Raw genomic sequence first — 72089 nt, forward strand, 5'->3', positions numbered from 1 at the left:
ATGGAGCAACGTTCGTCCCGTTCCCGGAACTGGATCCAAACAAAGCCAGATATTTAAGATTCTCTTGCAAGCGAGGAGACGCACTTGTTATTGTCCTCTTTTTCTCTGACAGTGGAAAAATACTTTGGAGGGTTATGGAGAAACGTCAGCCTGCCTTGTGTGTGTTCTGAAAAGCCAGGAACTCTTAAATCTTATCTTATGATGTGGGCTTATTTTCATGTGTGTGTGTGTGTGTGTGTGTGTGTGTGTGTGTGTGTGTGTGTGTGTGTGTGTGTGTGTGTGTGTGTGTGTGTGTGTCATTCAAAAGTCTGGCACTGTACTGTATTCCTCGCTTACTGCATAGATGCATGTTCGATAGTATTTGATTAAAAGCCCCCACTTACTCCAGAACCATGATGGATGTTCTGTTCTCCCTCCATCAGACTGATCTGCCATTAGCATAGCTCCACACAGTGGGCTAATACCTGCCATCAGTACAGCCTATTGCTCTGCATGGACCATGCATGAACCCATAGCGCAGCTAGCGCTCGCGCGCTAATGCACATTAACACACACATGAACCCAGCGATACACGCTAGGCTTAACCACATGATCTGGAATGGGGTACTGACAGAGACACTTATCCAGTAATGGAGGGTCTTTATTGGTTAACTCCTGGAATGCCCCTCAGAGAATGGCCCCATCATCCAGTTTAATGCCTTATCACCACATCTGTACTGAACGTGTGGCGTCATCTGTCACGGTTCACATACTGTACAGCACAGGGTCTTTGATGGGGTTGCAGGCTCCTTCATTATCATTACTCAGTTGGCACTCCTGTTTTTTAACATCCTATGCAGATTGACACGCACGCGCACACACAGAAACACACACACCCAATATTCACATCATGGACACCTGTGCATGTTGGCTGTGTACTCTATCATGAAAGATCTGTTTCAATGTGCAACCTCCTCCTTTAGCTTCTCCCATTGACTTTCCATAGACTTTCTTGATCAGGAATCCAATAAAGAGACTTAAGCCAGAGTTTCCAGGGGTTCTGAAAAGACTAGGAGGGAAGGTATTAATCAGTAGTATGTCAACACTGATTCACTGTCTCTGATGAAATGCCAGTCACTCCTTTGAGCCTCTTCAGCACTGCATTCCGCTACACAGTTCCTGGAACAGTTATGTCAATATAATGGCTCAGATGCTATCTTTACAGGAATGAAGGATACGCTCAGGTCAGTGATGATGTAGTCCCAGGGGGATAGAGGGGTTTGACGTGCTGCCTGTTGAAGACAGGAGAACTTAGTCAGTCATCAGGCCTCATAAAGCTCTGGATGACTCACTGTTGTAACACCTCAGCAGTGTGTCCTCTCTATTCCGCTATAGTGAGTCCCATCAGAACAGTGTTTCTCACATTTATCAAATGACTGATTCGCATTATATTAGATGTGTTGTCATGGTGGGAAAGATGCTCTGACTGATGACTCATAATCCCTTTACCCTCCCACGCGTATCGACACACACACACACACACACACACACACACACACACACACACACACACACACACACACACACACACACACACACACACACACACACCCGTAGGTAACTAATGCCATATCCGGCAGGAGGGGTAACCTTGTCGTCTGATTATCATACTGGCAGTGAGTAATTATTCCTGTGTAATGACGAGAACATCCTTTCCAGAGTCAACCCTCCATCATCCCCCATCATCCTCCTCTTATGCACCTTGACCACAATCTACCCTCTCGCAGTCACCCCACATCCACAGAGCTCTGTCTGTCTCCTCCTCTTGTGTGTGGCGTTTATGTGTGTTTGAAACTCAGAGTGGACGACTTGCAGCACATACCGTTTCCACCCTTTTCTGAAACTAACAAATGAATAACCTTGTGTCACTTTTTTGGATGAGTATAAGATGAAGTCTAATCTCACTAAATAGGTGTGCCGCAAGGCAGATGTGCCCATACAAGTTTGGACAAAAGAAAGATGCTACTCTACCCAGCATAGGTATAGGCCGGCCTCTCCCTAAAAAAGGAATCTCATAAAATTTTCAGGAAAACCCCCCCCCCCCCACCACCACCATCCAGGCTGTTATATAAACACACCACCGTCACTTTCTCTCTTTCTTGCTCTCTCTTGATCTTTTTGATACCCCGAGTGAAGGAATGGAGGAGCAGCAGCAGGAAGGAGGACATTACCGTCACCCGCAGCAGCTAGGGCCGGCCGGGCTGGTGTGTGGGAGTCTCTATCTCTGCATGTTACTTCCTGGGAGAGAATGAAACAGAAAGCGCAACGGCCAAACCTCACAAGGGCTCCTTTCACATGGGGGGGGGAGAAAGGGAGTGGTAGAGTTTAAATCTGTCTCTTACTTATTCATTCATCCCACAGGGTGTTGTTGTTGTTAGGTTTGGGGTTGGATTCTCTCTTTCCTCTCCTCTACCATGCTACGTGCTGGTGGGTGACGACTTATGGTGTGGTTTATGAGATGCTATGCTGCCCCCTGGTGTCCAAAGGCAGGATTGTAGAAACGTGTCACGTGGTGATGATACTGTTCCATCCAACTGTTTTCTTTCTTTACAACATGCTCTGACATATACTATGCTATATGGCCATTATAGGTCATCCAACACCCCGCATTCAGACACCTGTGATTGACTGTGAGAACCTCTTTGACCAACTGCTATTAAGCTGTGTTGTCATGGCGACGCCATGGTTACATAAGTGTTTTGGCCTGGTTCTCATAATCACACAGCACAGAGCTCTTTGTGTCCCAGTCGTTTTTTCCGACACTGGACATCCCAGCTGTGATCTGTTCACTCACTGTACATTCCTCCACCTGAATGTGATATGATGAAGATCAGGTGGGATACACAGGTGTGTGTGCTGCCTGCCACGCCCTACGTGAAACACACGTGTGTGTTTGTGTGTGGTGGGTGGTCATGATGTCATCGTCAACACTAGCCCCATTGTAAATAGAAATAGGGTTTTGGGAGGTGCACATCGGTGTGTCACTGTGTCACATGGACAGCAGCCTGTACCCTGCCGTATCCATAGATACCTGCAGGACAGGTACAGTAAGCCGGACACAATAAGGAAGCTATTGTAAGGCTATGAGGCAAGCACTGTAAAACAGGTAAGATATCACGACTAGTGTTTAGTGGCTGTGAGAGTAGTTTGTTTGGTTACTCATGGATGTGGAGTGTTTGCCCAAACACACACAGACACACACACACACACTCTGTGGTCATGTGGTGTTTCTATGTGTTTTTCCCAGGACCCTTGGCAGGCAGAGAGGTCGCTGAGCTCTGAGAACAACAGTTAGTTGGGTGGGTGAGTAACATTGTAACATTCATGTTTGTTGGGTGAGTTCTAGAATAGAAGACGAGTAGACTGGTTAGATGTTGTTACATATTTCTTACAGTCATTTATTGTTGATAGATAATGATTGCTGTAATGAATTGTGCATACAAAATTGTATAATTGTCCTATACTGTCTAATATTGTAATGTGTTATGTTTTCTTTATGTTGACGTGACGAGAATAGTATCTAAAGATATGATAGTATTCTTATAATGTTGCTGCAGATCTTCTTCACAGCTCTACTGTTAAGAGGCAGTGTCCAAAGTGTGGAGGATGATGTCACACGTCAGCTGTCCTCATAGCTGGGCTACCATGGCAACGACATTCATCAGAATGACTTACTGCAAAAGCAAAGCACTGTCACGATCACTTTCTGTACTGACAGATCACTTTACGAGGATAATTATTGTGTTTGTGTAAGGTTAAGCATTGAAATGCGATGCCAAATGAGTGGACTGTCTTTGTAAATCTACTTGTTATCCATGTCACAACTGCTGCACAGTTTCTAAATAAGCAAAGTGTCCTCCAAAATCTTTGCTGCTGCCACGCAACCACTGCATCCCTATTGTCCGGCAGGGAAAGTCTTCCCCCAGAGGCTGGTTTCACATGGTGGTTTAGATTAATGTTCCCAGTGTCTAGCACCATTTGAAATCAGTGTTCTTGGGGACAGGAGAACAGCACTGGGCCTCTGGTAGTGTCAATCAGTCTACTGGAGCCAATCCTCTCTCTCTCTCTCTCTCTCCCCTTTAAAGGATGACTGATTTCCTCTGGTGTTTAGAGCCCCTTACAGCCTTCTAGCACCATTTGAAATCGGTTATAATGACTGGGGATCAATGCCTCAATGTCTTCACGATGTCTACATGTCAACTCTACAGTCAAGCAGACAGGAAATGAATTGGATGAATGTTCATATTATACGTGTCACAGGGTCTGCTCTACAGATCCTGGAATCGCAATGAGTTGGACAGGAGCTCAATTCCAGTGGGACAGTTTAAAAGTTTTTATTGAATAAATGTTCAATAAAACTGAATTGATATTGCAACCTTATTTTACTTTTTCTGTGTGTATGTTATCATATTTGTGTCCGTGGTTCTGAACCTGCATGTGAACTATATAACCCTGCTCTGCTATGTATAAAACTTATCAGAGCTCAAGGGATCATAACAAGTCTTTTCACAATACCCTCACTCATAACAGATTTAATCACTGTTATATCTAGAAGCACTCAACACAATCCAACACTTACTTTATAACATGATAATGGAAACAGGAAAGGCTTTTTATTGCAGGGCTTGTACCAGACACCGCACAGAACCACAGAAGATGGCGTCTACTGAGTACAGAATGTTAAACCGGGAAAGTTCCTGTTCTGTAATGTGGGATGAATGAGCTCCAAGGAAGCCTGATGTTCTCAATAAGATTTTCAAGTTGTGGAAGTTTATCTCATCTCTGCTCGGCGTCTCTGTCGCCTGTGTTACCATGTCACTCCCCGGGTCTGACGAGACATGCAGTGCACAACCGGTATCTATTCATTTAGTGTGTTAGGTGTAGATAAAGGTGTGGGCGATGGCATTGATGGTGGTTAGCATGGTAGTATGAACATGATCATGGAGTTGAACTTGGAGACCATCCCAGAGAATGCAGTTGAACTGGGAGAGGAAGAGGAGGAGGAGGCAAAGGAAGAAAAATAAGTGCCTCTCCACATTCGAGCTCTACAGAGGTACAACTTGGACCCGAGGTCATTCTGTATACATGATTATTAGCTGAGATACTATGCAATTTCAACTCATATCATTATTTTAGAACCTAATTGGGGAAGACAGGCTCATTGTAATTGCTGGAATGGAATGAACGGTAAGAAACACATCAAACCTGTGGTATTATGAGCCATTCTCCCCTCACCAGCCTCCTGTGGAGCCTGTATTGGCTAGGTTGAAGACAAAATAGGTAAGGACAAGTTGTATTTATGAAAATTAAACAGATTCATGTTTATTCTAGTTGATAACTAGCATCGTCTGGTCGTTCTTTAAAAGTAATTTCCTCACCATCTTAAATAAGCATGCCCCTTTCAAAAAATGTAGAACTAAGAACAGATATAGCCCTTGGTTCACTCCAGACCTGACTGCCCTCGACCAGCACAAAAACATCCTGTGGCAGACTGCACTAGCATCGAATAGTCCCCACGATATGCAACTTTTCAGGGAGTCAGGAACCAATACACACAGTCAGTCAGGAAAGCAAAGACTAGCTTTTTCAAACAGAAATTTGCATCCTGTAGCTCAAACTCCAAAATGTTTTGGAACACTGTAAAGTCCATGGAGAATAAGAACACCTCCTCCCAGCTGCCCACTGCACTGAGGCTAGGAAACACTTACCACTGATAAATCCTCGATAATCGAGAATTTCAATAAGCATTTCTCTACGGCTGGCCATGCTTTCCTCCTGGCTACCCCAACCCCCGGCCAACAGCTCTGCACCCCCCGCAGCTACTTGCCCAAGCTTCCCCAGCTTCACCTTCACCCAAATCCAGATAGCAGATGTTTTGAAAGAGCTGCAAAACCTGGACCTGTACAAATCAGCTGGGCTAGACAATCTGGACCTTATCTTTCTAAAATTATCCAAAGCCATTGTTGCAACCCCTATTACCAGTCTGTTCAACCTCTCTATCATATCGTCCGAGATCCCTAAAGATTGGAAATTGGAAAGCTGCTGCGGTCATCTCCCTCTTCAAAGGGGGAGACACTCTAGACCCAAACTGTTACAGACCTATATCCATCCTGCTCTGCCTTTCTAAAGTCTTCGAAAGCCAAGTTAATAAACAGATTACTGATCATTTCGAATCCCACTGTACCTTCTCCACTGTGCAATCCGTTTCTGAGCTGGTCACAGGTGCACCTCAGCCATGCTCAAGATACTAAATTATATCATAACCGCTATCGATAAAAGACAGTACTTGACAGCCGTCTTCATCGACCTGGCCAAGGCTTTCGACTCTGTCAATCACTGTATTCTTATCGGCAGACTCAACAGCCTTGGTTTCTCAAATGACTGCCTCGCCTTGTTCACCAACTACTTCTCAGACAGAGTTCAGTGTGTCAAATCGGAGGGCCTGATGTCCGGACCTCTGGCAGTCTCTATGGGGGTACCATAGGGTTCAATTCTTAGGCCGACTCTTTTCTCTGTATATTAACGATGTCGCTCTTGCTGCGGGCGATTCCCTGATCCACCTCTACGCAAACGACACCATTCTGTATACATCTAGCCCTTCTTTGGACACTGTGTTAACTAACAATCCAAACGAGCTTCAATGCCATACAACACTCCTTCCGTGGCCTCCAACTGCTCTTAAATGTGTGTAAAACTAAATGCATGCTCTTCAACCGTTTGCTGCCCACACCAGCCCGCCCGACTAGCATCACTACTCTGGACGGTTCTGACTTAGAATATGTGGACAACTAGAAATACCTAGGTGTCTGGCTAGACTGTACTTTCCTTCCAGACTCATATTAAACATCTACGATCCAAAATTAGATCTAGAATCGGCGTCCTATTTCGCAACAAAGCCTCCTTCACTCATGCTGCCAAACATACCCTCGTAAAACTGACTATCCTACCGATCCTTGACTTCGGCGATGTCATCTACAAAATAGCTTCCAATACTCTACTCAGCAAACTGGATGCAGTCTATCACAGTGCCATCTATTTTGTCACCAAAGCCCCTTATACCACCCACCACTGCGACCTGTATGCTCTGGTCGGCTGGCCCTTGCTACATATTCATCGACAGACCCACTGGCTCCAGGTCATCTTTAAGTCTTTGCTAGGTAAAGCTCCGCCTTATCTCAGCTCACTGGTCATGATAACAACACCCACCCGTAGCACGTGCTCCAGCACGTAAATCTCACTGGTCATCCCCAAAGCCAACACCTCCTTTGGCCGCCTTTCCTTCCAGTTCTCTGCTACCAATGACTGGAACGAATTGCAAAAATCGCTGAAGCTGGAGACTTATATTTCCCTCACTAATTTTAAACATCAGCTATTTGAGCAGCTAACCGATCGCTGCAGCTGTACATAGCCCATCTGTAAATAGCCCACCCAATCTGCCTACCTCATCCCCATATTGTTTTTATTTACTTTTCTGCTCTTTTGCACACCAGTTTTTCTACTTGCACATCATCATCGGCTCATCTTTCATTCCAGTGTTAATCTGTTAAATTGTAATTACTTCGCTACTATGGCCTATTTATTGCTTTACCTCCTCACGCCATTCACACTGTATATAGACTTTATTTTTTTTAAATATTGTGTTATTGACTGTACGCTTGTTAATTCCATGTGTAACTCTGTGTTGTTTGTGTCACACTGCTTTGCTTTATCTTGGCCAGGTCGCAGTTGTAAATGAGAACTTGTTCTCAACTAGCCTACCTGGTTAAATAAAGGTGAAGTAAAAAATCATTTAAAAAATTGCTTGTCTGTTTGTTTAGAAATGGTTTACAAAGCTTTATGGGATATTAGAAATCCTCCTAACCTGGGTATCTTCAACCTAGCATATTATTGCTTCGATGTCACAACATACAACTTTGGGGGTGTTTCAGCAACAGTGCAAAGTTCTACATTACAGTTCTACAGTACACTATGACATCACCCAAAGACCTGTAGAATGCTGAATATCATATCTAAATATGATGGAACGATGCTTTCACTTAAGCCTCTGAATCACAATGTCAGTATTCTCATTGTATCAACTTGTTTTTGAATCGTCCATGCAGGCTAAAAAGTACGGTTTGATTTGATAGATTATTAGAGTTTGTTATTATAATACTTATGGATTGCAATATGAATTGGCTGTAGTGAGATTGTCCATGCATTGATTTAGAGGGCTTTAGGGAATAAGGCTTTCCTCCATCCAGTGAGCAAGGATAAGATTATTGAGATGAGATCTATCAGAAAGCAAAAGGTGAGAGAATCATTCTAATAATGCAAATATATGACCGGGTTCCTCCTCTGAAACATCCTCTTAAATTGCCATCTGGGACGAGAAAAGAGGGCAGTTAGTGGAGCAGCATGTGCGTGTGCTGGGAAAGAGTTGAGTGTTCTTGAGTTGTTTTCACAAATCATTTGAAACATTATATTTCTCTCCATTACCATGTACAGTACATGTACAGTTAGGGATATTGATAAATGGCAATACTTTGTGTCCCACAGAGCTGCATCATGGGTGTGAACACATCTCTGTGTGCAGTTCTCTGAGGATAGGTCAACTTTTCAGGCAGGGACAACTGGCAAGAAGGTATTTCATCACACGTGACAAGACATTGATTTTGGTGATGATTACAATGATAGAAATATTTTGTGCGTGTGTGTGTCTGTATCTAAGTGCTGCCCTAGATTTGACCGAGAGCACTGAGGTTAAAGATCAGTGTACTGAACTGTGTGAGCCCCTCCCTCTCTCGGCCCTGCTGGAGACTAATGTCACAGTAACAGCACCAGGACAGGGGGCGTTCCGTTACCGCCTACTGGAATGTGACCAGCAGCTGTGAACTGCCGCCATGACTTCTGAAGCCTGGACCTTTCCGTGCATGCACGCTAGATTTGGAGCTGTTTGACAACTATTTGTTGAAATTCAGCAATAAATACTTTATACTGGAATAATTCAGCTAGGGGCTCCTTCCTTCTCCCTATCCTTCGGATGATAGGTGAACACACCTGGTTGGTCCTACTGTGTGTGTGTCTGCTGTAATAGAAAGGCCTCATTCTGTCAGTATGGCTGATTCACTGTAGGGGGGAGGCCGGGGGAGCTTAAAACCTGCTTGTCTCTCAGGTGACACATACATATACACACACACACACTTATCTCTGCTGGTCAGACTTAGCAGTGTGTTTGTGGCCATAGATCATGTCTCTCTAATTGAAAATGAAGCTCCTGTTCTCATGGCTCTGGATGTATGGGGGCTGTGTGTGTATATATGTGTGTGTGTGTGTGTGTGTGTGTGTGTGTGTGTGCGTGCGTGGACTCACTAAACACAAATGCATCTTTTGTAAATAATGTGTTGGAGTGTGCCCCTGGCTATCCGTAAATTGTAAACAGGAAAATGTTGCCGTCTGCTTTGCTTAATATAAGACATTTGAAATTAATTATATTTTTACTTTTGATATTCAAGTATATTTTAGCAATTACCTTTACTTGTGATAGTTAAGTATTTTCAAAACTAATAACTTTTAGACTTTTACTCAAGTAGTGTTTTACTGGGTGATTTTCACTTTTACTTGAGTAACTTCCTATTAAGGTATGACAATTGGGTAATTTTTCCATGTGTGTGTGTGTGTGTATGTGTGTGATTCTATCCAGAATAGTTCATTTTACACCAGATGATCCCATCTGCCTTTTGCAGTTGCATAACAATAATGTAATATTTTAAATCCTTGCAGAACACAACTGTTTGTTGAACTGAAATATCAAAGAGGGCAGAAATGCACAACATTAGTCTATTACAATACAAAAACACGGTAGAGTGCATTGATATATAATTGTGTCTAAGGGATGTTTTGTGCAGATAATAGAAGCAAGTTCATTGTAACAGCATTTCCAATTGTTATTAGAGGTGCTGGCCCCGCCCAGAGTCGTCTGTTTATGTTATGACCCCTCCCATTTAACCATATAGCCTAACAACTAGAACCTCAGGTCTTTCCTTATTGGTCATTGTTCAGATTTCCGCCATATTCAAAGAATTTCAAACATCCGTCTACTGTTATTATTTTTTTCATAAATAGTTATCTATTATTCTCACCTTTAACATTGATTTCTGGTTCTGCCTTTCAAATGGAGGAAACCGGTGAAGCACAGGTTCAAATTTCGATACCAGAGAAGCAGAATGACAGACCAAAGGCAAACAGAAGAGGATGTTCACCAAACATCATCCCCCGAGAGAAATAACAATAGCAAATCAAGGTGAGACAAAAGCGGCCTTAACTATTGAGTGCAGGGGATGAAACGATTATAAGTGTAAACTATTTATATGGCGTTAACAACGTATTACCAACAGACTATAGCTAACATTATTTAGATAGCTAATCATATTAGTTACGTCAGTTGAATGTCTGTTTCGATGGCTAGCATGACCCTGGCTGACGTTACAATTCGAGTAAGTTGTCATTGTTACACCCCAGTTTACCTCATGGTTCTCACAAGGGAAGTGAAATTATAGGCTTGATGACTTTGCTCATGAGATCATGCACGCCGCAAATTACATGTTACTATAAATTCCTTGAATTTTCTTTCACGGGTGTCTTTTCATTATCGATAACGTTACACTTATCAAAGCAGGGCGAGTGTGATGAATGGTCAACCATTAATCTTGGAGCGGGTTAGCGGAATGCTGTCAAATCACGTAATTATACAATTTTATACAATTGAGATTTATTTATATATGAATAAATTGACAAATTATACAATGGATTATGGTATTTTTTTCCCACCGAAGAGCACAAAAGGCTGTTTGGCGCATCTATCATGAAGAGGAGTAACTTTGCAGCTGTTTCTGATTAATAAGCAATGCCATGCTGGCGGGTGGTAACCAGTGGCGATTTTAGCATTTAAAAAAATAAATATTTAACCAGGTAGGCTAGTTGAGAACAAGTTCTCATTTACAACTGCGACCTGGCCAAGATAAAGCATAGCAGTGTGAACAGACAACACAGAGTTACACATGGAGTAAACAATAAACAAGTCAATAACACAGTAGAAAAAAAAGAGTCTACATACATTGTGTGCAAAAGGCATGAGGAGGTAGGCGAATAATTAGAATTTAGCAGATTAACACGAGTGATAAATTATCAGATGGTCATGTGCAGGTAGAGATATTGGTGTGCAAAAGAGCAGAAAAGTAAATAAATAAAAACAGTATGGGGATTGGGTGTACTATGTACAGCTGCAGCAATCGGTTAGCTGCTCAGATAGCAGATGTTTAAAGTTGGTGAGGGAGATAAAAGTCTCCAACTTCAGCGATTTAAAAAAAAAATAATAATAATTTGCAATTCGTTCCAGTCACAGGCAGCAGAGAACTGGAAGGAAATGCGGCCAAATGAGGTGTTGGCTTTAGGGATGATCAGTGATATACACCTGCTGGAGCTCGTGCTACGGGTGGGTGTTGCCATCGTGACCAGTGAACTGAGCTAAGGCGGAGCTTTACCTAGCATGGACTTGTAGATGACCTGGAGCCAGTGGGTCTGGCGACGAATATGTAGCGAGGGCCAGCCGACTAGAGCATACAGGTCGCAGTGGTGGGTGGTATAAGGGGCTTTAGTAACAAAGCGGATTGCACTGTGATAAACTGCATCCAGTTTGCTGAGTAGAGTATTGGAAGCCATTTTGTAGATGACATCGCCGAAGTCGAGGATCGGTAGGATAGTCAGTTTTACGAGGGTAAGTTTGGCGGCGTGATTGAAGTAGGCTTTGTTGCGAAATAGAAAGCCGATTCTAGATTTGATTTTTGATTGGAGATGTTTGATATGAATCTGGAAGGAGAGTTTACAGTCTAGCCAGACACCTAGGTAATTATAGATGTCCACATATTCTAGGTCGGAACCATCCAGGGTGGTGATGCTAGTCGGGCTTGCGGGTGCAGGCAGCGAATGGTTGAAGAGCATGCATTTGGTTTTACTAGCGTTTAAGAGCAGTTGGAGGCGACGGAAGGAGTGTTGTATGGCATTGAAGCTCGTTTGGAGGTTACATAGCACAGTGTCCAAGGAAGGGCCAGAAGTATACAGAATGGTGTCGTCTGCGTAGAGGTGGATCAGGGAATCGCCCGCAGCAAGAGCAACATCATTGATATATACAGAGAAAAGAGTCGGCCCGAGAATTGAACCCTGTGGCACCCCCATAGAGACTGCCAGAGGACCGGACAACATGCCCTCCAATTTGACACACTGAACTCTGTCTGCAAAGTAGTTGGAGAACCAGGCAAGGCAGTCATTAGAAAAACCGAGGCTACTGAGTCTGCCGATAAGAATATGGTGATTGACAGAGTTGAAAGCCTTGGCCAGGTCGATGAAGACGGCTGCACAGTACTGTCTTTTTTCGATGGCGTTTATGATATCGTTTAGTACCTTTAGCGTGGCTGAGTTGCACCCGTGACCGGCTCGGAAACCAGATTGCACAGCGGAGAAGGTACGGTGGGATTCGAGATGGTCAGTGAACTGTTTGTTGACTTGGCTTTCGAGGACCTTAAGCAGGGCAGGATAGATATAGGTCTGTAACAGTTTGGGTCCAGGGTGTCTCCCCCTTTGAAGAGGGGGATGACCGCGGCAGCTTTCCAGTCCTTGGGGTTCTCAGACGATATGAAAGAGAGGTTGAACAGGCTGGTAATAGGGGTTGCGACAATGGCGGCCGATAGTTTCAAAAATAGAGGGTCCAGATTGTCAAGCCCAGCTGATTTGTACAGGTCCAGGTTTTGCAGCTCTTTCAGAACATCTGCTGTCTGGATTTGGGTAAAGGAGAAGCTGGGGAGGCTTGGGCGAGTAGCTGCGCGCAGGGGGGGAGGAGTAGCCAGAAGGAAGGCATGGCCAGCCGTTGAGAAATGCTTGTTGAAGTTTTTGATTATCATGGATTTATCGTTGGTGACCGTGTTACCTAGCCTCAGTGCAGTGGGCAGCTGGGAGGAGGTGCTCTTGTTCTCCATGGTGGGGCAACCTCAACAAAAAATGTTTTATTTGCATGCCAGCAAAGCCACAACACTAAACAATACATCCAAATGGTGCCCACAAACTGTTAGGGCCTACATAAAGCTGTCCCAGCAGCGGAGTCCCACCAGCAGTCCCAACACCTGAATATCAACTACGACTTGTCTGGCAGCGAAACAGGTCATTCAGCCTCATTTACTGCCTTTAACAAAAAAAAGACCGCTAATATGGCTGACTTGGTTAAACAAATGTGGATAAGAGGCAATCTGTAATTTCGATTAAGACATTAATGAGCTAGGACGGACATCGTCAATATAACTATTTGTTCAGCACTTTTGAAATGTACAGCAACAGAATTCAGAACAGGTCGTTCTTACAGTATTCTCCCTGTACAGCAAGTCAGAACTGTAGAATAAATAAAGGGGGCATATAAGCAGACAATGAAAGCGCTTACAATATTCAATGATGACATTTTTCTAAAACAGGCTATAGGCTACATGTGCACCACCAAGTCAGAACAGTAGGCTAAGTTATGGGGGGAAAGGAGACCAAATTAATAGGGTGAAGAACACAGGCTACCAACAGCTTACTACACAATATATATTAGTATTACATTCTTAGCTACAGTATACATATCTCCCTGGCATATTACATCATTTATGCAGCAGCATACAATACATTTTTGGACTCGCCTTGTTGTGCCTTGCTCACTTGAACAAGAAGGTGGCGCGGCGGTCCTTCGTGGGCAAATTCTGTCATCAAAGTCTGGAATCCTCTGGATTTATGGTCCTATCTCCCATTGGCTATCTAGCTAGCTTTGTTAAACCCGGATTGGGGCTTATTTGACAAAGATACAGTCGTTCAAGTGATGGCCACCCGCATCATCGGCGTGCCATGAAGGCGTCACTCTCTGACCAAATATGGTGTCCTATAAGATATACTACACCCCTAATGAAGTCTTGTTACCTTCTAGGATCTCTGAGGAATAGATACGAACATGATTTGACTCGTTCAAACAACGTTCAGGGTGAGATTTTCACAGATTCCTTTCTTTGCAAATTGAACGAGTGAAAATACAAAATCGATTGTGCGTGCTATATGGACCTTTTTAGGATATGAAAAATTGTATCTAACAAAACAGCACTTCATGTTATCTCTGCCCAATTTGTAAGTCGCTCTGGATAAGAGCGTCTGCTAAATGACTTAAATGTAAATGTAAATGTAAATCTCTGGGACCCTTTGGATGATACATTCTGAAATCTTGCTCTAAGCACACATTTCACCTTCAGAGGTGAAATTAGCCAACCTATTGCATTGAAAAAAGTGTTTTCTTGATATAACGCACTGCATGATTTCTAACTGTCCCGTTAACGGAAAGCCGATCCTTAATTAAACAAGAAAACACATTTATATTGCAGCTAGAAGGTAGTGCTGGTTGCATATTCCAAGTCCTTGGAAAACTATTTTAGCTGGTTACTTTTGCATGTTCCCGTCAGGACCTAATTATCCTTTTGCGTCAGCAACATGCCGTAATTGTAAACTTATAAACAGACAGTCGGCTACAGATAGCAAGTACTGCAAATAATTGTGTACTACTGGACAGTATGCTGCAATACTGTAATACACACTAGTTGACCACAAGGTGGCAGTAAATGCCAACAAATTAATCAAGTAACCACGAATAACAGTTGGTGTTGGTGTTTGGATGATAGATAAATAGTTTGTTAGTCACATGTGTAGGGACGCAGATGTAATTTCCGGGTACAGGGAAAATCTTATGCGCCGTGCTCCAACAGTGCAGGTAATTTAAAAACAATTGAGTGAGACAAAATAAAGATGATAATAATATAACCACATTTACAACTGTGGGGGCAGGGTAAGAGTGAATGAAACAGGAATATAAAAAATAATACGATATACTTTACATAATTTTTTTATTTAAATGTAACCTTTACAGTTAAGAACAAATTATTATTTTCAATGATGGCCTAGGAACAGTGGGTTCAGGGGCAGAACTACAAATTTGTACCTTGTCAGCTCGGGTTTCGATCTTGCAACCTTTCGGTTGCTCGCCCAACGCTCTAACTACTAGGCTACCTGCTGCCCCTTACACTGTAGCAATGATAAATGTCCGGGGGGGGAGCAGGAGCTGCCTAGTGACTATCGAGCAGCCTGATGGTCTGGGGATAGAAGCCAGTCTGACAGTTTTTGTCAGAGTTGGGACGTGCCAAGTATACCGTTTAGACTTCCTATCAATTCAATTCAAAGGGCTTTATTCGCAAGGGAAACATATATTTACATTGCCAAAGCAAGTGAAATGGATAATAAACAGTAAACATTACCCTCAAATTCTGACTGAATAGAGACATTTCAAATGTCATAGTATGGCTATATACAGTGTTGTAATGATGGACAAAAAATTAAAGTACAGAAGGGAAAATCAACATAAATATGGGTTGTATTTACAATGGTGTTTGTTCTTCACTGGTTGCCCTATTCTTGTGGCAACAGGTCATCTTACTGCTGTGATGGCACACTGGTATTTCACCCAATAGATATGGGAGTTTATCAAAAGTGGATTTGTTTTCAAATTCTTTGTGGGTCTGTGTAATCTGAGGGAAATATATGTCTCTAAATGGTCATACATTTGGCAGGAGGTTAGGGGGTGCAGCTCAGTTTCCACTTAATTTTCTTGGACAGTGTACACATAGCCTGTCTTTTCTTGGGAGCCAGGTCTGCCTACGGTAGCCTGTCTTTTCTTGGGAGCCAGGTCTGCCTACGGTGGCCTGTCTTTTCTTGGGAGCCAGGTCTGCCTACGGTGGCCTGTCTTTTCTTGGGAGCCAGGTCTGCCGGCGGCGGCCTGTCTTTTCTTGGGAGCCAGGTCTGCCTACGGTGGCCTGTCTTTTCTTGGGAGCCAGGTCTGCCTGCGGCGGCCTGTCTTTTCTTGGGAGCCAGGTCTGCCTACGGTGGCCTGTCTTTTCTTGGGAGCCAGGTCTGCCTGCGGCGGCCTGTCTTTTCTTGGGAGCCAGGTCTGCCTACGGTAGCCTGTCTTTTCTTGGGAGCCAGGTCTGCCTACGGTAGCCTGTCTTTTCTTGGGAGCCAGGTCTGCCTACGGTGGCCTGTCTTTTCTTGGGAGCCAGGTCTGCCTACGGTGGCCTGTCTTTTCTTGGGAGCCAGGTCTGCCTACGGTGGCCTGTCTTTTCTTGGGAGCCAGGTCTGCCTACGGTAGCCTGTCTTTTCTTGGGAGCCAGGTCTGCCTACGGTAGCCTGTCTTTTCTTGGGAGCCAGGTCTGCCTACGGCAGCCTGTCTTTTCTTGGGAGCCAGGTCTGCCTACGGCGGCCTGTCTTTTCTTGGTAGCCAGGTCTGCCTACGGTGGCCTGTCTTTTCTTGGGAGCCAGGTCTGCATACGGTAGCCTGTCTTTTCTTGGGAGCCAGGTCTGCCTGTCAACCTTCCTTGTTTTGGGTCAGTCACAGTGGTCAGGTATTCTGCCTCTGTGTACTCTCTGTTTAGGGTCAAATAGCATCTAGTTTGCTCAGTTTTTTTGTTAATAGTTTCCAATATGTCAACTAATTATTGTTATGTTTTCTCGTGTTTTGGTTGGGTCTAATTGTGTTGCTTTGTGCGTTCTGTTTGTTTGTGAACAGAGCCCTGGGACTCATCTATAGGTTCATTTCTCTGTAGGTGATGGCTTTGTTACGTATGGTTAGGGAATCGATTTCCATTTAGGTGGTTGTCGAATTGAACGTCTCTTTTCTGGATTTTTATAATTAGCGGGTATCCACCTAATTCTGCTCTGCATGCATTATTTGGTGTTTTACGTTGTACTCCAATATTTTTGCTGAATTCTGCATATCTCTCTGGCCTACAGAACAGCATATGTCTCATGAAAGGACTTGGCACTTCTTGTTCAAAGTCTCATAAAGATAGTGTTCCCGTGTGACTCCAACCTCTACTTGTAAGGAAGAAAATACTTGATTTGTTTCTACTTTTTTAGTCTTTCCTGTTTGAGTATACAATTTATGACACATAGTCTTCATGAATTTCCCCAGGCCTTTAAATCAAACTTATTATTTCAGTTTTAGACAGACAGCAGACAGAGAGCCAAAAGTCACATTTATTTTGGGGTAATCAGTACTGAGAAATTTGATGTTGGCATGTGGCACACTGGTAGGCTTTCCATCCTTTGTGCCAAAAGGCCCCTGCCCACTGTTGGGAAAACATGGAAAACTGTGACTATAAATATGACCCCAATAGCCAACCCTGCAGGAAAACAAGGAGAGTGTTGCTCAGTGGACTTTGGACTACTAGGTAAAAGGTGTTTGATTGCATGTTACCTTTGTGATTATTGAGCCGCGTGCTCCTGTCTCGATCGTTATTCGCTGTCCTTCAGCCTCAATTATGTCAACATTTTCTGACTTGCTTCCAGCCTATTCAGGTGTTATTCACCCACAGAAGTGTGTAAGAGATAGGTCTACCTCTGAGTAAGAATCATACCCCTGCCCGTGACGTCCAATCACAAGCCCCAGGGACCGACCTTTGTCCCCTTTTACAATGGACAGGTGTTGTGGGAGCAGAATGGTCAGTAATGTTCTAGAAAAATAAACAACTAACTCTATAATGTCCTACAAACCTAGATTGTAAAACATCTATAGTTTTTAGACCCTTTAACAATAGCATTCAGGTGTATCAATGTAATGTATCCAATGTCACGTTTCCAACCCACGATGAGCTGTTTAGAAAGCTGATATCAGACATTGTGCTGGTGTGTGGGGCCTTTTTATGCATACGTGATTGATGTCACTTCGTATTCACTTGGTCTTAGCAGTCAGCTTTGGGGCAAAGGCCACTTTCACTGTGCCAGTGTGAGAGAGCTGTATGTGCTGTGAGTCAGTGGAAAGGCATCATAGTAGGCCCTGCCTTTGTTTGTTAGGTTATGTAAAACTGATTCCAACCACCCCACCTCCCGCTCTCCTGGCCTCCACTCTTCCAGTATTTCTCACCTGGAAAAACTCTCTTGCCCCAGGTAAAGATTTCAGTGTAAATGACCTTCAGGCATGCACAGTCAGGCACTCGGAGGGGTTTTTATGATGAAGTCTGTCAGGTGCACCACATTGCTATCTCTGTTTTTTAACAGGTCAGCATCCTTAAACATCCGGTCCACACATAAGGTCAGATAAAAGGAAATTGTGTCTGAAATAATCATTTGTTTTGTAATTGGGATGGGTTCTTTTTCATTTGAATGACCCAGGTTCCCGAGTGGCTCAGTGGCCTAAGGCACTGCATCTCAGAGCTTGAGGCATCACTACAGACACCCAGGTTCGAATCCAGGCTGTATCACAACCGGCCATGATTGGGAGTCCCATAGGGCGGCGCTCAATTGTCCCAGCAACGTCCGGTTGTGGCCCTCTAAACAACATTACATCCCATCAACATTACAGAATCTGAAATAATTGATTTAGGCTAAGGTCAGGTGTGACTGTTATCTGGTGTGTGTGGGTCAGAAATGTGAGTAAAAGCAATGCTGGCCTAACCACTCTAGGATGATACAACGTTGATGTCATTTGCTGAACAACGTGTGCATCAGAGAGGAAGAACCTTCCAAAACATCATGATTAGGCCTAAATCCTGTTAGCAAACACCTTTCCCAGTCTCTGGGTGGAATTATTTTCTGCATTATTACATAATGTACCTTTTTACTGTGTTTGTTTAGAATGATGAGCCAGGGGGAGAATGAGAGACAGGACTGCTGGTGATATGTGTGTTGTTGTACACACACACCTGTGTTGGGCTCCAGCCTCATTCCCTGCATGTTTTGACCACTGTCTGAGAAATAGCCCTGCTCTGGGTGTCCCTTGGCTTCTCCTGAAGGAGCTACTGTGAGTATCTAGTGTTCCTGTGAAGCTCCATTGCATTCCTCAGACACCACCACCAGGCAGACACCAGAGAACCACCCAGGTCGTCACAGCGTAGCAGCATAGCTTTCATTCATCACCTCGCATACCTCAGTGTTCCTGCTGTCTACAGAACACACCGGTTCCCAGAACATAGAATAACACAAAGCATCACCTCACTTTATGAGCTCATTGGCTGCCAGATGTCACTGGGATGTCTATTGGACAGGAATGTCTCACTGAACAGAGACGTTTCTGATAGCATACTGTTGATAGACCTATCAGGGTACTTATTACTGGTGTCTCTTCAGATTTGTTTCACATCATGGCTCATTGTCTGAGGTAATGTCATTTTGAATAATGTACACATTAATACACACCCTAGGGGCGTTCTTGACAGTCGTCATAACCATCCTCCTCACCTCCAGGCCACAGCAGATCCAGTAACTAAACTCTCCCTTCTTTTTCCCACCTTATGGTGCGTTCAGTTGAATACTGAGTCAAACCGATCATCCCGTTCAGGCTGTGGTTCTGACTCATGCAGGAGCAGCACTGCTTGTGCGTAGGTCTCTCGCTCATAATGGCTGTATGGTCTCTACCATGAGTGTCACTGACCACAGTCCTCGTGATGTAAAGGGGTAAGATGGCGGAGGGGTGTGGTGTCTGTTGACCACCTGTAGTGACCTTTCACATCTCCCAGTGCCACACAGACACAACTCTCTCTTCTGCCCAGGTCTCTCTCTCTCGCTCAATTCAAAGGGATTTATTGGCATGTTAAACATATGTTTACATTGCCAAAGCAAGTGAAATAGATAATAAATACAAGTAAAATAAACAAATAATAAAGTTACACTCATAGAATATCCAAAGCAATAGAGACATTTCAGATGTCATATTCTGTCTATATACAGTGTTACAATGTGCAAATAGTTCAAGTACAAAAGGGAAAATAAATAAACATAAATATGGGTTGTATTTACAATGGTGTTTCTGTTCACTGCTTGCCCGTGTGGCAGCAGGTCACAAATCTTGCTGCTGTGATGGCACACTGTGGTATTTCACCCAATAGATATGGGAGTTTATCAAAATTGGATTTGTTTTTTAAAATTCTTTGTGGGTCTGTGTAATTTGGGGGAAAATACGTGTCTCTATGGTCATACATTTGGCAGGAGGTTAGGAAGTGCAGCTCAGTTTCCACCTCATTTTGTGGGCAGTGTGCAGATAGCCTGTCTTCTCTTGAGAGCCAGGTCTGCCTACGGCGGCCTCTCTCAATAGCAAAGCTATGCTCACTGAGTCTGTACATAGTCTAAGCTTTTTTTTCTCTTTTTCCTTGTTGATTCTCCCATCACTCTCTTTATCCTTGGCCTTATTCCCTACAATCTACTTTCCACCTTTTAGTCCTATATTTGTCTTCCTGTTTGACTTGTCTGAACTCCCTATGTTCTTCGTTCTCTCATGCGTTCTCTCACACTCATGCTCTCACACTCGTGCTCTGACACTCGTGCTCTCACACTCGTGCTCTCGTTCTCTTTCTCTCGCACTTGTGCTCTCACTCGTGCTCTCTTTCTCTCGCACCCCGGCTCTCTTTCTCTCGCACCCCGGCTCTCTTTCTCTCGCACCCCGGCTCTCTTTCTCTCGCACCCCGGCTCTCTTTCTCTCGCACCCGGGCTCTCTTTCTCTCGCACCCGGGCTCTCTTTCTCTCGCACCCGGGCTCTCTTTCTCTCGCACCCGGGCTCTCTTTCTCCCGCACCCCGGCTCTCTTTCTCTCGCACCTGGGCTCTCTTTCACTCACTCACACACTCACTCTTAGGGAATTCCTCCAAGGTCCGCCAGGCCTCCACTACTAGTCGTTCAGTACCGATTTCTGAGTGCAGACCACATAGGAAGCTGTAGAGTGGCACCACAGCTGCGGTCAGTGCAGTCTGCCCTTCACTATAGACAAGTGCTGTGTCACTGTGCACAATGCCACCTGTAGCAACGAGGCAGGCAGGCCAACGGAATGACTTGGCCCAGTAACAGCAGTACAAGAGGAACACATGCTAGAGACAAGTGGTTCAAAGGAATCAAGGAAAGAATGTTAGGATTGTAGAGGTTTAATTTCCTTTGAGGTTTCTCAATATATAAAGACCATTATAACCAATCTGTTTTCAGATATGATCTGAACATATTGTTGATGGTTTCAGAAGATATGAGTGTTCATCTAAGTAACACCTTGACATGAACTCAAACCCAAACAATGTGGAAACTGGTCTTTTTGAAAGCCGTCCAATTTGGCTTCATCGTCACTCATGTGGGTTGTTATCAGTGTTTGACAGGGCAATAATAGAAATCCAATACTTCTGTCTCAAAAGACTGAGAGGTTTTTAGGTGTGCTGACAGGGTGCCTGTCTGAAGGGTAATCGTCTAGTCAGACAGAGGGAATAGATTCCGCTTTGTCTAAGAGCTCTCAACTTGTCCTGATCTGACCTAAACCAGCCCACTCTAATGGCCAGACTGACGTAATCCCTCAAAAATCCCTTGTACAGATCTCGCCCTCATCAGGTTATCAATGATTAAATATAATCAGAAGTTTAATCATTGATGGTAACCTGATAAGGGTGAGTATTGTATTCGAGGGGTTCCATGAGGTCCATGAGTATTGTGAGGACATCTTGGAGACCTGGTAACCCTGTGGGTGCTGCACAGAGAGTGAGGGGTGAAGGACAGTTCTCTGACTGGATCTACTCTGCTGGGTGTCTATCCTAGCTGGCTGTCTGAGGATGCAGCGAAGGGGACATCGCTATGGCTACAGCGGGCTGTGGTATGTACCAGAGCCCATGCACCGTGTGCCACAGATGTATACAGTGGCACCTGAGCATGGGTCTTTGGGGAAGGCACTGAATGACTGAAGTAGTTATTGTGTTTGAGGCACTTCCTGCACTACCATGATTGCGCGTTCACAAGGCAGGCGTGAGCTTGCGTTCTTGCATGCAGCATTGTATTGTGTGGTTGTTACCTGCTGGCGTTGTGGTGGTGTTATGTCATCTCGTGCGCTGAGATGTAAAGGTCTTAGTAGTGTCACCTTTTTGAATTAGGGTGTAGGGTATGGTGTTATTCATATTGTACTAGTTGAACAAACAATCATTTCCTGCTCTTTTTACATCTTCATCTTGTAGGCCTGGACTGAGAAGAGGGAGCTCCTTCACCTTCCTCACCCCTGGACCTCAATGGGACTTCAGTCTGGTGAGTACAGCCTCCATCCAGCTCTTGTTTTTGTGTTTCCCTGTTCCCTCACAGAACCGTGGCTCATTCCACTATCCTCCACATTTTATCCTGGCATTGTTTGGGACGATTATGGCTATCCGGCCTGTTTGTGTAAAACTATCTGTTTTGGCTTCAAATCTGGCCTTGGTGTTTTTAAACCGACACGGAAGAAAATGGACCTGTTCATTCTCAAAGCTGTAAAGTTCCTCTGACTTGGACCACAGATACTGACTCCCGTGCACTTAGGTTTAGGAAAAAGTCCTTTTATTAGTAAGCGATAATGACAAATGACTGAATCACTTTGGTCTTAAGGTTTTGAGGGGAGGTTTGGACTGCATCTTGGATGCATCCGGCATCACCTGTGTATTGGTATTCAGAACATAGTCTATTGTAACCCAGTCTTCACCCATTACTCCATAGTGGATGATGGTGTCACTCAGGCTCCTGAGTGGCACAGCGGTCTAAGGCACTGCATCTCAGTGCAAGAGGAGTCACCAGTTTATTCCCTGGTTGGAATCCAGGCTGTATCACATCCGGCCATGATTGGAGTCCCATAGGGCGGTGCACAATTGGCACAGCGACGTCCAGGTTTGGCCGATGTAGGCTGTCATTATGAATAAGAATTTGTTCTTCACTAACTTGCCTAGTTTAAAAAATACACATTACTGCACTGTTCATGATAGCCTTGATCCCCAAAATAAAGGCACTCAAACTAAACCTCGAATCGCTCATGCAACTCGCAATCACCTCTGAGTGAGAGGTGACGTAAGCATTCTGCAGGTCCATCTGATCCTCCATTCAGGAGCGTTTTAATTGCATGACTCCCTCACAACTGATGCCAGGCACAGGACAGACTCCCCACACTACCCAGTGACCCAACAGTGAACAAACAAAGACAAATCTTCCTGTTTCTATTTCCCCTTCAACATAATGGAATCAACATAGCTCCTGTTCCTCTCAGATTGGCCGGCCTACTGTTTACAGTAAAACCTAGACCTCAATGTGATCAGTGATTGGAAACAGAGTTGAGAGGAGAGATTAGAGAAAGGAACGGAACGACAAGGCCTGGAGCATTCCAGGGTTTATGAGTGAACCCCAGCTGAAACCCTATCTATCACTCATCTGAGCCGGGGACAGGAGGAGATGAAAAGAAGGGACGAGGGAGGGGTAGAGGAGAGGAGGCCAGCGGCTCTTCATCTCGTGCCAAACGTTGCCTTTGATTCCACTAATTTACTTTAACTGGCATGCTTACCTCAACCACTAAAAGCATATAGCGCGTGTTGCCTAGGCCCCCCCCCACCCCCCATGACTCCACTATTATCTCAACTTTTATAAATCTACCCAAAGAGAGAGAAATGTAGACAAACGGTGGGCTCCTTTCTTCTCCTTTGTCTCCCATCCCCTCTTATCTCTACCTTGAAACTTGAATAAGGTCAGGAGGATCCTGTGCTTTGATGTGGGAATGTAGGGGACTTTCTGGAGGCTGGGGCAGGCATAGTACAGTTTAGGTAGGGGGGGGGGCTGTAGTGTTTCATATTATCTCAGACTACATTAGCAAGGCCTCAGGGCAGTTCTGTAATGTTGAGAATGTCCTTTAGGTTTCCAGTTCTGTGCAAAGCCCAACTGCTGTTGTGTGAATGTAGGCAGGTAATTAGTAGGGGAGATGGCAGCTTTTCTGTCTCTCCCAGCGACGTGTTCAGACAGACAGAATGTCAGTCAGCATCGCTTTCCATGCAAACGTTCCCACTTCAAACAGGTGTGTGTGTGTCTATGTGCCTAGGAATTGAGATTGGATTTTGATGTGCCTATGTGTGTGTGTCCCTGTGTGTAAGATCAAGCACCCTAATTCAATGATATCAACATAAACCTGCCCAGCACATACCAAAAGACTGACGTGGGGTACTAAGTATGACCACTGATTATCATAGTCTCTATTCTAGAATCTCTTGAGAGTCCATGGCATTATTTAACACAGTGTCGACCCCACTGCCGCCACCTTTTTCTATGCCTACCTACCTCATACTTTGTTTTGTGCCGGTAATTACATGAATGAATTACAGGGCCAGCCAGGTTGTGTATTCTGGCAGCTGACCAGGTCATGGTTTTATTGTGCCATTTTCACGTGACACACACAAACAGGCCAGCACAATAATAGGCCAGTGTTACTTGTGAGAGAACTCCACTGTTGCCTCACTCCCAACCCCCACTCTGCCCTTTCTACACCTCTCCCCATCCTCCCTCTACCACTCCCTCCTTCTCTCACTGTTTCCCTCTCTCTGTGCAATCAATGTTTCTCACCTATCATTCTATCAAGCAGAACATACTTAACAAATATCACCAAGTTCTTTATCTAATCCCACCTGACGTTAATGCCCTTTTTTCTCAGGCCTAAGCTGGGCTTGTTTAAAAGGTTAGTTTAGCCTAGCCCATAATGTTATGGTAATGTAAAATTGTATCATTTGCATGGGCAGCAGCAGCAGTCAACAGAGACTCTGCCCTCACACAAGCCTTGTTGTCTGGGGGAGGCTCTGAAGAGGAGACCCCTCTAGCCCAGACTTGCATTGCATAGGCAGTAGTTTGTTAGGTTCATGAACTGAGGAGCTTCTACATTATGCCTCTAGTCCAGTGTAAACATTCCATCTAACCTGGCACACCCTTTTGATGATTTCATCAAAAACGGACCAGAAACACATCGTTATTTAACAGCTAGCCTAGCCCTATGCAGTTAAGCCCTCTGATGATAAACTCTTTAATGTCTTGTTATTTTCTCTGATCAATCACTTGAATTCCTTTTTGAATGGGGATCAGCTTAATGATTAGTCGTTCAGTCACTAGCTGATTAAAGACACTAGTCTAAAGCTATTGGCTAATGAGCCTTTTTTTATAGCTAGTTGATGAATGGCTACACTGTAGCCTTTTGATCAGATTGCCAGTTTCAGCCTCTCCTTTTACCGTCAGCTCTACTATAAACAAGAGTTTAATTGATTGATCCCACTTCCCTCATTAGCTTCAGAAAAGGTCCTAGCTGCCTCAATTAGCCTACCTTTAAAAAAACTGACTGAGTGTGGAACTACTGTATTCAACAGCTGTAGCATTAAATGAGAATCTCTTGATAAGGAGCTGTACTGTAGTATTGCGTAACTTTCTGTTAGCCAAAGCACTGTTCACTCCCCTTAGTAGGCTAGCTAATCATCTAGCCTTGTTCTCTCATCTGGGGCATTGCATATGGAGGCCCCTTGTGTCCTCTTGTAATTTATGAACCATGCAAATTCACATTTTCTATGTATGATCAGATATTGCACAAGGAGTTCTCTTAATATTGCACAAGGAGTTGTCTTTATATTGCACAAGGAGTTGTCTTTATATTGCACAAGGAGTTGTCTTTATATTGCACAAGGAGTTGTCTTTATATTGCACAAGGAGTTGTCTTTATATTGCACAAGGAGTTGTCTTTATATTGCACAAGGAGTTGTCTTTATATTGCACAAGGAGTTGTCTTTATATTGCACAAGGAGTGGTCTTTATATTGCACAAGGAGTGGTCTTTATATTGCACAAGGAGTGGTCTTTATATTGCACAAGGAGTTGTCTTTATGTTACACAAGGAGTGGTCTTTATATTGCACAAGGAGTGGTCTTTATATTGCACAAGGAGTGGTCTTTATATTGCACAAGGAGTGGTCTTTATGTTGCACAAGGAGTTGTCTTTATGTTACACAAGGAGTTGTCTTTATGTTGCACAAGGAGTTGTCTTTATGTTACACAAGGAGTTGTCTTTACTGTGGAAAGCTGACAAGTTTGAGGAAGAAATGCCCATTTACCTCCTTCAAAACAAACTATTCATAACAAACAACTACCTCAACATACTGTCTCACTCTGCACACCCGTGGTCCCGTCTCGACTTCCTGAATGCCCTGTGATGGCCCTCTACTCCCTCTGTGGTTAATGTGCCCTAATGACAGCGCCCTAAGAGCCCCGGCAGTCAGGCGACGCCAGCGCTCCTCCAGCGCTCCTCCAGCCTTTACAACCCTAGTCGCATACACACAAACTCCGGGCCAGACCTCATCTCACCTGCCAGCTGGTCTTCTCCCCAGGTGTTCAAGTGCTCTTGTGCTTCATTAACCCTTTCCTGTTCCCAATGGAACCTGCAGGGGTGAACATTGTCCCTGGGGCAATAGTGGCAGTTCTTCACTTCACTGGGGTTATTCTCAAACCTAGGAGACCAGGATAGGACAGGGTAATGGGGCAGAGGGGTGGTGGTTGTCTATTCAAGTCTAACTATTTCTAACACCAGAGAACAGCAGGAGTCCAGACTAGATGTAGTTGTTTTGTGTGAATTGGAGAGACTCATGAGTGTGTGTAGCTATCTGTCTAAAGAGAGTGTGTGTGTGTGTGTGTGTGTGTGTGTGTAAGTTTATCTGTCTAAATTTGAAAAATAACAATCTAATTTCCATCTGTCCCCAGAAGCGGAAGTGCAGAGAGAAGGATGAGTCTGATGCAGTCAGCCTGTGCAGCTTTGACTTCAAGGTAAAACACACAATAAATCGGTCCATAACACTGATCTGAGTTCACAATATAGATGCCCTGAACCAGCATTACTGATCCGAGATCTGTTTGTCAAAGTGATGCACACAGTTCTGTAAACTGTTGTTGTCCCCAAGAGTTGCTGACATTCATGAATGTACGGGAAATTCCATTCCAGACTTAGAATGTTATTGCAATGGATCATTTGGTACCAACATGGAGGACAGTTTCCTGACCCCTGTATATCTTTGGCTGAGGTCTGAAGAAGCTAGGTCTATAGCCTATCCAAAGTCTAGCCCTGTCCTGTTTGTTTGTGATACTTGAGCATATCACTGAAAACCATCCAGATAAGGACCATGTTTGTTTATAGCAACCACCACAACATTCATCAACTCATGTTTGGGGAATTCCATCACCAAATCTACTGTAGTTACTAAGATGATTATTTCTAGTAAATTGACAAACAGGGCTCGTTGGTTGGAAAACGTCCTCCTAATGGGTCTATAATGTTGTCTGGGTGTTTGACTCACATACTCAGGCCTGTCACCAGTATTCCAACTTGGGATGATTTTCTCAATAATCCCCCTTTGGTAATGCTCTCTGTTTCCACAGAGGTTTCATTATCACACTCAATCTGGAGGCGAAAGAAACGCACACCAGGTGAGGTGAGGTGCTGGCTAGCGGAGTAGAACACCTGGTGAGGTGAGGTACTGGCTAGCGGAGTAGAACACCTGGTGAGGTGAGGTGCTGGCTAGCGGAGTAGAACACCTGGTGAGGTGCTGGCTAGCGGAGTAGAACACCTGGTGAGGTGAGGTGCTGGCTAGCGGAGTAGAACACCTGGTGAGGTGAGGTGCTGGCTAGCGGAGTAGAACACCTGGTGAGGTGAGGTGCTGGCTGGCGGAGTAGAACACTTGGTAAAGGAAAGCCGCAAATCAAATCAAATGTATTTATATAGCCCTTCGTACATCAGCTGATATCTCAAAGTGCTGTACAGAAACCCAGCCTAAAACCCCAAACAGCAAGAAATGCAGGTGTATAAGCACGGTGGCTAGGAAAAACTCCCTAGAAAGGCCAAAACCTAGGAAGAAACCTAGAGAGGAACCAGGCTATGTGGGGTGGCCAGTCCTCTTCTGGCTGTGCCGGGTGGAGATTATAACAGAACATGGCCAAGATGTTCAAATGTTCATAAATGACCAGCATGGTCGAATAATAGTAAGGCAGAACAGTTGAAACTGGAGCAGCAGCACGGCCAGGTGGACTGGGGACAGCAAGGAGTCATCATGTCAGGTAGTCCTGGGGCATGGTCCTAGGGCCCAGGTCCTCCGAGAGAGAGAAAGAAAGAGAGAAGGAGAGAATTAGAGAACGCACACTTAGATTCACACAGGACACCGAATAGGACAGGAGAAGTACTCCAGATATAACAAACTGACCCTAGCCCCCCGACACAAACTACTGCAGCATAAATACTGGAGGCTGAGACAGGAGGGGTCAGGAGACACTGTGGCCCCATCCGAGGACACCCCCGGACAGGGCCAAACAGGAAGGATATAACCCCACCCACTTTGCCAAAGCACAGCCCCCACACCACTAGAGGGATATCTTCAACCACCAACTTACCAACATGAGACAAGGCTGAGTATAGCCCACAAAGATCTCCGCCACGGCACAACCTAAGGGGGGGCGCCAACCCAGACAGGATGACCACATCAGTGAATCAACCCACTCAGGTGACGCAACCCTTCCAGGGACGGCATGAGAGAGCCCCAGTAAGCCAGTGACTCAGCCCCTGTAAATAGGGTTAGAGGCAGAGAATCCCAGTGGAAAGAGGGGAACCGGCCAGGCAGAGACAGCAAGGGCGGTTCGTTGCTCAGACAGCAAGGGCGGTTCGTTGCTCCAGAGCCTTTCCGTTCACCTAGGAGCTAGGAGCACAGTCTAGGAGCTCAGATGCAATAATTGAATAACCTAATAACTAATGTTTGGACAAACAAGCTATAATTATCACACTCAAAACATAACAAGCACTTTTCTGAGTAATCAGACGATTAATAGTACCCTGTTAAATTTCTCACAAACCACTATGACAGGCCACATTTCTAGTGAACAATTTTACTTTTGATGACTACATGGAGGACATTAGTCTGTTTCTACCCAGCGGAGCCTAATCTTGTTTTTTTGATCATATTTCTTCAGTAAAATGCTTGGGTCTGAAATGACTCGAAAGCTGAGGATGGTCTGATGAGACTGTTGATAGTCGTGCATTAAAGAGATTTGCCCGTCACAATTTATAAACAACCCTACATCATTATGCTCAATCAGATTTGAGCCATTTTACTGGTAGTCTCTATATACAAAGACTTGTTATTGTCCTGTAGCATTGGGGTTTTTTGAGGTGGTTTATAGGCTGGTCTATGTATTGGTCTATACCAGGGAACTCTGTCGGGGTCTCGACTTACTTTCTACAGTTAAAATACTAGAATACACAAGGTGCAATTTCAAAATGTGGTTGTGTATCAGCAGTTTCTCTTATGTCAATCACTGATAGTCAGTCAATTAGCTCATGTCGGCTAATCGTTTTTTAGATTAGCGGTCAGCTATCTAAACTTGTTATCATTGAGGAATTACGACCAGGGGGCCCCCATTGATTTTGTTAGTCAGTCTCACTCGGTTCTGATATTAAAAAATGCTAACATTTCTGTCCACCCTGTGGCAAAATGAATAGAATTGCATAAAATGACACTGAACAAAAATATAAACGTAAAGTGTAGGTCCCATGTTTAATGAGCTGAAATAAAATATCCCAGAAATGTTCCATACTCACAAAAGCGCATTTCTCTCAAATTTTGCGCTCAAGTTTGTTTACATCCCTGTTAGTGAACATTTCTCCTTTGCCAAGATAATCCATCCACCTGACAGGTGTGGCACATGAAGAAGCTGATTAAACAGCATGATATTACACAGGTGCACCTTGTGCTGAAGGTTTTGTGTCACAACATAATGCCACAGATGGCTCAAGTTTTGAGGGAGTGTGCAATTGGCATGCTGACTGCAGGAATGTCCACCAGAGCTGTTGCCAGTGAATTGAATGTTAATTTCTTTACCCTAAACTGACTCCAATGTCATTTTAGATAATTTGGCAGTAAGTCCAACCGGCCTCACAACCGCAGACCACAATCTATGGCGTTGTGTGTGGGGGCGAGCGGTTTGCTGACATCAACGTTGTGAACAGAGTGCCCCATGGTGCAGATTATGCCATGCCTTGTCTCTGTTGTTGCTTCATTCATTCCATGATCCGTGCCTGAGCTTCCAACACTTTCATGGTTGAACTGATTTCAGTCACCTGAAATCAGTGACTGGTATTATGATCCCATCCCAAGGTATTATAACGGGATGGGCTATAGTGAAATGGAAGTGTGGATACAGACGAAATCCTGTCTGTCATTCTGTGGTATTAAAGTCTTATTTTTCCACTGTGTTATTGGTGATTGGTCAACAAGGAGTTGTCAAACTGTCAGAATGACCACTTCACAATCAGAGTTATTGTAACACAAGGTACATCCATGCTTCAGTACAACCATGCTGTGTACTGACATCTAGCAGCCAGATTCACTTCGAAATTGGACGTCCATCCATGTCCCGAGGACGCCTGGAGATGCCTTCAGAATCCTGCTAGGGCATTGTGGACGGAGATGGTGAATGAGCGTTAGCCACCCAGTGCTAAACAGTCGTTTTACATGTATTTGTTTTAACCCTATCCTTAACCTTGTTAGTTCTAGATCTGTCATTTTCATTGAAAGCAAATCTAAGAAATAGTAGTTCTGTCATATGCTCTATTTCAATGCTTCCTGTTCTTACGTTTTGTTTTTGTGTCTTTTACCTTCGTTTTTGTACACCAACTTCAAACAGATGAAAATACAATATTTTCAGTTATTGAAAATATATTTCACAGCGGTTTAAATGGTACAATGATTCTCTACACTATACGGTTAAAGGTGAAATATGCAGAAATCGCTCCACCATTTCCTGGTTTCTAAAATTCAAATAGTTAGTTTAATTTCAGTTTACGCTAAATTGCTTGTTTTGTCACTGAAATTAGGCCATCTATTCGAATTTTAGCAACCAGCAAATGGCGGCGCGATTTATGCACATTGCACCTTTTAATTGTTATGGAGCATGCGAATTTTCGCAGTCTTTAAAAAAAAATTGCGCAACATTTCAGCGCCCTGCTATTCATGCCAGGAATATAGTACGTTCATTTGGTTAGTGTGTGTGGCTAGGAAACAGTCAGACCTTTCCAAAACTGTTTAAATCACGCCTGTGCCATTTACAGAACGTGCGTTTCGGTCGAATAGTGCATGAAAATCTGTTCACTGAAAATGTAAAAATATATTCTTCCGCGCCTGCAGGCAATTGTTTACAGAGAACAGAATTAAATAGAGCCGAGTTCTCATTGGCTACAGCTTCCCCATGCTGTCTAGAGTTACGTCATTAGTTTCGCAATTGATTCTTGGTCTAACCCAAACAAGGGAACTACTTTCCTACTGGCACCGCCCAGATTTTGTTTCGAAACATATTTTTCTCCACGGACAAGGTAACGATTTCACACCGCCTCCTGAGGTATTTTATCGCTTATTAACGTGTACTAATACCTAAAGTTGCATTACAAAAGTATTTCGAAGTGTTTTGTGAAAGTTTATCGTTGACTTTTGGCATTTTAAAAAATGACGTTACGTTATGAAATGCAAATTTTTTCCTCCAATTCCAAGGTATTCCTAGCTCGATATCTAGGCTATATATGGACCGATTTAATCGAAAAAAGACCCTAAATGATGCTTATGGGACATCTAGGAGTGCCAAGAATGAAGCTCGTCAAAGGTAAGGAATGTTTTATATTTTATTTCAGCCTTTTCGTTTGCGAGCGCTAACGAAAAATCTGTCGTTTTTGTGACGTTGCAGTATGTGAGGCTGCATGGTACAGATAATAGCGTCTCATGCTTTCCCCGAAAAGCATTTTACAAATCTGACTTGGTGGATAGATTCACAACGAGTGTAGCTTTAATTTGGTATATTGGATGTCAATTTTTATGAAATTTAGATTTTTATCATAAACTATGCGTGGTGCACTTGAAATTTCAGAAAATTCGATTCCCACTGGGGAAGCGCTTCCATAACAAGTTTGTTGAGTTGTTTTTGTTCCAACACTACTTAGCAAACTGGATGCAGTTTATCACAGTGCCATCCGTTTTGTCACTAAAGCACCTTATACCACCCACCACTGCGACCTGTATGCTCTAGTCGGCTGGCCCTCGCTACATATTCGTTCGCCATACCCACTGGCTCCAGGTCATCTACAAGTCCATGCTAGGTAAAGCTCCGCCTTATCTCAATTCACTGGTCACGATGGCAACACCCACCCGTAGCACGTGCTCCAGCAGGTGTATCTCACTGATCATCCCTAAAGCCAACACCTCATTTGGCCGCCTTTCGTTCCAGTTCTCTGCTGCCTGTGACTGGAACAAATTGCAAAAATCGCTGAAGTTGGAGACTTCTCTCCCTCACCAACTTCAAACATCTGCTATCTGAGCAGCTAACCGATCGCTGCAGCTGTACATAGTCTATCGGTAAATAGCCCACCCAATTTTACCTACCTCATCCCCATACTGTTTTTATTTATTTACTTTTCTGCTCTTTTGCACACCAATATCTCTACCTGTACATGACCATCTGATCATTTATCACTCCAGTGTTAATCTGCAAAATTGTAATTATTCGCCTACCTCCTCATGCCTTTTGCACACAATGTATATAGACTCTCTTTTTTCTACTGTGTTATTGACTTGTTAATTGTTTACTCCATGTGTAACTCTGTGTTGTCTGTTCACACTGCTATGCTTTATCTTGGCCAGGTCGCAGTTGCAAATGAGAACTTGTTCTCAACTAGCCTACCTGGTTAAATAAAGGTGAAATAAAATAAAAAATCCCAGCCCTTAACTCTTAACTTAACCATTCAGAATGAGAGACAGCAGTGGTGCAACCCCAGATGCAGATGCTGCAGTAGGAGCAACTCTTGGTGTCCAAAAAACGTAGACATTTTACGTTTGGCGCCACTTCTAAATTTTACATTTGGAGAAACATTTGCAGTGCAGTGATTAAAGCAAAGGTTAAAGGCTCTTGTAGTGTATGACTAACTGAGGTCAAACCACTCAACGACTCAAACTAAACACGATCAAAACAAGATTCGGCTCCGCTGGGGAAGAACGGAATAATTACAATAAACTTGCCAAGTGATATTTCATAAAGTTGAAGTTGGGAAAGAATGGAGAGAGGAATGATTCACTGAACCACTCCTCTGTCATAAAGTATGTGTTTACTAGAAATGTGGCCTGTCATAGAGGTTTGTGACAAATTGAACAGGGTACTATTATTCATCTGATTAGAAAAATCTGCCGTTGTGTCCTTGATCAAGGCACTTAACCCTAATTGCTGCTGTAAGTCGCTCTGGATAAGAGCGTCTGCTAAATGACTCAAATGTCAAATGAACTCATTCGGCTGCTAGGTGAACAGTCTACTCTGGCGAATGGTCCTCGTTTAATGAAGTTAGATCAAAGCTGAATCAATGTCTGCATCCAAGATCACATCATGATGGTATTCTACATAACTGAGTATTATAGTGTATTATAGTTTTCCTGTAAAACAAACACCACCTCAATCAGGGTGATTGTGGCATGCTACAGTTTGATAACCCATCTACACTAAAATCTGCCCACTGTCCATAATTCTAAACCACACTGTAGGCTACTTCAGAACAACGCTGTATAACTCCAGAAGAGTTAAATGTATCTCCTCGTGAAACTGATTGAGATCCAATAGTTGGCATGCAGACGCTGCATGGATGTTTCACCGGTAAAACTTGAAGAATTATTATTCCCGAGTGAAAGTGAGAAATGTGCAGGGAGGGTACCACAAAAATGTGTGCGTAAATCCCCCCCACATGCGCAGAACGTGATTTGGAGGGCGGTTACCTACAGATTCTCAGTCTCGGCCTGTTCGCAAACTTGTTGTACCAGACCAGATCCCCTCCCCCGCACACCTCCCCAAATCCACCTTCAACCCCCCCATGCTGTCTTGCTCTTTGGCCCAGGTGGAGGGGGTTGAGGCAGGTAAACAACCTACAAACAATAGGCTACTTCCATAGTTCTCTACCCTCCATGCTGTCTTGCTCTTTGGCCCAGGTGGAGGGGGTTGAGGCAGGTAAACAACATACGAACAATAGGCTACTTCCATAGTTCTCTGCCCCCCCTCAACCCTCCATGCTGTCTTGCTCTTTGGCCCAGGTGGAGGGGGTTGAGGCAGGTAAACAACCTGCGAACAATAGGCTACTTCCATAGTTCTCTGCCCCCCCTCAACCCTCCATGCTGTCTTGCTCTTTGGCCCAGGTGGAGGGGGTTGAGGCAGGTAAACAACATACGAACAATAGGCTACTTCCATAGTTCTCTACCCCCTCTCAACCCTCCATGCTGTCTTGCTCTTTGGCCCAGGTGGAGGGGGTTGAGGCAGGTAAACAACCTACGAACAATAGGCTACTTCCATAGTTCTCTACCCCCCCCTCAACCCTCCATGCTGTCTTGCTCTTTGGCCCAGGTGGAGGGGGTTGAGGCAGGTAAACGACCTACGAACAATAGGCTACTTCCATAGTTCTCTGCCCCCCCTCAACCCTCCAGGTTTGACCTCCATGCTCGCCCGGAGAGCCAAAATGTTGCCACAATAAAAACAGGGCAGGGGGGTTGAGTAGCTGACTAGAAGGTGTTTGCTGTAAATGCTGCACACTTGTATTGTGTATTGCCAGTCCTGGCTGGAATCAGGGTTCCTTGAAAAACCTGAAGCCACAAGTTGTAACTTTCCAAGCTTCTTTCACCACCCATTTTTTTCTCTTCTGCATGTTTGCTTGGTGGGTTAGCTAGATTGTGTGTGTGTGTGCTCTCTATGAATGTGTCATGACAAACCTGTGGTTCTTGGTTACCTCCACACTGTTTGGTAGCAACCCATAGAAGCCCTGGTTGTGTGCACTGAGAAAAACTCACTTAAGTAAACTATTGAGTAACCAGTGGATGTTTGTCTGGTGTGAATTCTAGCGCTGGTATTGTGTTTAATGGCTGTTCTGTGATGGTTTTAGTGGGGCACTGCTGGATAAGAAGCCCTGTCCTCATCTCCCCTCCAATAGCTGCCGAAGATACCTTTTTTAAAGGTTGATTGGCAGTAAGACAGAGGAATGAGGGAGGAATGGAGACCACAGGAAATTGGGGAACAGGTATAGGTGGAATGGGAAGAATCGAGTGAGAACAACGGAGGCAAATTCCAAATAGAGAGAAATGGGGCAATACAGGAGTTGGTGTATCAGAAACGAAACTGTTTTTGTTTTTCTCTTTCTCTTGGCCCACTCAATCTGGCAGTGCCTGGGCTTGATATGATCACACTGAAGCCGTGATTCATTATAGTATATGAACACCCGTAGGCCTATTCTCTTCCTGCCTGCTCAAATAAGGACTCACCGACCAAATGTATATAGGGAGGAATAATCCACTAATATTAGATTCATTCCAGACCATATCTGCCATTTGTTGTACCTGAACTCCTGCACCAAACTCCCACCACCAGGGGGCAATGGTTCCACCACTTGTTGAGTGAATTAGTCCCCTTGGAAAGTGTTGGCTGTTATGTTTTCTCCAGAACTCTAATAAACACTAGCCTTTTCCTGTACTGCTGGTGTGGAGGGCATGTTCAGTTCAGTCCGAACTGTAAGCCCCAGGGCTCTGTTTGTTCCTGGCAGGGAGGTACCATGGTGGAATAGAGGGTAACGCTATGGTTGGGTGATGGACCAGACAGAGGGGTGACTCAGCCTCAGGTCTCCCCACACAGAGTGACTAACACTGAGATGCACCATGTTCTCTTCCCTGTGTCTGGATGATTGCACGATAAAGACTCTTTTCACAGACACAGGTTTTCATTTTCTCCACTGAAAGTGTACACTGGGGCAGTGGTGTGTTTTATAGTCTATCTCCTCCAGACTGTCTGTTTCCTGGTTCATATTCCAGCAAACAGACATTTTGTAAATATTATTATTCAGTCTTACCTGAATAATCATTCACACCATCCTCCCTTCTGGTAAACTGCTCTCCCTTTTTCACAAGTAATCTAATCATCCCCCAAATCAACATGTAGTCAGACTTTCCCCCTGGGCTGTTAATTAGCATTTGATTCCTTGCCTGGAGCTGTGAATCCTAGCCACTTCTTGGTTCAGTTTGTGGAGTGGACTCTGCTTGTGGAGTGATGTATGCCAGACTGTCAGAGCCCTGTTGGTCTGTATAACACAATCAATTTGACCTGTAAACAGACAGTCCTGACGAACACATTCTCAACCATGGTGCCAGTCCTCATGTAGTTTAGCAACAATGACCCATCTGTGTTTTCTCAATTCTGTCACCGCACACACACACACACGCTTAGTTGCATATGTCCTGTTTCACACCTTAGTATTGACACAGGAGGGTGAATTCGAGCCTTCACATTGGTCTAATTTGTTTGCTCAACACACACGCAAGCACACACAGACTGTGGCTAAATGACTAGCAAGGTTTTACATCCCTTCCACCACATAGCACCTCAGCACATTATCCAGTCCATCACACAGTCAACACCTTGGAATCTGCAGTCCATTTGCGCAGCAGTTATGAGTATGTAGCAACGTGTGTCGGGTTTAGTGGCTTGCCACAGGTGTTTTCACATCTCTAATCACGTCTCAGTTCACTTTTATTCAGATGGAGCATGAATGTGTCTGGCTGTGACATGAGTTTGTGCAGGAAAAGGGAAGCAAGCTTGTCTTTTACTTTAAAACTCTGCTACAGAATGACCTGAGTTTAGTTTCTCACTTCTATGTACTGTTAAACCCCCCTTTAAAGGGATACTTTAGGATTTTGTCAATGAAGCCCTCTATCTACTTTCAGTCTGATGAACTTGTGGATACCATTTTTATGTCTCTGTGTGCAGTTTGAAGGAAGTTGCTAATTACTGTTAGCGCAATGGAAGTCTATAATATCTACTATCATTCTGGGTAATAACAAACTAAACACCCCTAATTTAAATCCACCCCACCCCCACACACAACACTTCTAGCCCTCAATACACAGGGTCTTGTGAGTGTGTGTGATATAATAAGGAGGTGAATGAGTGCGTCCCTCTTATTGATATTCTAATTGATCTTCCACATCCCCTGCTGATCAGAGCCTGGTAACAACTCTCTGCCATTAGCTAAAGCAGACAACGAAAACTGGTGCACTTTACACCTTTCACACCAGAAAGCCAGGGGACAAAGAAGTGTTCCATAATTACTCACTCAATGAGGTGTGTTATTGATTACATGATGGTTCATTACTTATAGGTTGTGTTTGAACTAGATTCTATAGGTGGAAATGAACAACTGCTGTTTTCAAGGAATTTACATGATTAATTATCTGAAGTAGAATTCCTCTAAGCCTACTTTTTTACATGATTCATCAGTATGAGCTCAGAAGGCATTTCTCTGTTTTGTTTAGTTTAAAAACGCGAAGCAAGTTTCTCTCTGAGTTAGGGATGCTCAATGAATCTAATTTGGATCGAAATTGCAATATTGTTAGAGGCTGCATTTTTAAACATGTTTTTAAATGATTTTTATGCCATGATTATAATATTCAAATGTAATAAGGGTCTCCAGGGAAACTCTGACCAACACTTTGGGTTCCTTCCCTTTCACAACGTCTACTGTACCTGTCTTTTTCAGTAGTTGTCATGACAAACAACACCAACCATAGAATTGGAATACTCATTTTATTTCTATGATTCTTAGTGTTTTGATCTAAATCGGAAGTAAAATCGCAATCATAATATTGGGTTCAAAAATTGCGATTAGATTATTTTCCCATATTGTGCAGTCCTAAATTGTTTGGACGGTAACTTGTTCTCTGATGCGAGAGCAACAGATCTCTTATCAGATCTGTGACTGAATCAGCAACTAGCCCTGTTCTCTCTGCTATCTCCACTGAACACTGTATCTTAGCAGGTTATGTTTGTGTGTGTTTAGTCTCTGGCAGATGACTGCCTTGTTCAAACCAGAACTCTTAGAGATCATTGTTCTGTAATACTGTCTGCACATGATGCATACCTTTTCCATGCACTTTAACAACAGACCTACATGGAATTCTCCCATCACTTTTTTGTTTTAATGTGTGTGTGTGTGTGTGTGTGTCACCAACAAAAAGCAAACGGGCTGCTTCACCTGTATAGCCCTTCACACTTCCAAGAAGAGTCTGATTCCTCCAACAGTAACCCCCGTAAATGGTGGGAGGGGTTTGGAGAGCTTGGTCCTCCCTTTACCAAGGAGTATTTAAACCGCCCCCTCCCTAACTCCACCTCAGACCAAAGTTTAGAAAGAGACAGCGGTAGTGTGTGGAGTGGATTTGTTCTACTCTCACAAAGATATTTTGAAGAAGAGAAAAAAACCCTATTTCATATGGATTAATGAAGACTAACTGGATATAGCAGAAACCTTGTTGGATTTTTTTACTCAACGCTATGGTGGCTTACGATGAACTGGGTAGCTTGGTGCCTATCAAACGGACTCTACAAGCTATAGACTGTCAGAACCGAGGCAACAAAGACTCAGAGGTGAGATACTGGGAGAAGAAATTATTGATCTAGTATGTTCTTTCTGCTGGCTTTGTCATTTGGTATCAGTTGGATAGGAACTTGTTCTCTGCTGCGATAGCCACTGATCTCTTATCAGATCTGAGTGAATCAGCACCTTGCCCTGTTCTCTGCTATCAAATTTTATTTGTCACATGCTCCGTAAACAACAGCTTTGTCACAAGCGTATTTGTCACATACTTCGTATCTCACCTGAACACTGCACCTTACTTATTAGTAAGGTGTGTGTGTGTGTGTGTGTGTGTGTGTGTGTGTGGTCTCTGGCAGAACCTTGAGCAGGCAGGAACCATATTTGTTCTATGATACTATCACACTGAAGATTGCTCAACAGGTTGAAGTTGAGGTCATAAAACTATCCATCCCTTTAGCTTTGCTGGCTTTTGTGTGAATCTATCTGCCCAGACAGGTAATGTATCCTATCCCTGGGGGTTGAGTAGTACCTCATCAGCACTGTAACAGCAGGGGATAAATAGCCATACAGAGATCAGCACCATGTTTTCAACTTCTCACCAAATGTTTCATTCCAATAACATTCTAATTTGGAATGTATGTGGTTTGAAGTTGGAACTTAATGCCAACATTATTGCACATTTAAATGTTCCAGTTGGGATTCCCCCAGCCTCATTTCTCCGAGCCCTGGGGGAGCGAGTGCAGTGAAGCGGCTCTCAGGTGTGAGTGCTCACACAGAAGGCTGAGAGCATTCCTCACACACAATTAAAGGGAGGTGGGGTAGAACCCAGGTGTGAGGGCTCACACAGTAGGCTGAGAGCATTCCTCACACACAATTAAAGGGAGGGGGGGTAGAACCCAGGTGTGAGGGCTCACACAGTAGGCTGAGAGCATTCCTCACACACAATTAAAGGGAGGGGGGGTAGAACCCAGGTGTGAGGGCTCACACAGTAGGCTGAGAGCATTCCTCACACACAATTAAAGGGAGGGGGGGTAGAACCCAGGTGTGCCTCTTCTTCTCTGACTCACACAGAGCCACTGGTCAGCAGAAGCCTTTCTTACTCACTTCTCTAGTCTCCTCCCTTCCCCCATTCAAGGTTTTTGTGGTTATATTTCGGAAGGGGTTTCAGGGGGAAGCCAGCGGCTACATTGTCGGTAAATCAGAAAGAAGAAGTTGAGTTCTTCAATGAAGTGAGTAGTCGTGTTTGGAAACCTAAGTTTGGAAACCTAATAAGTCACCCAACAGTTATACTTTGATGAGCTCTTTTGTTGGAGTCCAGGGTAAACCATGGCGTTCCACTCCCTCAGAGCCCTGCTATCAGCTATGCTGTAATGAGAGAGATGCAGCAGGGAGGGACGGCCAAGCCAGCAGGGATTAACACATGTGGGGTTACATCAAAGGGAGGCCAGGGGCACAGGAAGGGGCTATTGGGGGGGCTGGCTGAAAAAGTGGATGTATTTAGTTGATGAGCCTTTGGCTTTCTGGTTGGAGATAATGAAGTAGAAGGATAATTGTGGAGAGGAGGAAGGGAGGGGTGTTGTTATTAAAAGGGGCCAATTTAGGACATTAGGGAAGATTTGAGTGAGTGCCCATGGACCCTCAATCTGTGTGGGGGGATTGTTCCAAAGACTGTACAGAACGATAGTCCAGCAGCACAAACCCCGGATATGTCTGGCTTCCTGAAGGGAGCGAGACTGAACAGTATTCCAGGGAGTTCCCTGTAGTCAAACTGCTTGGACTAGGACTAGTTTCTATCAGTCTGCATGTTGTCTCTCCAGCTGATAGTAACACTGGGTGGGCGTACAAAGAACAGCACTAGTGGCCTTTGTTATTCCAGGGCCAGTCCCCAAATGACAGGAAAGGCACAATGGGCAACACACGTTTCCAAAGTTTACATTGGAAGACCCCTTGATTTCCAAAGCAAATTCCTCCTCTGTTTCCATTGTCCAATGGGGTTTACAGCAGAATTAGTTGGACACAGTGTGGCTGTTATGGTCCTCTCTCCACTCAGTAATGAGGTCCATTAAAATACATTCCTAGAGAGGTTTAAATCAGACCTGTGTTTTAGGATTGGGATTCCTTTCTGACCGCACCACTGTCAGAGCAGTTCGGATGTGGTCAGCGCTGGTCCTCTCGGTTTATTGGCTCTGTGGTTTAGATAAGTTCCTGGACTGTCTGGCGGTCCTGGTCAAAGACCCCGACCACATTTAGACCATGACCCTAGCTGGCTGCAGCCACAGTGGCTTTCACACCAGACTCTGGGGTGGATCTGTTCTGCAGCTGTGGTCTGCTTCTGGGGCCAGGAGGAGCCTGAATGGCTCTCTGTTCCCCCAGTTTTGCTGAGCCAAGGCAAAAACCCCATTCATCCTGAGTCAGGAGAAGGCTCAGTGAGTTTAAGAGCTTGGGGGTTCCAATAGAGCATGCAGCATAGATTTCATAAAACAGATTTTTTTTCTTTTTTTTTCTTCCCTAAACATGTCTAAGAGCATTATATTTATGGTTGTTTTTGAAGAGGTCTCTCTCACAGTCTATGAATTCATTATCATTGCTTTGATATGTTTGCTGCTGTTTGCAGCAGGCCAGTGCATTGGCAGGGGAGTGTTGCGCTCAGTACAGGGGAGTGAAGCGGGATTACCTGGTGTGATGCTTCTCTCACGCGACAAGGGCTCCAGGGCCTGTTCCGACTCGCACCCACAAACCCCACACCACCCCCTCCTCCAGTATTCTAGTGCCTGTTTAGGACGAGGCCTGTTAGTTCCTCTCTATCTCTCACTGGTGGTCTTTCGTCTAGAGTCTCACATCAGTTTTACTCTGGCTGTCCAAACACAGCACCGTCCTGTCTCGTACCTCACTGAACTCTGGGAGACGGGAGTTAAATGATGAGGCCTTTTGTCTTCCTATGTTTGAGTGACTGAACAGTCCCAGTCTCACGGTCAGTTTGCTGTAGTTAAGCCATAATGCTGAGTAGTTGTGTAGTGTGTGTGTGACAGTGTGAGTGTGTTGGACAGCTGAGAGCAGGGGTCCCATGCATTCCTGGCATGCCTCCAGGCCCCTTCTCTGGTCGGCGCCTCTGGGCTGCAGTCTGAAAGGGGGTCTTTGTGCTCCCCCAGCCTGCCCTGGGCTCCTCAGTCCTCACATGATGGAGGCAACAGCTGCTGGGGCTGCTGCTTCCTCCTGCCCGCTGTCTCTATGGCCTGACCCCAGCGCCAAACCCCTCCTCCCTTTTGGAGGGAGTGTCATCAATAGGGATTCATGGCTGGCATCATCAGGGCCATGTCATATCAGTAATGGGGAAGCTTCTAGCTGTTTCCTGTTGAGGCTTCTGCTAATGGAGTTGACGTTCTGATGGTTGAGGTTTATGATAAAGGAAGTTGAGAATCTGAGGCCTAATCTGTGTTTCCCCCCTCTCTCTCTTCTCTCCAGGAACCCAGCAACAAGCGTGTCCGTCCTCTCGGCAGAGTGACCTCGCTGGCTAACTTCATCTCCCCCGTGAGGAATGGGGCCGTCCGGCGCTTCGGCCAGACCATCCAGTCCATATCCTTCCGGGGCGATGGCAGTGGTGGCAAGACGCCGGGCGTGCCCCAGAAGCCATGCAGTAAGGCGGCGGCGCCCACGCCGCCCAAGAGACGCAACAGCACACTGTGGTCAGAGACCTTAGACGTCCACCAGAAGGGCACCTTCTCCACCAAGGAGATCAAGAGACAGGAGGTGAGAGTCAACACCGTCACCTTAGACTTCTCAAATCTCTTTTCACACAAATCCCAATATAGAAAGAATGGGAACTCGGCTGCAACCATAGATGGTGTGATTAGATTAGAACGGTGTGAGGTGAGAGACTGAACCAGACGCCACTGTATTCAGCCTAGCCCGGGACAGAGTTATTAAAGCCAGACGCCAATGTATTCAGCCTAGCCCGGGACAGAGTTATTAAAGCCAGACGCCACTGTATTCAGCCTAGCCCGGGACAGAGTTATTAAAGCCAGACGCCACTGTATTCAGCCTAGCCCGGGACAGAGTTATTAAAGCCAGACGCCACTGTATTCAGCCTAGCCCGGGACAGAGTTATTAAAGCCAGACGCCACTGTATTCAGCCTAGCCCGGGACAGAGTTATTAAAGCCAGACGCCACTGTATTCAGCCTAGCCCGGGACAGAGTTATTAAAGCCAGAGGGCTGGGAGCTTTTCCTGCCCCCTTTGCACTGTTTTTCTCTTTTGATTCTCATACAAGAGTTCAGACTTTTGTTTGTTTTGAAAGTCCCCTCGGTATTTGTGCTGCATGAGCTAAGTGGGGTTAGAAGCGGTCAGGGCCCAGTCTGTCACCAGTCTGTTCCAGAGCTGGTGTCTGACATCACTAATGTACCCCTGGCCTGGCAGACCTCTCAACCAACTGTCAGAATACTCTCAAACCATAAACAACACAGAGAGAGTAATTGAGAGAGAAGGGACACAAGAATTTGGCAACTCATTGACCTCAGTAATTTGGCGTTGATTTGGCCTCTTACTTTAATATGTCCTCAGTAAATTTGGTGTCCTTTTTAGTTGAATGTGTTTTAATTTGGCATGGCCTCCTGTTCCATGGTGTTTTAAATATGTCTTTCATCTCCTTTGAACTCAGGCCATATTTGAGTTGACTCGCGGAGAACAGGACCTGATTGAGGACCTCCAGCTCGCACGCAAGGTTCGTACTTTAATTCAAACCCTCCGAGAGTGCATATCAGGCAAACAGATTAAATCTGACTAGTTGGCAGCTCTCCTCTAAACATGACCGACCATTACCCATGAGCTATAAAAATAAATGATTCCATTTCTATCTCACTAAAACCTTTCCTCCAGAGCTATTCTTAGGCTCCCACTCTCTTTCTAAATAAACCGTAAGCTGTTGAATGACCGCTTGGCTCTATTTTCCTCTCTCCTCCAGGCGTACCACGACCCCATGCTGAAGCTGAGTATCATGTCGGAGGAGGAGCTGAGCCATATCTTCGGGGACCTGGATGCCTACATCCCCCTCCACGAGGACCTGCTGGCCCAGCTGGCCAGAGCCACCGGCCCCGACGGCACCGTGGGACAGATAGGACAAATCGTCGTCAGCTGGGTACGTACCAGGGCCCGTGCCCACTCAATTCTGGCCTCTCTCTATCTTTCTCTACCTGTGTGTTTAGCAGGGACTAAAGTGTTGAAGATGTCATAAAGATGCCCCTTTATGACATGACGTATCGGTATGTTTATCTAGCAGTGAATGGCCAAAGTGCTAACGGTACGGTACATCTCTCTCCCCTCCAGTTGCCAGGGCTGAATGCATACCGAGACTACTGCAGTAACCAGGTGGCGGCCAAGGCCCTGTTGGACCAGAAGAAACAGGACCGGAGGGTACAGGACTTCCTGCAGCGCTGCCTGGAGTCTCCCTTCAGCAGGAAGCTGGACCTGTGGAGCTTCCTTGACATCCCCCGCTCCCGCCTGTTCAAATACCCCCTCCTGCTCAAGGAGATCCTCAAACACACGGCGCCCGAGCACCCTGACACGCCCCACCTGGAGCTAGCGGTGAGTGGAGACGCCCACAAACACTTATGAATACAGCGTTCTGAAACATCAAATATGTCATTGTATCCTATCAGTTTGTGACTATAACTGTGTGTGTTTGTCTCCAGATCACCATCATCCAGGGTGTGTTGTCTGACATCAACATGAAGAAGGGTGAGTCAGAGAGCCAGTACTACATAGACAAGCTGGAGTATCTGGACGACAGGCAAAGAGATCCGCGCATCGACCAGTGCAAGAGTCTGTTGTGTCACGGCGAACTACGCAACAAGAGCGGAACAGTGAGTTGAGAAGACACGCATACACACACATTATAATGCTAAAATACACACACTCGCACCCAAATCCACCTCACGTGCACAAACTTGAGCTCTGCACCCCCAAATAAGGCAATCGTGGCCAAAACTTGGACCTTTTTTCATGTAAAACGAACCGAATAACACATGAATTACATAATCACATGAGAATCTCTACCAATAATTAATCCTCAGGAAAATAAAAATCTGTTGGCAGATGAGAATGTGAGACTGTGCCTGAAATTAAACAAAACCTTGCAATGATGTGATTTTTAACATATATATATTATTTATTCCTTTCTTTTGTCCTCCAGAAGCTGCATGTGTTCCTGTTCACAGAGCTGTTGGTGATGACCCGGCCTGTGACACGGAACGAGCACCACTGTTTCCAGGTGTACCGGCAGCCAATCCCGGTGCAGGACCTGGTGCTGGAGGACCTGCAGGATGGAGACGTCAAAATGGGTGGCTCCTTCAGAGGAGCATTCAGTAACTCAGACAAAGGTGAGCCCCTGACCCCTCACCTATGACCCCTCCCCTATGACCTTCCATGTCTATCTGGAGGTTAAAGCCTGTAACTAAAACTGATGGTTAATCTAACGTCTTGTTCTCTGTTCATCTCCTCAGCCAAGAACATCTTCCGTGTGCGTTTCCATGACCCGTCTCGGGGCCAGTCCCACACGCTGCAGGTCAACGACGTCTTCCACAAGCAGCAGTGGCTCAACTGCCTGCGCAGCGCCATCTCCGTCCACCACCCCGCCGATGTCACCACGCCCACTTCCTCCCCGGCAGCCGACGCCCACTCCAAGCGGCACTCCTCCAAAATCTCCTCCGTCATCCACACGGAGGAGGCCGACGAGAACTGCCCTTTGACGCCCGCAGGTGCAACGTCCGCCTCCAGTTCTCTATGCGGGGACGAGACCCCCAGTCCCACCTCAACGTCTCCCTCCTCCCGCTCCTCATCCTCCTCTTCATCACCACTATCCTCCCCGTCGCCCAAACACAAAACCAAAAAGGACAAGCGCTCCCTCTGTGCTTTAGGGAAGAGGAAGGAGACCATGGTGTAATTAGAGGGGAGAAAATGGACTCCTAGGCGAGTGGACAATATGTTTGTACATAAGGAGGGGGGGGGGGCTGCGTGTCCCCTCCCCATGGGACTTTTATTTATGCATCTGTGTGCTTATTACAACAGTGTTTTGTGTTACTGTCCCCATTGGCAGCTATTTACATTACCCTTCCATCCCTCCACTGTTTGGTTCTGTCCACAAAGGGGCTAAGTGCATACCATTCAGTATTCTGGAGAGGCCTGCTTGGCTTTCAGTAATTAGATAGAAGTCGTGCATATAGTCCTGTTTACTATTTGATTTTTTTTAAATTGAAGTTTTACTCCTTTTTTTCCCAATCTGAAATGACTGTAGCTCTGTTTAAAACTGTTTCTAGCTTTTTGCTGTTGCTATTGAACACTTTTTGGGGAGGTGGATAGAAGGGAAGAGTTCCCACAATAGATGAGATACGAAACTGAAAACTATACATTTTGATAAGTCTGATTTGTAGCTGTACTGGAGGACGGGTCTTATTTTTGTACATTCCTAATAACAGATATTTTTTTATGGTCCGGACACCTTTTTGCATCACCTGCAGTTGAAGGCATTAACTTTAATCAAATCGCATTTTAATGGGAAAAAACATGAATTGCTACAGAATTGTAGTAATTCTATGTCAAAACGCATATCAAATGAGATTTTGTTTTACTATAATGTAAAAACAATTTAAACTGAGCCATGTTGGTTTAAAAAGCTGACTCTTCCAAATGAAAATGGATCATTTTTCAATGTAGCAATCTTGCATGGAGCTTTAGTTGTTGACACTGCCACTCCCCAGCCACAGTACTGGCAGGAGCATATACATGCTTGTCTGATGGGTTGGGATCTACTAAGGAGATGACTTATAGCTGAAAGAAACCACAAAGATGGGTTGAGAAAAGCAAAAGAGTATGTTAGAAGAAGATTTAAGAGATGTGGAAAAAAGAGGGAAATGTTGAATGTGTTTGAACTGAGAAGTTGGGGGTTTTTGTGTTCAAGGTGTGTGTAGCCACTAGCCACGCAATGATGGAGCTGTGATGTGGTGCCTTGTCCAAAAATGAAGGTTTGAGGCACTGGTCAAAAGCCAGTGAGAAAAATGAAAAGAAAGACTATGTATGTTATAGGGAGAAAACAGATGAAGGTGTTATGAAAGTGTTGAAGAAGGAAAATGAATGAGGTTTGACTGTTTGAAAAGGGGATGGTAAAGAACTGTACTGAAAAGTAAAGGGCTGTGATATGACTGCCATGGCCTATATGTAAAAACAACACAACAATCTATAATAAAGATCTGTGTAAGAGTTGCATCTGACCTCTTGAGTTACTATCTTCCTTTCTGTTTTCTACCTCAGTGGACTGAATGATCTGACCTGAATAACTACATGTGTCATACATAAACACACCATCATCATTGGCTGTTGGTTGCTGTCTTGGTAACTGTTTTTGAGTTCTCTGAATTGTTTAGATAGTTAATGGCGTGACGACAATGTTTACACCATTATGGCATCTCTTAGTCTTGCTTATAACAGGCAAATCACATTTACGTAAGTATTCAGACCCTTTACTCAGTACTTTATTGAAGCACCTTTGGCAGCGATTACAACCTTGAGTCTTTGGTGTGATGCTACAAGCTTGGCACCTGTATTTGGGGAGTTTCTCCCATTCTCTGCAGATCCTCTCAAGCTCTGTCAGGTTGGATGGGGAGCGTCGCTGCACAGCTATTTTCAAGTCTCTCATGAGATGTTCGATCTGGCTCAAGTCCGGGCTCTGGCTGGGAAACTCAAGGACATTCAGAAACTTGTCCCAAAGCCACTGCTGCGTTGTCTTGGCTGTGTGCTTAGTGTCGTTGTCCTGAGCGCTCGAGAGCAGGTTTTCATCAAGGATCTCTCTGTACTTTGCCCTCTTAATCTTTCCCTCGATCCTGACTACTCCCAGACCCTGCTGCTGAAAAACATCCATGCATAGTCACTTTAACTATACATTCATGTACATACTACCTCAATTGGGCCGACCAACTAGTGCTCCCACACATTGGCTAACCGCGCTATATGCATTGTGTCCCGCCACCCTCCACCCACCAAACCCTCTTTTACGCTACTGCTACTCACTGTTCATCATATATGCATAGTCACTTTAACCATATCTACATGTACATACTACCTCAATCAGCCTGACTAACCGGTGTCTCTATGTAGCCTCGCTACTTTTGTAGCCTCTCTACTGTATATAGCCTGTCTTTTTACTGTTGTTTTATTTCTTTACCTACCTATTGTTCACCTAACACCTTTTTTGCACTATTGGTTAGAGCCTGTAAGTAAGCATTTCATTGTAAGGTTTACCGACACCTGTTATATTCGGCGCAGGTGACAAATAAACTTTGATTTGATTCGATTTTTTGCTGCCATCACCATGCTTCACCGTAGGGATGGTGCCAGGTTTCCTCCAAATGTGACGCTAAAAGGCCAAAGATTTCAATCTTGGTTTCATCAGACCAGATAATCTTGTTTCTCATGATCTGAGAGTCTTTTAGATGCCTTTTGGCAAACTCAAAGCAGGCTGTCATGTGCCTTTTACTGAGTAGTGGCTTCTGTCTGGCCACTCTACCATAAAGGCCTGATTGGTGGAGTGCTGCAGAGATGGTTGTCCTTCTGGATGGTTCTCCCATCTCCATAGAGGAACTCTGGAGCTCTTGATCACCTCCCTGACCAAGACCCTTCTCCCCTAAGCTCTAAGAAGAGTCTTGGTGGTTCCAAACTTATTCCATTTAAGAACGATGGAGGCCACTGTGTTCTTGGGGACTTTCAAAGCTGCAGACATTTTTTGGTACCCTTCCCCAGATCTATGGCTTGACACAATCTGGTCTCGGAGCTCTACGGACAATTACTTTGACCTCATGGCTTGGTTTTTGCTCTGACATGCACTGTCAACTGTGGGACCTGAGCTTATATAGTGTGTACTTTTCCAAATCATGTCCAATCGACTGAATTTACCACAGGTGGATCAATGGAAACAGGATGCACCTGAGCTCAATTTTGAGTCTCAGAGGAAAGGGTCTGAATACTTATGCAAATAAGGTATATGTTTTTTATTTGTAATACATTTAGAAAAAAATCTAAAAACATGTTTTACTTTGTCGTTATGGGGTATTGTGTGTAGATTGATAAGGGCATTTGTTTACTTAATAATTTTTAGAATAAGGCTGTAATGTAACAAAATGTAGAAAAAGGGAAGAGGTCTGAATGCACTGTACCTCAGTCTGTCCCCAGATCTTCCATTCCTCACAACACCACTGACCGTATTAACAGAAAAGCCTCACTCTGAAAGGGAGGACTTAACGGACGGACCATCAAAACCCTTTAATACCATTAGCATGTTAACAGTGGCAATTGGGGGTTCATATCGGTTGTTATGACAAGAGAGACCAGATTTGGTGTTTTTTTAACCTTTATTTAACAACCATTTCTTATTTACAAGGACGGCCTACCAAAAGCCAAAAGGCCTCCTGTGGAGACATGGGATAAAATATATATATATATAGGACAAAAAAAAGAGAGACAACATAACACTACATAGAGAGAGACCTAAGACAACAGCATAGCATGGCAACAACACATTACAACAACATGGTAGCAACAAAACATGGCAGCAGCACAACATGGTAGCATCAAAAAACATGGTACAAACATTATTGGGCACAGACAACAGCACAAAGGCAAGAAGGTAGAGACAAACTAACCACCAACCAAAGGACATCCAGCCAACTTGACACAACTGTGGGAAGCATTGGAGTCAACATGGGACAGCATCCCTGTGGAACGCTTTCGACACCTTGTAGAGTCCATGACCCAACTAATTGAGGCTGTTCTGAGGGCAAAAAAGGAGGTACAACTCAATATTAGGAAGGTGGTGTTTGGTAAACTCAGTGTATAAGGTGTGTGTCCAATAATGTGATTGGTAATATAGTGCCAACATAAGTATGGAGTTAAGTTGTGGACTATGGGCGAGAGAGAGAGAGACAGAGAGGTAGGGAGTCCATTGCAGACATCACTGTAAACACATTCGTGTCCAGCAGCAAAGTCCTGTTAGACTGGTTTAACTTACAGCCATTTTAATTGGTCTCTGTGCAGCCAGTGCTGCTTGGCAGGGCTGAGCTCGGGTTAAGCTTTTATGGAGAAATGGCCTCATGTCTGCTTTTCAGTAATAGGAGAATTCTCAGAGCATTCGCTCATTCTCTCCACAAAGCAAACCTGCTGTTGCATATTTACTTTAACCCAGGCTCTATATACACAAGTACATAATTGTTACAATTCAACAAATGGACACAACTTTATTTGCCAGTGAGGTAATATAAGGTTCCTATCAAGTGTCTGTAGTCATTAGAAACTAAAATATTTACTTATATTGCTTTTATCTGCTTGAGGAAAGGGATATTTTGTGAAATGATTGTCAGTGATTGTCATTTAACAACTCTGACTGAGACTAAACATGAACCAGTGTCAGCTCACTGCTTGAGGGGTTGTTAGGCTCCAAGCCCTCTGAAAGTATTACAACTCCCTCATCACTGTGTTCAACTCTGACTGAGACTAAACATGAACCAGTGTTCAGCTCACTGCTTGCTTGGGGTTGTTAGGCTCCAAGCCCTCTGAAAGTATTACAACTCCCTCATCACTGTGTTCAACTCTGACTGAGACTAAACATGAACCAGTGTCAGCTCACTGCTTGAGGGGTTGTTAGGCTCCAAGCCCTCTGAAAGTATTACAACTCCCTCATCACTGTGTTCAACTCTGACTGAGACTAAACATGAACCAGTGTCAGCTCACTGCTTGAGGGGTTGTTAGGCTCCAAGCCCTCTGAAAGTATTACAACTCCCTCATCACTGTGTTCAACTCTGACTGAGACTAAACATGAACCAGTGTCAGCTCACTGCTTGAGGGGTTGTTAGGCTCCAAGCCCTCTGGATTAAACATGAACCAGTGTCAGCTCACTATTACAACTCCCTCATCACTGTGTTCAACTCTGACTGAGACTAAACATGAACCAGTGTCAGCTCACTGCTTGAGGGGTTGTTAGGCTCCAAGCCCTCTGAAAGTATTACAACTCCCTCATCACTGTGTTCAACTCTGACTGAGACTAAACATGAACCAGTGTCAGCTCACTGCTTGAGGGGTTGTTAGGCTCCAAGTCCTCTGAAAGTATTACAACTCCCTCATCACTGTGTTCAACTCATGTTTCCTTTCTTGTGTTTCCCTTTGACCCCCAATAAGGAGAACTGGGTAACATCCATCGTTGTGCAACACTATTATACACAGTCTTACTTCGTCTTTGGAGCGGAAGGGAGGAGGGGAGTCACTCAGGAGAAAACCCCCAGGCGTTCGCTGTTGTCTTTTGTGCTTAAGGTGTTTCTAAACAAACAAGGGAACGTTTGGCTTAAAGTGGTCGATAAAACTGCCATGCTCCCCATTAACAGTAACAACTGCGGTTGCGTGACAGGGCTTTGTCTCAAGTGTGTACTTTTGAGGTGTGGATGTATGTAATTCAATGCAGGGTCTTTGAAGCAGACAGTTACACCATATTATTCTTCATGAGGCTACAGAGTCAAAGCATTGCTCTGGACACTGTTATACCTGTAGATATTGATATGGAAAGATATGCAGAGACCATATCAGAAAGTGATTGTGATACCACAGTGGCATCAGTTGTCAAAGTCATTGGGTCAGGGGGCATTCAACAGAGCTGGCTTGTATCCAGCATGGCAGGAAGCTGTCTCATTAGGCTATGTAGTTGAAGCTACCTGGTGTCCCAACAATCAATCAATGTACACCTCCGCAAACCATGGCCAAAATCCCCTATTGCATGATACCATATAATCTCTACTAAATGTTGATATGTGAATACTGAATAATGCACAAACAAACACATATGAAAACTCTCGTCCACCCTAAAAAATATTCCTCTCAGCAGCTCATGTGTTGACATGTAGTTGAAAGAGCTTGGGGGAGCTGATTGAGATAGACAGCTGTGGCTCGTTGCAGTAACTGATCACCCCTCCATCCAGTAACACTCATCCTAAACCCCCCACCATGCATCACTCATCCAAACTCTTCCGGACAGACAGCCTACTTCTCTATTACCCCTGGGGTGACAAAGAGACACAGGGATGTGATTCAGACCAAGTAGGGAAGCAGCAACGTTTGTGTGACTAAGTGACTAAGTTACATATTACAGTGCCATGGAAGTGACACTGTTACTCAGTTCCGGAATCAAAACAACTTGACAAAGGCTACAATGGGGAAAGGCGATAACACACTCTCCTCTATACACACTCCCATATCAGTGCACTACCCCCGGGCTAGTTCAATGACCAAACTGTTTTGTATTTCCCTAATGGTGCAACCCCACATCCCAATGCTTTGGACAAGCTCCCCAAGTCAATTCTCACCACCCCCAGTGAAAATGTCAAACATATGCACGCACCATCAAAGAGTCCTTTGAAATCAAATTGGATCTGAATTGTAATAAGTGAGGCCCATGAACAGCCAAAAGGTCAGCCTCCCCTACACACAAGTACATACGTATTACAGAACAAGGATTATCATGTGATAGATGTTATGTTTTATGAAAAGCTCTCAACAGCGTTGCCTCCCTTATAGTGCCTGCGAGTCAGAACAGAGTGAACCTGCTAAACTCTTTGTCATGTCCGTTTTATGACTCTCAAGGTAGATATGACTCACTTTGCACAGACCTAGGATCGGTTTTCCCAAATTACATCTCAAACTGAACCAATTTGGAGCTATATGTAACATATGACTTGAGACCAGTGCTTAAGGCAACTTCTATGGACTCCGGGTCACATGGGTACAAAGACGCCCCATTTGAAAGCCAGCCTTCATGTTTCTGTCACAGAAGCGGTCCTCCATCCTCACCCTGACATACCAGGGCATCAGAGTGTAGAATCAAAAGGCACGTTCAGTCACCACTAACACCGTGTCAAAAGGACCTGTCAGCTAAATGCATTTTCCTCTCAGACAAACAGTCTCAGGGATTTCCGCCATAGACAGTCGCCTCAGGTGAGTGAATTCACCCTGAAAGACAGCTCAAAATGGACCCAAAATAAGATGAACCTGTTTCAGTCTGAAATGTAGCTTCAACTTTGTCTTGCTCTAACGGCAGTTATCAATCCTTCATTTCTTAAGCTCCAAAAGATACAGTGCAGAATACCACCAAATACCAAGTAGGCCGTCATAAATAAGAATTTGTTCTTAACTGACTTGCCTAGTTAAATTAAGGTTAAATAAAAAATTAAAAAATAAATACAATTCAATACCACTGACATTTAGAAGTCCTTAATTAAGCCTTCAAGTGCAGAAGGTCACTAGTTTAGTATAATGGGTGGATCAATCTCTATTGACAATGGGATAAACTTAATTGCGACTGAGTCATGTGTGGTATTATACTAACTTAATACATTTTCTGGTTCATATCAATCTGATGCTCACCACTATCTTTCCAACCTAGTTTTTGAAGCATGATACCTCTGTGTAATCACTCTCACCCACATCTCAAATATTTAAATATAAAAGGTTTAAATAGAAGATGTATAAAAGTGTATAAACATGCAGGTGTGGCTTTTGGTGAGTAACCCAGAAACGACACACCTTGGTTGAACTCACAAAACCAAAGGAATTAGCAGTAGGGGAAAAATACTTCAAATCAAATCAAATTGTATTTGTCACATACACATGGTTAGCAGATGTTAATGCGAGTGTAGCGAAATGATTGTGCTTCTAGTTCCGACAATGCAGTAATAACCAACAAGTAATCTAACCTAACAATTTCACAACATCTACCTTATACACACAAGTGTAAAGGGATGAATAATATGTACATAAAGATATATGAATGAGTGATGGTACAGAACAGCATAGGCAAGATGCAGTAGGTAGTATAGAGTACAGTATATACCTATGAGATTAGTAATGTAGGGTATGTAAACATTATATTAAGTGGCATTGTTTAAAGTGGCTAGTGATACATTTTTTACATGTATGGCAGCAGCCACTCAATGTTAGTGGTGACTGTTTAACAGTCTGATGGCTTTGAGATAGAAGCTGTTTTTCAGTCTCTCGGTCCCAGCTTTGATGCACCTATACTGACCTCGCCTTCTGGATGATAGCGGGGTGAACAGGCAGTGGCTTGGGTGGTTGTTGTCCTTGATGATCTTTATGGCCTTCCTGTGACATCGGGTGGTGTAGGTGTCCTGGAGGGCAGGTAGTTTGCCCCGGTGAATGTACTACTTAAGTAGCTATTTTGGGGTATCTGTACTTTACTTTACTATTTATATTTTTGACAACATTTACTTTTGCTTCACTACATTCCTAAAGAAAGTTATGTACTTTTTACTCCATACATTTTCCCTGACACCCAAGTATTCGTCACATTTTGAATGCTTAGCAGGACGGAAAATGGACCACACTTATCAAGAAAACATTACATTTACATTTACATTTAAGTCATTTAGCAGACGCTCTTATCCAGAGCGACTTACAAATTGGTGCTTTCACCTTATGACATCCAGTGGAACAGCCACTTTACAATAGTGCATCTAGGTCTTTTAAGGGGGGAGAAGGATTACTTTATCCTATCCTAGGTATTCCTTAAAGAGGTGGGGTTTCAGGTGTCTCCGGAAGGTGGTGATTGACTCCGCTGTCCTGGCGTCGTGAGGGAGTTTGTTCCACCATTGGGGGCCAGAGCAGCGAACAGTTTTGACTGGGCTGAGCGGGCTTCCTCAGTGGTAGGGAGGCGAGCAGGCCAGAGGTGGATGAACGCAGTGCCCTTGTTTGGGTGTAGGGCCTGATCAGAGCCTGGAGGTAGTGAGGTGCCGTTCCCCTCACAGCTCCGTAGGCAAGCACCATGGTCTTGTAGCGGATGCGAGCTTCAACTGAAGCCAGTGGAGAGAGCGGAGGAGCGGGGTGACGTGAGAGAACTTGGGAAGGTTGAACACCAGACGGGCTGCGGCGTTCTGGATGAGTTGTAGGGGTTTAATGGCACAGGCAGGGAGCCCAGCCAACAGCGAAGTTGCAGTAATCCAGACGGGAGATGACAAGTGCCTGGATTAGGACCTGCTTCCTGTTTACTCTGCGGATGTTGTAGAGCATGAACCTACAGGAACGGGCCACCGCCTTGATGTTATTTGAGAACGACAGGGTGTTGTCCAGGATCACGCCAAGGTTCTTAGCGCTCTGGGACGAGGACACAATGGAGTTGTCAACCGTGATGGCGAGATCATGGAACGGGCAGTCCTTCCCCCCGGGAGGAAGAGTAGCTCCGTCTTGCCGAGGTTCAGCTTGAGGTGATGATCCGTCATCCACACTGATATGTCTGCCAGACATGCAGAGATGCGATTCGCCACCTGGTCGTCAGAAGGGGGAAAGGAGAAGATTAATTGTGTGTCGTCTGCATAGCAATGATAGGAGAGACCATGTGAGGTTATGACAGAGCCAAGTGACTTGGTGTATAGCGAGAATAGGAGAGGGCCTAGAACAGAGCCCTGGGGACACCAGTGGTGAGAGCACGTGGTAGACGGATTCTCGCCACGCCACCTTAGGAGCGACCTGTCACAATCCAAGCGTGGGCCGCGCCGGAGATGCCCAACTCGGAGAGGGTGGAGAGGAGGATCTGATGGTTCACAGTATCGAAGGCAGCCGATAGGTCTAGAAGGATGAGAGCAGAGGAGAGAGAGTTAGCTTTAGCAGTGCGGAGCGCCTCCGTGATACAGAGAAGAGCAGTCTCAGTTGAATGACTAGTCTTGAAACCTGACTGATTTGGATCAAGAAGGTCATTCTGAGAGAGATAGCGGGAGAGCTGGCCAAGGACGGCACGTTCAAGAGTTTTGGAGAGAAAAGAAAGAAGGGATACTGGTCTGTAGTTGTTGACATCGGAGGGATCGAGTGTAGGTTTTTCAGAAGGGGTGCAACTCTCGCTCTCTTGAAGACGGGAGGGACGTAGCCAGCGGTCAGGGATGAGTTGATGAGCGAGGTGAGGTAAGGGAGAAGGTCACCGGAGATGGTCTGGAGAAGAGAGGAGGGGATAGGGTCAAGCGGGCAGGTTGTTGGGCGGCCGGCCGTCACAAGACGCGAGATGTCATCTGGAGAGAGAGGGAGAAAGAGGTCAGAGCACAGGGTAGGGCATGCGGTGTCGTTTGACTTAGCAAACGAGGATCGGATGTCGTCGACCTTCTTTTCAAAATGGTTGACGAAGTCATCTGCAGAGAGGGAGGAGGGGGGAGGGGGAGGAGGATTCAAGAGGGAGGAGAAGGTGGCAAAGAGCTTCCTAGGGTTAGAGGCAGATGCTTGGAATTTAGAGTGGTAGAAAGTGGCTTTAGCAGCAGAGACAGAGGAGGAAAATGTAGAGAGGAGGGAGTGAAAGGATGCCAGGTCCGCAGGGAGGCGAGTTTTCCTCCATTTCCGCTCGGCTGCCCGGAGCCCTGTTCATCCCAGGTCATCCCTACTGCCTCTGATCTGGCGGACTCACTAAACACAAATGCTTTGTTTTTAAATGATGTCTGAGTGTTGGAGTGTTACCCTGCTATCCATAAATTTAAAAAACAAGAAAAATGTGCCAGCTGGTTTGCTTAATATAAGGAATTCTATGCATACTTTTACTTTTACTTTTGATACTTAAGTATATTTTAGCAACTACATTTACTTTTGATTCTTAAGTATCTTTAAAACCAAATACTTTCAGACTTTTACTCAAGTAGTACTTTCTTTCACTTTTTTACTTGTTTTTTACAAATTTTCTATGGTTTTTACTTTCACTCAAGTATGAGAATTGAGTACTTTTTCCACCACTGGGGATTAGTTTGCCATCATCACAAGTACCTTATTGGCAGTGCATGGCAGGTTCATTGCCATTTTTCATACCAGTCACAACACCCCTGTCCTGGTTTATGTCTGGCCTCTTTACACACATGGCATTTTACTAGTGTTGTGTTATACAAGCGTGTTGAGCATAAATCTATGGTGTTATGCAGAGGTTGAGTTGTTTTCCCCCTTATTTAGGTCATATCTAATGATTTTCAATATGTCTGGAAAATGTTTGTGGAATATGGGGAACGGAAAGGGGATACCTAGTCAGTTGCACAACTGAATGCATTCAACTGAAATGTGTCTTCTGCATTTAAAGAGAAGTTCCGGTAGGCTATTTTGGCGATTACAGGAAGTATTTTTTAAACCTCCCTCTATGGGTTGGATGTGTCAATGTGTAGTTCATACATGCATAATCTAGGAGCAGAATTACTGTTTTACCTTAATGCAAAAAGATGTTGAACTCAGACTGTCATTGTTTTACCACTATCCACTACATCTTTTTAAACTACAGTGAGCGACATGCCAATAAATCAGCACAATATACTTTTTCTTTTTTTCATATTGCCGGTGTACACTGGGCTAATGACAACACACAAAATAGTAGGTCTAAACGAGATAATTGTGCAATAGAGCGGACTTAGTAAACCAGGCATTTGTGGTGAGTGCATGGGGGCCGCCACCTTTATGAACCTCCGCTATTAGCCACGAAATCCCTAGTTTGAAAATGATTGTTTTCTGCAAGCAGTGTGGTGAATCATTCTTAACACACACGGGAAACTGTTGAGCGCTGCAGTTCTTGACACAAGAACTGGCACCTACTACCATATCCTGTTCAAAGGCACTTTTTTGTCTTGCTCATTCACCCTCTGAAAGGCACACACACACAATCCTTGTCTCAATTGTATCACGGTTTGAAAATCCTTCTTTAAACTGTCTCCTCCCCTTCATCTAGTGGATTTAACAAGTGACATCAATAAGGATCATACTGTAGCTTTCACCTGGATTCACCTGGTCTGTCTATGTAATGGAAAGAGTGTTCTTTATGTGTTGTGTACTCAGTGTAAAATGGGTGACACAGCAGAGAGCGAGAGCGAGATAATGTACTGCACATTATCTGCATATATATGACTTTGTGGGAATTATTATGTGTATTATAATTAGTGGATGTTTTTGTGGAGGTTGATACATTTTTTCGTAAGGGAAAATTGGAAATTACAAGCTTACGAATACTTTTTAAACCTCAAGTTTAAAATGTCCTGCATGGCAGGAAAGTTCTACTGCAACAGGGTGATCAAATTAAGATCCTACTTCTGTATGTAGACCGTTTGACTTTGAGGTGGGATACAGGTTGGTACAGTATTGCCAGCCAACTGCATCTTGGGAATGTACTAGTAGTGTAGCCAATTAGTGCATACAGTACATGCTTTTTGAGGCAGAACATTATTAGATGCCTTATAGTTCAGATCTGTGTTTATTCCCACAGTATTCTGCTAATTTCTGGTGGGACAACCAGGTAGGCCACATATTGCTCATGAAGCCGTCCTTTAATTTCCTCTGCAAAAGCCTGTGGCTTTAGGGGTCTAAACCACTCACTCTGCTCAGACTGAAGTGGAGTTTTTCTTGGATGCCTGCACAGCTACGTCAAGCATTTCTCTTTCCCAGTCATGTGTAACGCTGTCCTGTGGTAGTGAGTGTGTAATCGACCGACCCTTATATGCCGAGATACTGAGGCCAGCAAGGAGAGGAGCTATGAGTTCTGTCTGCCCAGACTGGCACAAACAACTTCACAGACGATTATTTACACATACACACACACACACACACACACACACACACACACACACACACACACACACACACACACACACACACACACACACACACACACACACACACACACACACACACACACACACACACACACACACACACACACACACACACACACACACACACACACACACACACACACACACACACACACACACACACACACACACACACACACACACACACACACACACACACACAAACAGATAGATATACAGTATATCCATCTTTATTCACATTTTGAGATGCACGCACACTGCACACTGTGATTTTAAAAATCCACCCCTTCATTTTACTTTACTCTGTCTTTCACATCACGGAGGCCCCGAAAATAAATCTACATTTCCTTCAATATCTATAGGCTCAGATTGGGCTTGACTAATGGTGTCTTGGCTTTGCCCTCCCTGTGGGTTCTTATATGAATGGTTCAGTGACAGTGTGTGTGGGGGGGTGCAGATTTGTATGTTACAAACTGTGTATTTATTTATTGTGTTATCTTTTTATTATTTATCTTGTTTCTCTGCCCATAAGTAAGCATTTCATTCATTGTTAGTCTACACCTGTTGTTTACGAAGCATGTGACAAATAGCATGTGATTGATTTATTGTAAACTCAGCAAAAAAAGAAACGTCCCTTTTTCAGGACCCTGTCTTTCAAAGATCATTCGTAAAAATCCAAATAACTTTACAGATCTTCATTGTAAAGGGTTTAAACACTGTTTCCCATGCTTGTTCAATGAACCATAAACAAGTAATGAACATGCACCTGTGGAATGGTCGTTAAGACACTAACATCTTACAGACGGTAGGCAATTAAGGTCACAGTTATGAAAACTTAGCACACTAAAGAGGCCTTTCTACTGACTCTGAAAAACACAAAAAGAAAGATGCCCAGGGTCCCTGCTCATCTACGTGAACATGCCTTCGGCATGCTGCAAGGAGGCATGAGGACTGCAGATGTGGCCAGGGAAATAAATTGTCTGTACTGTGAGACTCCTAAGACAGCGCTACAGGGAGACAGGCCGGACAGCTGATCGTCCTCGCAGTGGCAGACCACGTGTAACAACACCTGCACAGGATCAGTACATCCCACCTGCAGGACAAGTACAGGATGGCAACAACAACTACCCGAGTTACACGCACAATCCCTCCATCAGTGCTCAGACTGTCCGCAATAGGCTGAGAGAGGCTGGACTGAGGGCTTGTAGGCCTGTTGTAAGGCAGGTCCTCACCAGACATCACCGGCAACAACAACATATGGGCACAAACCCACCTTCGCTGGACCAGACAGGACTGACAAAAAGTGCTCTTCACTGACAAGTCGCGGTTTTGTCTCACCAGGGTTGAATGTATGATTTGCATTTATTGTCGAAAGAATGAGCGTTACTCTGGAGCGGGATCGATTTGGATGTGGAGGGTCCGTCATGATCTGGGGCGGTGTGTCACCGCATCATCGGACTGAGCTTGTTGTCATTGCAGGCAATCTCAACGCTGTGCGTTACAGGGAAGACATCCTCCTCCCTCATGTGGTACCCTTCCTGCAGGCTCATCCTGACATGACCCTCCAGCATGACAATGCCACCAGACATACTACTCGTTCTGTGCGTGATTTCCTGCAAGACAGGAATGTCAGTGTTCTGCCATGGCAAGCGAAGAGCCCGGATCTCATTCCCATTGAGCACGTCTGGAACCTGTTGGATCGGAGGGCTAGGGCCATTCCCCCCAGAAATGTCCGGGAACTTGTAGGTGCCTTGGTGGAAGAGTTGGGTAATATCTCACAGCAAGAACTGGCAAATCTGGTGCAGTTCATGAGGAGGAGATGCACTGCAGTACTTAATGCAGCTGGTGGCCACACCAGATACTGATTGTTCCTTTTGATTTTGACTCCCCCCTTTGTTCAGGGACACATTATTCCAGTTATGTTAGCAACATGTCTGTGGAACTTGTTCAGTTTATGTCTCAGTTGTTGAATCTTGTTATGTTCATACAAATATTTACACATGTTAATTTTGCTGAAAATAAACGCAGTTGACAGTGAGATTACGTTTCTTTTCTTGCTGAGTTTATATGTATGTGTGTTTGCATACTTTGAGTAGATGAGTTCCTCTCTGGAGTCCTACTTTTAAAAAGTCAACTGAGTTTGAATTAGCAGCCTTTTGTTAAATATGTAGGAGAACTTTCCTGCAACTTTCCAGGAAATGTAAAACTTGAAGTATATTTGAGGTCTTTGGCAATTTTTTCTCTCGAGGCAAGCCGAAGTCTACACCCCGTCATCGGTGATTGGTCAACAGTAGTGATTCTTCAATGAGGTGTTTGTTGTCATTCAGCGAGAGACAAATCGTTTTCATGCGAGAAATACTGCAATAACATCTTAGTTTGCGTAACTAAGATCTCTGCAAAAATGTCAAAATGAATGACAGATTTCCTGAGTTATCTTAGATTAATTCAGACTGTTTTAAGGAAGTATACTGGCTACAGCCTCAAGGGGTCTTTTAACACTTGTTTGCTTCAGCCGAACCAAAGCATGCGGACGGCTCTAGGCAACTCTACCTCTCCTTCGTACATACACCAGTATCCCACCTTCAGTAGTAGTAGTTCTCTGTTTTCAGGATAATGTAATGGTTATTTTGAAAAAAAAATCCTCTTCTAAAATACTGACTTTGGAAGTATATAGGAGTACTCCACTCAGGTATTTTGGAGGTCTTGAGTCTCTCAATCAGGAGGACCATACAGTTACATTTTTGGATGGTTGACCTGCTAGGAAATCTGTAGGATTGTATCCCGAGGCCTTTCCCCCTAGCTGTGTGGTCTAGGAATAAATATCTCTTAAAAAATTGTGATATTTATGAGCCAAGTTCAGGATCGTAGAGGCTGATCTCCCTCTGAATTGGCAGTCTTCCAAACCGGCGTCAGAAATCTAAAAAAAATCTAAAATTACATTAACCCTCTTAGAGCTGGGGAGGAGGTGGGTTCTGGGTTATGTGGATGGGTGGGTGTGAACTCAAATCCTTCCCTGAGGCTATGTGGTTAGCTTGAGTTATTTAGCCTTGTTGAAAAATCCCCCATCTCCCCTCTGTGCTATGTCTGTGTTCCTGGTAAACCAGATTTAGAAGCTTTTAGGGAGCTACAGAGGAGGCAGCATTGAACTACTGATCCATTGTTCTTCAGTGAACCTGTGCGGCCCCTGTCTCCTCCCAGTGGGTTTCTAACAGGTTAACTACAATTTGTCATGTCTTCACACTGGGCTTAGCATGGTGGATGATGAGCAGTCACAGAGATTTATTTTTTTATTTTTTACCTTTATTTAACTAGGCAAGTCAGTTAAGAACAAATTCTTATTTTCAATGACGGCCTAGGAACAGTGGGTTAACTGCCTGTTCAGGGTGAGTGTTTCCCCTCTGATTATTTGAAGCAGCAGTGGCAAAGTTAGTGGCGGGTAGTGGGCGGGGTAGTGGGCGGGGTAGTGTGTGGTAGTGGGCGGGGTAGTGGGCGGGGTAGTAGGCATGGCCAATGGCACGGTCTCCGGCCACAGAGACAAAATGTTGCTGTTTTAAAGCAAATTTCCTGCAATTCTACATTTTTTACCATGGCTTATGCCGTGTTCTTACTCAAACCCCATGCCATGACATTTGGGAAATTTTAGATTCTTCCTGACTGTCTGGTTTTTATTCTGGTGGTTGTTAGTTCTCAAATATGATCTTATTTAAAAATATATAACTCCATTATCTTTTCTACATAATGTATGTCTGGTTTTAGTTGTTTAAGTTTACACTGAAAGTGTTTTATCATCCCAAAAATGATTTTAAATATCATATTTTTTGGAGTGGAGGCCACGGCCATCGCTGCTAAATTAATATAGATATAATATAATATATAATATATACACTGGACAACTATTGCTTTGTACAGGAACACTGTAATCTAGTTTGGTTCAATTTGAATAATTTTCCATAGCGAACAAAAATATTCCTTTAAAAATTAAGGAATTCTGAATGGCAGTTTTATGTAGGTTTTACCTTCTGGTTTCTGAGAATCAGTGTCTCCTGTCATGTAAAGTAATCTGATAGCGTTCTGAACAACATCCACCTCTGTAGCATCAAACAGCTAGAATATACAAACACCAACCCACAGCCCATTATTGTACAAACATCTCCGTCCTCCCCGCCCTCTTCCCGATCTTGTCCTCTGCCTGTTAAACGAGGTGAGCAAGTTCTGTTAAGTCAATACCTTGATTTAGTTCCAGACCATCGCTCTACTCCACACCAACATCAAAGTGAAAAGACAGACAGTGTCCTCAAGCTCAAATGATGTGTTCCCTTTTCTGACTGTTGGGAAACTTCATGTCTTTGATTCCAACACAGCAGGTTGTTTTTCCATCCCCTGTATGTCTCTCTTTCTCTCTCATGTCTTTCTTCTCACCTGTTTTTTCCCACCTATGTCTGTCTCTCATTTCTTTCTTGTCTCAAAAGGGTCATCCGGACAAGGAACACCTCGTTAAAATCGACGCTCGGTTTACTAGCATCAACGTCATCCTCCTAAACTGTTATCCATATTGCTTAGAAATGGCATTCACGTGCAATGTTAAAATAATGGAGTGTGCTCTTATGAAACGCTAATTTGACTGTAATTATATTTCATAATCACTACTTAAGGGCAAATGTCTAATGATCATGTCAGCCTGCAGGTAATAACATGTGTCCTTGACTTTGTGTCCCTGACATGGTAGCATGGAGAGCATAGCGACTTAGATCTGTACATGTCAAAATAGACAGCAGGTCGATTGTGCCGATGAGGCAGAGAGAGGCTTCGACTTCCACCTGTAACCTGAAAGAACGTAGCGTTACACATACATGCTCTCTACATGTGGGTGTTTCATAAACCCAAACCAGAAGCCATGAATGTCCTATAGTGTTGCTGCAATGCAGCAGCACAGGCACTGTCAGGTGAGGGGTTGAAAGGTGAGAGTGAGTGTGTGTTTCTTTTTTGCACAATATGTGGTAGAAGACTGTTTTGTGTGTCAACAAGAAAGAGATTGAGTAACAATGTGTTTTTCAGTGAGCGATTAACAATGAGTGTGTGTGTCTGTGGGTGCGTGCGTGTGAGTGCAGGTTTGGGTGGAGTGCTGTATTTCTTAACCACGATGACAGACACGTTGGTGTCGGTCAGCCGCCTGGGCACTGAGGTGTGTCCGGTATGTGAACTCTCTGCTCTGAAGGTTTCTGCACAAGACTCCCAAACACACACCCTTCTGTCTCTATATTATCTGGAGCTGGGAAACCCCCCACAGAGTGTCACTGGGCCTGGTCTGGTCCTTACCTGGGTCAGGTCAACCCGTTCCCTGCAGCCGATCGCGTGTGAGAGGCTCAGCCATCTGGATCTCATCCGTGTCCTCAGGGAACACCATGTGTTGTTCAGGGTGTTATTCACTGTGTTACTCATTCACTCCCTCAGTTTACCTCGGGCCTAGCAGTACACTCTCCAGTACACACTTCGGCCTGACACCTTTTTGTGGGCCGGCCTTCCTTTGACAACACTGGTTGAGTCACCCCTTGCCAACAGTGAACTTGGCTACGGAGACAAACAGAGAGAGAATACAGACCTGTTCCATCCATTAGGCTGCCGGCGACACGTCAGACAGCACGCCTCAACAGAGCACTTCAAGTTGAATTACAACAACACAGGTAACACAGGTTACATTCAATAACAAAACTCTTCACCCCAAATACAATCATGGCTGACAAGCTGAAACATCAAACAGCTGCAGCGCGGTACAGTATTACATCCCTCAGCGGGCTAAGAAGCTTGAGCATGACAATATTGTCTTTCTCCACAGCAGTATTCCTATGAAAGCACTGGCCCTCGTCTCTTGTACTCTCTTCAGCCCCCAAGCGACAATAGCAACCGTCTGGGTTTAGTCCTGGTGGTCAAAACATTTGAGCATGACGGAGGGCCCAATGTACTGTCTGTGCATACCAGTCCTTGTCTGGCCCTCTAGCAGACTGACTTGGAGGGACGGAGGTTTTTAGGATATCCATCCCAGTGTATTATCGGCCTAACTGCTGCGTGGTTTATCTAGGTGCAATATTGACTTTGGTATGCTCTTCAAAGTTGTTGTAATACTTACCTTTATTTGACCAGGATTGAACACTCGGATCATTTACAATGAAGGCCCTGGGAGCAGGGAATGTAAACCACCTGGCAGAACCATGCACTCTTCAACCTGTTCCAAGGTGTCCAATATCTCCACTCTAAAGCCATCAGGCTTACACCTGGATCACACTGTTAAGGTTTGGTTTACTAGGATTTGAGGCCCATAAGCCTCTTGTTCAGAAGCTTACTAAGGTGTTTCAAGGACAGATTTAGATCATGTCTCCTTTGTCTTTGCATGCCTTCTTCAGACTGATACCTCTTGCATGTATGGGACAGAGGAGGTAAACAGGTGAGTATGAAAAAAGACCCAGTGTAGGGACAATAGGACACTCTTAGAAAAAGGTTTCCAAAAGGGTTCTTCGGCTGTCTCAATAGGATAACACTTTTTTTGGTTCCAGGTAGAACCCTTTTGGGTTCCATGTAGAACCCTGTGTGAAAAGGGTTCTTCCTGGAAACAAAAAGGGTTCTACAATGGGGACAGACAGCCAAATAATTATTTTAGGTTCTAGAAAGCACCTACAGTGTTTTTTCTAAGAGTGTAGATCACATAGCTTCAAAATACACTTAAATAAATAAACTATAAATATAAATTACATCATTTTTTATCTATGAAAAGTTCCTACATAAATAAAACAATAATCCCTGTGAGTTCAAAATGTCAGAGGCAGGCAGTCAACCAAAACAGTGAAATCAAGCAGTTTGTGAGAAGAGTCAATTTAACTGAGCCAAAGGGCAAAATGAAATGGAAACATTCCACTGCAATAATCGTGAATCCCTCAACAGTCTAGTAACAATGTCCACTAAGACTTTAATAGTAAAACATAATCCCGTGGGGGTAAAGTGGGGGGTATTTTCAGAGGGCCCTAAGGTATTACCATAAAAACAAAGGAGTGGATGTGGAGGATGTACATTTCTCTGCTAACATAATGCTTCATAAGATATTCTTTTTCATGGTTGTAAGGTTTTATTATCTTTCCTTTTAAAGAGGGAGTTGTTTCCTCTCTGTTTTGCACAAACTGAAAAAAATAGGCTTTTCCAAAGTGGAACCTTGGCAACAGTATCCTGAGCTGTTTACATGTTTTAAAAAATCTGCACAAAAAAATACATTTGAGATGAACAAGCCGTGGTAAGACCTGTCAGCTGCCTAAAGCTAAACAGAAGGCCCTCAGAACAGCAGTTACTGTATTCCAATAAGTCATCTATATCTAGTCTTTTGTTTACTGTTGTAACCCATAACTATGAGGGACACCCCTTTACATTGTGCTACATCTATAAAACCCAACTACACTCAATTGAGGGATGATCGCCTGGTATGGATAGCATGCAACACAGTACTATACACACCCAATTCCACCTGACCGTGGAGTCACTTGACCGTGACCTTTCCCCAACCCCACTTGAGTTTACAGTTCAGTGGTAAGCTGATCCGCTGGGCTTTCGATACATACAGTGGGGCAAAAAAAAGTATTTAGTCAGCCACAAATTCTGCAAGTTCTCTCACTTAAAAAGATGAGAGAGGCCTGTAATTGTCATCATAGGTACACTTCAACTATGACAGACAAAATTAGAAAAAAATCCAGAAAATCCCATTGTAGGATTTTTTATGAATTTATTTGCAAATTATGGTGGAAAATAAGTATTTGGTCACCTACAAACAAGCAAGATTTCTGGCTCTCACAGACCTGTAACTTCTTCTTTAAGAGGCTCATCTGTCCTCCACTCGTTACCTGTATTAATGGCACCTGTTTGAACTTGTTATCAGTATAAAAGACACCTGTCCACAACCTGAAACAGTCACACTCCAAACTCCACTATGGCCAAGACCAAAGAGCTGTCAAAGGACACCAGAAACAAAATTGTAGACCTGCACCAGGCTGGGAAGACTGAATATGCAATAGGTAAGCAGCTTGGATTGAAGAAATCAACTGTGGGAGCAATTATTAGGAAATGGAAGACATACAAGACCACTGATAATCTCCCTCGATCTGGGGCTCCACGCAAGATCTCACCCCGTGGGGTCAAAATGATCACAAGAACGGTGAGTAAAAATCCCAGAACCACACAGGGGGATCTAGTGAATGACCTGCAGAGAGCTGGGACCAAAGTAACAAAGCCTACCATCAGTAACACACTACGCCGCCAGGGACTCAAATCCTGCAGTGCCAGACGTGTCCCCCTGCTTAAGCCAGTACATGTCCAGGCCTGTCTGAAGTTTGCTAGAGAGCATTTGGATGATCCAGAAGAAGATTGGGAGAATGTCATATGGTCAGATGAAACCAAAATATAACTTTTTGGTAAAAACTCAACACGTCGTGTTTGGAGGACAAAGAATGCTGAGTTGTATCCAAAGAACACCATACCTACTGTGAAGCATGGGGGTGGAAACATCATGCTTTGGGGCTGTTTTTCTGCAAAGGGACCAGGACGACTGATCCGTGTAAAGGAAAGAATGAATGGGGCCATGTATCGTGAGATTTTGAGTGAAAACCTCCTTCCATCAGCAAGGGCATTGAAGATGAAACGTGGCTGGGTCTTTCAGCATAACAATGATCCCAAACACACCGCCCGGGCAACGAAGGAGGGGCTTCGTAAGAAGCATTTCAAGGTCCTGGAGTGGCCTAGCCAGTCTCCAGATCTCAACCGCATAGAACATCTTTGGAGGGAGTTGAAAGTCCGTGTTGCCCAGCAACAGCCCCAAAACATCACTGCTCTAGAGGAGATCTGCATGGAGGAATGGACCAAAATACCAGCAACAGTGTGTGAAAACCTTGTGAAGACTTACAGAAAACGTTTGACCTCTGTCATTGCCAACAAAGGGTATATAACAAAGTATTGAGATAAACTTTTGTTATTGACCAAATACTTATTTTCCACCATCATTTGCAAATAAATTAACTAAAAATCCTACAATGTGACTTTCTGGATTTTTCTCATTTTGTCTGTCATAGTTGAAGTGTACCTATGATGACAATTACAGGCCTCTCTCATCTTTTAAGTGGGAGAACTTGCACAATTGGTGGCTGACTAAATACTTTTTTGCCCCACTGTACACTATGACCGACGTGAAAAAGGCAAAGGGAAAACTTCTCATTATGGTTTATCAGACACAATAACTCGAGGGCAGGTTGGTTTACCCCTCAAGCAGTGACAGAACACTTTGGAAAAACGTCAAGCTTTTGTTGAATTGATTAGAGATTGATTGCTTGTGTGTCAGTGGCAAGGTGGGGTAAGGCTGGGTTAAACTCCCAAAGCAGGTCAGAACATGCTTCAGACCTGGTAGGGCAGAGGCAAAACTGGACTGGTAGGGACACAGTGTGAAATGTGTGATAATCTTGAAATTGGAATTACAGATGAAATTGTTGGGACACTTTTTAAATTGGAAATTGAATTACAGATGAAGCTAATCAGCGCTCTATAAACTAAGGAGGAATTTGGCTACAACATGGAGACCGGGAGAAATTCCTTTTGTTGATCTAGTTGCTCTCGTTCAGACTCATCACAATCCAAAGCCATCAGTGATTGTCCAGAGGTTCAAATTGAACTGCCATTTTCGGGATAACAGGTCAGTCTGTTGCTTACTGTGTTGCTAAATTACGTGAGCTCTCTGAACATTGTGAGTTTGGGGCTATGTTAGAGGACATGCTCCGTGACAGATTAGTCTGTGGCATTAATGTGGACAGCATACAGCGGCGTTTGCTGGGAGAAGCCACACTGACTTTCAAGAGAGCATTGGAACTATCTGGCTCACCAAAACTGAACTGGGGTGAGATAAAACACACACGAGTGACTGAGGATGTCATTCAAAAGTACCCTGAGATATTCAAAGATGAACTGGGCACACTGCATGGCACTGCAGTTAAGCTGTTCGTGGATCCTCAGGCCGAGCCTCGCTTTTTCAAGCCCAGGACAGTGCCATATGCCATGAAAACTTGGAGCAGCTGCAGGAAACAAACATCATTACTCCCATTCAGTTCTCCCGCTGGGCAGCTCCAATTGTTCCCGTTCTGAAAAGTGATGGCACGGTGCATCTACCTGTATGTGGGGACTACAAGCTCACCAACAGGGCCTCTAAACTGGATGCTTACCCGCTGCCACGGGTGTAGGACCTGTTTGCGACTCTTGCTGGAGGCAAGACGTCCTCAACGCTTGATATGAGACACCTACCAACAGCTCCTCCTGGACGAGGACTCAAAAGAGTATGTCACAGTCAACGCACACAAAGGCTTGTTCAGGTACAACCGCTTGGTATGTGACATACCTAGGTCACAAGATCACAGCGCAGGGTCTGTGTCCTGTGAAGGACAAAGTCAGGGCAATCAAGGATGCTCCAAATCTCAAGAACGTGTCTGAGCTCAGGTCGTTCCTGGTCATGGTGAACTACTATGGTAAGTTCCTCCCGGACCTGTCAACAGTGTTGGCTCCACTTTATCAGCTGCTCCACAAAGACTGTAAATGGAAGTGGAGGCCAGCTCAAGAGAAACCTTTCAAGGAAGTTAAAGCACTACTACAATCAACACAACTGCAGGTTCATTTTGACCAAGACAAAGAGATCATTCTGTCATGTACTCACAAGGCAGGCAATACGCTCGACCTCATCTTTACTAGATGCTGTTCTTCCACTAACCTCATTGCAACTCCCCTCCAAGTCTCCGACCACTACCTTGTATCCTTTTCCCTCTCGCTCTCATCCAACACTTCCCACACTGCCCCTACTCGGATGGTATCGCGCCGTCCCAACCTTCGCTCTCTCTCCCCCGCTACTCTCTCCTCTTCCATCCTATCATCTCTTCCCTCTGCTCAAACCTTCTCCAACCTATCTCCTGATTCTACCTCCTCAACCCTCCTCTCCTCCCTTTCTGCATCCTTTGACTCTCTATGTCCCCTATCCTCCAGGCCGGCTCGGTCCTCCCTCCCGCTCCGTGGCTCGACGACTCATTGCGAGCTCACAGAACAAGGCTCCGGGCAGCCGAGCGGAAATGGAGGAAAACTCGCCTCCCTGCAGACCTGGCATCCTTTCACTCCCTCCTCTCTACATTTTCCTCTTCTGTCTCTGCTGCTAAAGCCACTTTCTTCCACTCTAAATTCCAAGCATCTGCCTCTAACCCTAGGAAGCTCTTTGCCACCTTCTCCTCCCTCCTGAATCCTCCTCCCCCTCCCCCTCCTCCCTCTCTGCAGATGACTTCGTCAACCATTTTGAAAAGAAGGTCGACGACATCCGATCCTCGTTTGCTAAGTCAAACGACACCGCTGGTTCTGCTCACACTGCCCTACCCTGTGCTCTGACCTCTTTCTCCCCTCTCTCTCCAGATGAAATCTCGCGTCTTGTGACGGCCGGCCGCCCAACAACCTGCCCGCTTGACCCTATCCCCTCCTCTCTTCTCCAGACCATTTCCGGAGACCTTCTCCCTTACCTCACCTCGCTCATCAACTCATCCCTGACCGCTGGCTACGTCCCTTCCGTCTTCAAGAGAGCGAGAGTTGCACCCCTTCTGAAAAAACCTACACTCGATCCCTCAGATGTCAACAACTACAGACCAGTATCCCTTCTTTCTTTTCTCTCCAAAACTCTTGAACGTGCCGTCCTTGGCCAGCTCTCCCGCTATCTCTCTCAGAATGACCTTCTTGATCCAAATCAGTCAGGTTTCAAGACTCATTCAACTGAGACTGCTCTTCTCTGTATCACGGAGGCGCTCCGCACTGCTAAAGCTAACTCTCTCTCCTCTGCTCTCATCCTTCTAGACCTATCGGCTGCCTTCGATACTGTGAACCATCAGATCCTCCTCTCCACCCTCTCCGAGTTGGGCATCTCCGGCGCGGCCCACGCTTGGATTGCGTCCTACCTGACAGGTCGCTCCTACCAGGTGGCGTGGCGAGAATCCGTCTCCTCACCACGCGCTCTCACCACTGGCGTCCCCCAGGGCTCTGTTCTAGGCCCTCTCCTATTCTCGCTATACACCAAGTCACTTGGCTCTGTCATAACCTCACATGGTCTCTCCTATCATTGCTATGCAGACGACACACAATTAATCTTCTCCTTTCCCCCTTCTGATGACCAGGTGGCGAATCGCATCTCTGCATGTCTGGCAGACATATCAGTGTGGATGACGGATCACCACCTCAAGCTGAACCTCGGCAAGACGGAGCTGCTCTTCCTCCCGGGAAGGACTGCCCGTTCCATGATCTCGCCATCACGGTTGACAACTCCATTGTGTCCTCCTCCCAGAGCGCTAAGAACCTTGGCGTGATCCTGGACAACACCCTGTCGTTCTCAACTAACATCAAGGCGGTGGCCCGTTCCTGTAGGTTCATGCTCTACAACATCCGCAGAGTACGACCCTGCCTCACACAGGAAGCGGCGCAGGTCCTAATCCAGGCACTTGTCATCTCCCGTCTGGATTACTGCAACTCGCTGTTGGCTGGGCTCCTGCCTGTGCCATTAAACCCCTACAACTCATCCAGAACGCCGCAGCCCGTCTGGTGTTCAACCTTCCCAAGTTCTCTCACGTCACCCCGCTCCTCCGCTCCCTCCACTGGCTTCCAGTTGAAGCTCGCATCCGCTACAAGACCATGGTGCTTGCCTACGGAGCTGTGAGGGGAACGGCACCTCAGTACCTCCAGGCTCTGATCAGGCCCTACACCCAAACAAGGGCACTGCGTTCATCCACCTCTGGCCTGCTCGCCTCCCTACCACTGAGGAAGTACAGTTCCCGCTCAGCCCAGTCAAAACTGTCTTGCTCTGGCCCCCCAATGGTGGAACAAACTCCCTCACGACGCCAGGACAGCGGAGTCAATCACCACCTTCCGGAGACACCTGAAACCCCACCTCTTTAAGGAATACCTAGGATAGGATAAAGTAATCCTTCTCACCCCCTTAAAAGATTTAGATGCACTATTGTAAAGTGGCTGTTCCACTGGATGTCATAAGGTGAACGCACCAATTTGTAAGTCGCTCTGGATAAGAGCGTCTGCTAAATGACTTAAATGTAAATGTAAATGTAATGTGACGCCTTGCCATATGGCGTCGGGGCAGTACTCTCTCATCAGATGGAGTACGGGTCAGAGAAACCCATTGGATTCGCATAACGCACGCTGACGAGTGCTGAGAAGGGTTATTCAGTTAAACAAGGAAGGTCTGGCCATAGTGTTTGCTATGAAACGCTTTCATCAGTACCTCTACGGTCATCATTTCACCATATGCACTGACCACAAACCACTGATGAGCCTTTTCAGTGAATCAAGATGCATTCCTCCAATGGCTTCAGCAAGAATACAGCGCTGGGTCCTCACACTGTCAGCTTATCAGTACACTATCGTGTACAGAGCGGGGAAGGACAATGCAAACGCAGATGCGTTCAGCCGTCTCCTGCTACCAGAGATACCCGCCACAACTGTGGTGCCTCCCGAGACAATTTTCCTAATGGAGAGATTGTCAAACTCACCTGTGAATGCCAAACGGATCAAACAATAGACAGACCGGGATCCTATCCTGGCCCTGGTGAAAAGATTCCTTATGCAGGGCTGGCCTCCTGTAATAAAGGATGATGGACTGAGATCTTATGCCAAGCGCAAAACTGAGCTGAGTGTGCAGGATGCTGCATACTCTGGTGGTCCAGAGTGGTTCTTCCACACCCTGGCCATTCACAAGTCATGGATGAGGTCCATGAGGCTCACCCGGGTGCCTCCCGGATTAAAAGATAGGGAAATAGAAAACAAAGTGAAATCCTGTTCTGAGTGCCAGATCAACCAGAAGATGGCGCCCACCATGCCACTACATCTGTGGGAGTGGCCTGATCGCCCATGGTCCAGGCTGCACATAGACTTTGCAGGGCCTTTCGTAGGCCACATGTTCCTTATCATGGTGGACGCGCACTCCAAGTGGCTGAAGGCTCACATCATGAGCAACATCACAGCGACCACAACCATCGAAAAGTTTCGTCAGGTGTT

The 72089-nt window shown here is 44.8% G+C and overlaps 1 long non-coding RNA gene and 1 pseudogene across 1 annotated transcript in view; both read left to right on the forward strand.

The window, feature by feature from the left end:
• The window catches only part of LOC115107026 (uncharacterized), a 12448-nt gene extending 8029 nt beyond the window's left edge, over positions 1-4419 (forward strand). Inside the window, exon 2 of the long non-coding RNA XR_003860146.2 lies at positions 3287-4419. This is a non-coding gene — a long non-coding RNA (uncharacterized LOC115107026). The remainder of the gene's footprint in view (positions 1-3286) is intronic.
• A 5689-nt stretch (positions 4420-10108) lies between these two features.
• On the forward strand, positions 10109-46603 carry LOC115107027 (neuroepithelial cell-transforming gene 1 protein-like; annotated as a pseudogene).
• The last annotated feature ends 25486 nt before the right edge of the window (positions 46604-72089 follow it).

Source organism: Oncorhynchus nerka, linkage group LG23 (assembly GCF_034236695.1).
Source record: "Oncorhynchus nerka isolate Pitt River linkage group LG23, Oner_Uvic_2.0, whole genome shotgun sequence".
In the NCBI taxonomy this organism is placed as follows: Eukaryota; Metazoa; Chordata; class Actinopteri; order Salmoniformes; family Salmonidae; genus Oncorhynchus; species Oncorhynchus nerka.